This window comes from Gossypium hirsutum, chromosome A09 (assembly GCF_007990345.1).
Source record: "Gossypium hirsutum isolate 1008001.06 chromosome A09, Gossypium_hirsutum_v2.1, whole genome shotgun sequence".
Lineage (NCBI taxonomy): Eukaryota > Viridiplantae > Streptophyta > Magnoliopsida > Malvales > Malvaceae > Gossypium > Gossypium hirsutum.
In genome coordinates this window covers 67,615,567-67,687,655 of record NC_053432.1, presented here as the reverse complement: position 1 = coordinate 67,687,655, position 72,089 = coordinate 67,615,567, and the positions used below count along the sequence as shown (strand labels likewise).

The window sequence follows — 72,089 nt, the reverse complement described above, 5'->3', positions numbered from 1 at the left end:
TGAGAGAATAGCAAGGCAACCTATAGGTTTAAGTAGCTTCTTTTTCTCATCAAGTAGTCAAGTTTTGATCTTCTCTTAACATACGAGTAGAGTAAATTGAGAAGAGAATTACAACGAAAATCATAGAGAGGCATGAGTCGTAAGTTGTATTTGTGTATAATTATGTTGCAAACACAGTACATGCATCAAATTTCCATTCTAACATGAAATTAATTAATGTTCCTACGATTAATTTCTCAGATTTTATCAACATTTGCCGTACCCAGAATTTGAACATTTCAGATTCCAAATAAATATGCCCTGTAGATCTACCCATTGTTTATTGGAAATTTGAAACGGATATTCGAAAAAAACGATTGCTTAATTACAGTATCGATTTTGTAATTTGTATATTTTGTGGTAAGTGCGTTGAGTATTGTCCAGTAAATTATTTATCAATGACTGAAGAATATGAACTTTTAAAAATTTCACGTTTTAGTCAATATTTTAGTCGAAAAAAATCAATTTAACTTTTTTTTTAAAAAGTTGATGGTCAAATTCGACTCTTATTAAGATGTTGAGGGTTAAATTTAGCTAGAAAAGAATAAAAATCAAATTAATAAAAGATGTAAACATTAAGAGCTAAATCTATAATTATGTCATAAATTACACACCACAATATTGCATTACAAAATTGTAATATTCTTTGTATATATAAGTAGTTTTCTTTTCCGGCAGTGCACAGATTTGGTTGTATGTATCAATTAAAATATATTAAAATTATTTTATAATTTTGTATAAATTTAATTTTATGGTTGATATATATTATAAATAAATTTAAATCATTTTATATTTTTTGTGATTATCTAAATTATATATATTGCGCTTACACTATACAAAATATAACTTAAAGGGTACAGAGAGCACGGGTACGGTGTATCTTATATTTTAAAGATAATTATCCATGCTTTATGTATCAATTTGTCAAAGAAATTAATTAACAATTTTAAACAAAAACTAATATTATAAAAATGTAATGTGCAATATATATCACAGGTTCATTAATATACACATATTTATTTGATGTAATGTGGGCACGTACCAAATTTTAATGAATTTCTTCAAAAAATTGATACATAGAACACGGGTAACAAAAATTGTTATAGTACTCGTGCTCTATGTATCATAGGTTGCTTGTGTATCTTGTTGTGTTATTTTATAATTTTTTTTTACAAAATTTATCAATAATATCACAAATAAATGTAATTTATCTTGTACTTTTACATATTTATCTTGTACTTTTACATGTTTTCTAATATATTATTTTATTATTAAACTCTTCTTTTAATAAGATTATAAAACTGCCACTAATTGAAAAAAATAATTGTGAAAGAAAATAATATTAATTACAACTAATCAAACCTATCTTTTGAACATAAGTTTAATTGAGGATTTAAACTTAATATTATAAACTTGAATTTGTTAGATACTAATTATTTATAATTTATTTTAAAATTTGTATATTTTAATAGTATTTAATTTAAAATAATAATAATAATTATAAAGTTTCAAATTTTGATGGGACATTTCATATTCTCAAATTAATTGGACTCTAATTGTAAATTTATCAAATTTAAATATTTATATATAATTAAAATTAATTAGAGATTTGCTTCTTGACCATATGAAATATGTAATTAGAAAAGGAAATGATGGGCCCAATGGGTTGAACTCTAAAAAGGCCATCCACCATTGCAGAAAGGTGATGTGTTTTTTCTTTGGAACCCAACACTTAAAACAAGAAGCTAGGCAATGAAAGAAAATGGTGAGATGTGTAGGATCACTATTGCTTTGCATTATCATCACGTAGTTTCAGAACATCAACATGTTACGATACCACGATCTAGTCACCTACTAACCCAACCGCATGCTTATGAATTCAAAACAAACTACCACCCCATGAACCATCGCATCCCGCCATTCCTAACCCAATCCCTTCGTAGAGTCTTCATTCAAGTACCTACTTCTTTCACCCATCAAATCTTACTTGTTTTAACTGTAAACATGCAATGTTAGATGACCTTACTCATGAGACAGAGACAAATAAATATGGACCCATTTGATCCATAAAATGTCTTAATGCTTTTCTCTTGTAACAACAATTTGATATATATATTTGGAAATGATGTATTATTTTTATAATTTTAAAGACTAAAATTTTATAAAATAAAATCCAAACCGAACAATTTCTTTTATATATATATATTGGTATAGAAAAACCCAAAACCATTAAGATAATGACGATATAATTCCATATTGGTATAAATGGAAATGTGTAGTGTGAAGATGAAAAGGACAAGACTGGTGACAGCAGCAAATGTCCAAACCACGTCCGACAAAACACAAAGTCTGGGAGGCAGACCCACTTCTTTATATTACATTGAAAACATATCGGCCCATTTGCCCGATAGTGGTTTACAATTACAACTGCTTTACAGTTTATACCGACCGGAAAGTAGGACGAACTTGTGAAACATAGGTACCCACTTTGGCCCAATCATTAACAAACTACTTAAGTTTTTCTTTTCCATCTCAGCCACAGCCAGGAGCCAGCATAGCATTCAATTAAATGAATGGTAATAAGTGTTGGTATGAGACTTTGAATTCTTAAGAAGAGACAAATCATAAATTAAACATGGAAATCTATGAAATCACACTTAAAATTTAGTTTAGAATTTTATCTTATGATTTTATGTTCAGTTTGAGTCTTGTGAATGGAGAAAATAATGTTAGAAGAATTTTGTTTTACTTCAAATTTAATCAGAATTCAATATGATTTCGGGAAGATTTAAAACCAAATATACTATAGTAAATGCAAAATATATCAGAAGTCTAATTTGATAAAAAAAAATGTAGTTGGGTTGGTTAAATAACTAATTTTTTTACTTGAGTGGAAAATATAGTGGAAATGGATCCAAAACAAAATATTGTTTTTGGGAGGAGGAAAGGAAAGAACATGGATAGAGAAATGTAGGCGATAGAGGGAGCAAAAGGGAAGTGAAAACAAAAAACTGAGGAGCAGAAATGGGAAAGCAGGGTGGCTGGCTATTCCTTCTCCAACACAAGTTTGAAGTGCCGCCCACCTAAGCGTCCCCAGTAATTGACCTTCCACCAAACATAACCCTAATATCCCAACAATTCCCAGAGGCTTGAAGAATTAAATTTCACTTCAAAACCAACAGTACCAGCTTTCATTTACGTCTTACATCCTCTTCTCACATGTCACATATTTATTCAAATTCTAATTAGTATTTAATGTAATTTTATTGGTTTAATAAGTACATATTTATATTAGAAACAAATATTATGGAATAAAGATTTTCTGTAATCAATAATATTAGAGCCAAACCAAGTTAAATCTTGTTTTTTAATGTTGATTTCACTTTGATTACAATACATTTGAGTTTAAATTGATATGAAAATATTATAATATAAACTTTAATTATAAATATTAACATGTTAAAACTTATAAAAATGGTTGAGGTTGGAGGTTGGTGAGGTTTCTTGAGTTTAAAAGAGGAATAGATGATTTCTAATTGAGATTTACAGAGGACTAATAGTTGAGTTATGTGGGCTTCCTATATGTTTATGTCACAATTCGTGCATCAAACCCATGACAGAAGCACACAGAATAATTCAAGGAGGTCAATGGATTAAATTGGGCTTATTTAATTCACTTGAATTAATTCAATTCGTGAAACATAAAAAAAAAAAGCTCATCTATTTGAAGTCTAGTGGCTCAGTAAAACACTCCACTAATTTAGAGTTAGTAGGGTAAATATTATAGATAGATATTAATCTTAGTTGTTAATGTAATTTAAATTGTATTGTTGAATTGAAGAGAGCTTAACTATAAATAGAAGTCTTCCTCCTCATTTATATTCATCTTCCCTTTTTGTTTTTTTTTGTTACAATGCACTACCTAATTGGTCATTAGAATGAAGACAATTATTAAACCGAACAGTCGTTAGAATAAAAAATGATGTAGATTAAAATTCAATAATAATAATAAGTGAATTATGAGATTGTTAATTAAAACTTTAAACCCAATAGCAATTGGCAAACCAAATGACGTCTAAAGGCTAAGTTAATAAAGTTTAAGCCGAAACCTATGATTAGTACTAATCCTCTAACGTCTATGCTATAAGCCCAAGGGGCTACTACTACTAACCCAAACTTTTATCATTCTATTTAACAAATATTTTACAAGAAACAAAAACACCCCTCAACTCAAATAATTTTGATTTTTAATATTATAATATTTTTAACTGAATGCAAATAATTAAATTTAATGATATTTTCTCCGTAAAAATCGACAGACAGATCAAGTCTTATTCTTGATGTTGAGAAATAGAACTCTTAGTAGGGGCAAATATAGATCCATTGAAATATTTATCCACTTTTAATAAATCACATTTCATAAATTTCTCAAAATATTTATTTTCTTAAACATGTTAATTTATGAATTTCTTATATTATAAATCATAATTAAAATAATTTATAATCATATAAATTTTGAAATATTTATTTATTAGTACCCTATTCGTATATTTTATACTTTTATTAGGAAATTAGATCATTATTTTCCCATTAGTTTAATCTTTTAACTACCAAACGCAAAAAGATAATTTGATGTGGGCTGATTTAACGAGTCGCATTGGGTTTTATCTATCCTTATCACATGATCAATTGATAAACAAAGCTCAACAAATTACACTATGGGTAAACCATATTATTAGTTACTAAATTATTAATAAATTTTTATTTTGATCATTTAATTAACAAAAGTTATAATTCTATCACTAAAGTTGTAGAGTTTGTTTTTTGGTCATCTAACTATTAAGTGGTATTTTTTAGTTGGTATGATAATAATTTTAGTTCTCAATTTTTTATTTTCTATCAATTTGACCCTAATTATTCATGATATATAAAATGATAAAAATTGATTTTTTAATTTATAAAATTTTAAAAATTAAAATAGAAGCAAATAAATTTTCAAAAAGAGATAAAGCTAGAAAAATGTGGGAAATTTGTTTTTAAACCCTTCAAATTTTCGTTCTGTATTATCTGCATAGAAATATTCAATACTCATTTTTGTTAAAAACATTAAGCAAAATTAGTGATTCTTTATTTTTTTACCTATTCGGTTTTTTTAGATAGCTTTTTTTTCGTTAAAAAGAACAAAAATTTTATTTTTTAAGTAATTGAGTTTTTTTATTATATTATATATAATTAGGGTCAAATTGATAGAAAGCATGAAATTTGAGGACTAAAATTGTTATTATATCAATTAAAAAAGTACCACATGATACCTATTTAATTTTTAATTTAATTGTATTCGTTAACTTTGAGATGAATTCTCTTTCTCGTTTTTCTTTTTTATTTCTTTATTTTAATTTAGTTATTTTTCATTAACTAGCTCAAAACAATTAATTATTTACGAAAATGATCAAGTCAAAACTTATGTACGTAAATGACTTGTTCTCCACAGTGGTCATCGATACCGCCTAACAGGCTGACAACATTTCCCTCTCATCATTAGTCAATCATTGGCTTTTTAAAAAAATATTAACTTTTTTGGGTGTCACCATTGTGTCAAGCAGCACCAATATATAATTTTCAAACTACTCGTTAAAAATACGAGTATTCAGGGAGGAAAAAAAAGTAAAAAATATTTTTTAATGGGTGTTGTTGGTCTATCAGGTGGCATCGGAGAAATTTTCAAAAAAAAATTAGGTGTCATCGGTATGTCAGGGATCACTTGTTAAAAATTTTAAAAAATATATTTTTTAGGTGTCGTAGTCGTGTCAGGCGACAACAGTGGTTTTTTTTTAAAATCATTGTAAAACAGTATTAGTTTGAAGATTTGGTCATTGTTTTAGAAGATTTGGAGCCGGCTACTAAGTCGTCTGAACCGTAGAAGTAAACAAGAAGGAGGAAATCTCTTCTTTAGTATCGAAATCGACATGAAAAGTCGCTGTAAATGACAACATTGGTGGCTATTGAATACAATAACTAGGTTTTCAATTGAGAAAAAAGAAGGGAAATAAAATAAAATAAAGAAGGGAAATTTGAATGGAAAAGGAAAATAGAGAATCAAATACGAGAAAGGAAAGAGAATAATAAATATGGAAATAGAGAAATGAAAAGGAATTTAATATTTTACATAAATAATTTTGATATGGATATTTTAGTAAATAATCGTTTATTAACTAACTAATTTTAATTTAAAGACAATATTTAATTTTAATTTGAAATGATATATATATTGTATTGTTTTAATGAAAAATGATTTAGTAAATAAAGGATAGAAAGAGTGAGGGGATTCTCCTCTAATTAAATGATGATGAAGTAGCCACTTTTAAGGTTAATTTTATCCATAAAAAATTGATGTATGTGTCACTTTTATATCCATAGACTTGCTACTTTGTGAAAAGCGACGGACATGCTTTCTTTGTAGTTATGGCACTTTTTGTCTTTGTCCCCTTCCACTCTTTCAGTTCATTATTAATTTACACCTAAAAAATACCCTTTTTTGGGTTAATTTAATCTTCACCTTTTTTATATAAAAATTCATAGTAGTTTACTTATATTGTCAAATTATTTTTTATGTTTTCACTTTATATCAACAATAATCATAAATTATAATAACACTTTTTTTTATAGTTTTAAACATCATAAACAATTTTTAATGATATAAACTTTTAAATTTTAAATAAAAATGATATTCTAATGTTTAAGTTTTTTTTTATATATATATTGGGACTAATTTTACTAAATGAAATAAGATTATGAGAAATTTAATAAAAAAAATTCATTTTTAAGTGAAATTTGAAGAATGAATAATTGTATGGTGCAGTTAGTGATTTAACGATTGAACCAAGACTCGTTGCTTCTAATTATATGGTTACTACTCACATCCCCTAAGCTCTCTCTATACGGTTCTCACATAGAAATCACCTTTTAACTCCTAGCTCTCGTTAATTTTGGGCTACCATTCACTTCATCTCTCGAATTCAGTGCTTTGTGTGCAAATTAGACGATTGTAGTAAATGTGCAAAATCTTCTCTACACCAACCCAACATAAGTTGTCCCTCCTTAGCGGTAATAAGTTCTCCTAATTAGCAAGTAAATCACAAGAAGCCAATCACCCAATCATCTCATCACTAACCACAGAGAAAATCAATGGCCCACATAATCAAAATAAACACAAAAATCAACTACAGAATATTGCAAAATGTAAAAAGATGAGAGAAAGTAGTAGATGAGTTAATTTTAATGGCGTTTTCAAAGTATTTCTTTATACAACCGTTAAGTAAAGTCTTTCTATTACTACATGATGATTATTCTGAAATGTCTTGACTCCACATAATTTAGTTATGGTTTAATCCTTCTTTTTATACCAAAAATAAATATTCAAATATATAGTAGAAACTCTAAAATGTCGAATGCCCAACAATTAAAACCTCTTACAATTGATTTTTTCGACCAATTTGATATTAATATAAATATATTTACAAAAAGAGAAATAAATTAAACCATAACTAAGAAGAAAACCTAAAGAAAACTTAAAAGAATTAAGAGAAAAACTTTCAAAAGAGAAAACTAAAGAAAAACCTAAGTGTGGTTGTTGCACTCCAAAAATTCTCTGCTAAAACAACCGAAAATGAACCATTTATATGGTAGGATTTCAGTGTTGGAAAAGTCATTTTTACCTTGCATTAGAACCTTGTAATTTGCATAGCGTCGCAACATTGTCTCTTCTTTTTGTAAGGTCCCTTGGAATAATCCGCTCAATAAAGTTTAATTAAAATCATTAAAACGTTGTGACATTGATTTCTGTTTAGCAATATCATGACATTCGCTCAACATCGCAACGTTGGCCCCCAAAATTGCAACTTCTAAAAGCACATTATAGGTCAAGTCATTACCTTCACCAAAGAACTCCAATTAGGCTCAACCATAACTTAAAACATTAGAAACACTAAAAATCAAAGTAAAATAGCTACTGAATCTACATTCTACCCTAAACACTTAATTGACCATAATAAATAAGTGAATTCACCCCAAACAAGCTAAAACTAAAATGAAAAATGATTTAAAATATAGTTAAATTATACACTCATCATATTCCCCTTGTCCCTAAGCAAAACTACTAAGAAATCAAACAATATGTAACAAAGATGACTGTTAGTGCATGAAAAATAACTTTAGGAACCAGGAGTTTATCATAAAGCCTAAAGATCGTTAGTAGGCTTATTAATGAAATAAGAATGGTGATATAAATGTGGATGAAACAGCGATAAGTGATGGTGCTGAAAAGATTCAAGACATCAATGCTTGGTGTTTGTGTGCTTAAGTTGTGTAACCAATCACCATAGTTCAAATAGAACAAGATAATGAAAGGTAGAAATAGACTTAGCTAAGTATACATACTAACCTTTTCTAAACTCCACCTTATTACTTTAGTGCAGCTTCCGAGATTGATAAGGCTTTTAGGCTTGTAATGTTGTCTCAACTTAAGGTAGGATAAGCAAATCAAAAGAAACGATTAACCTAATCCAATATAAATATGATAGAGGGTAGTGCTAGCGTCCACAAATTCCCGAGTGAATTTGAAGTTTCTTCAAGTTCAATAAACAAATTGATGGTGGATGGGAAGCTCTAGACTGATCCTAGTGTCTTGCAACCAAGAAACAAAAATCAACAAGTAATATTATAGAGTTTGCAAATAACCTCAAATAAATAAAGAAATCAAAACAAACATGAATAATGGATTAGATTCAACATTTTGTTATGTGCATCACTATGTTTGTATTTTTTATAAATAGTTTTAATAAAATAAATTTTTAAAAAAATATATATTAGAATTAAATAAAAATGATTTTTGAAAAATTAATTTTTTATTTTATAATTGAAACGTGTGTAGTAAATAAAAAAATATGAAGAATTTTGAAAAACTACCTCTTTAGGTGAAATTTTAAAAAAGAAATTGAGCTACCGAAATCCCCTTTTAAAAATACTCACATAATTTGAACATCTCTAATATATTTACCCTAAATTAGTTTTTAGAATTTTGATCTAAATAAAACCCCAAATGTAAATCCTTCACCCAAATTTGATTAACCATTTAAAAAATTTCATTTAATTGAAAATAAAAAATTTCAATATTTAATTTTTTTTAATTGTGTTTAATAACCATATTAACTTTTTACTTAATATAAAATTTTCAACAAAAAATAATGTTGAATATGATAAGTGAGTAGATAGCTACTTATAACTTAATGTCAAGAATATTAAGTTAGATTTTATTTTTCAAATCCTTATTTTTTAAATCAATTATTTTCTTGTTTTATTAAAAATTAAAATATTAAAATTGTTATCTTTATATTTTATCCAAAACTATTCAAAACAAAATAAATAATACCATATGATAAAATTAAAATTATTTCAAAAATAAAAAATTATTATCATCAAACAAAATAATTATATTCAACGCTTAATTTTACTAACTTATCAACTAATTTTATAATGCAAATTCAATTTACTACTTAATTTTTCAATTTTTCAAATTCTTGTATTAAATACATATAATACTAAATGTAGGGAAAAAAAACAAATGGTTTGATAATAAAAATATTTAAAAAAAAACCTAAACACCATTAATATGATAAGACATAAATATCATTTTGTATCATATTATTGTTAATAAAAGATGAAAATAAAATAAGATCAAAGTCACTTTTTTTAATCAATTTTAAAATTTATAAAGATTAATTCTTGTAAGGTTTATGGTTGTCCCTTTCAATAATATTGTCTTCAAAATTTGAACTTGAGTCTTTCTCTTCAAAATGCAATACGCATGGCGACATGACCAAAAGAGATAAGCCTTAAACATAAAAGATAAGTAAAATTAGTTTAAAATGTTAGATAATAAGAAAGTTACATATTATTATTTCTCATCATAAAAAGTTAGCTCGAATTAAAAATAATCTAATTATGTTAAGATTTTTGAGATTAAGTTATTAGATAAAATATTGGGTATACTATATCAGTAGTACTTTAAATTATTATGTTTGAAATTAGAATTATGCATTAAAAGCAAAAAAAAAAAACAACAAAAGAAAATGTAACAAACACGTGTAATTCAAACAAGTATGGTAACAATGCTGCCTATCATTTAAAACCTAAAACAGGTTTGAATATAAACAAATTGATGAATCTAAAATTCAAAAACTCAAAAACAATAATTGTTGTATTTCCATAGGAAATATGTTTTATTGAGCCGAAATAGTAAGAATTCAAGTTTAATGTAATGTTAAAATGAGCATGAACTCCTTAGTTAGACTTATTAATGAAAACAAATTCCATTATCCTACTTAATTATTTCTCCGAAATCCACTTTCTATATTAACAATAATTCAATGAATTTGGAATGTAGTGGGAGAGAAAATTTTAACGTATGTGAGTGCATGGGGATGAACAGTCATTGTAAGGAAGACATTAGGCATCGGGTTAAGAGTACGATAAAACCGGGCGTTTTAAACAAACAAAACAACCCATATGATGTTATTTTTATAAATAAAAAAGCAAAAAAGTGGTGTTGTAATTGTGATTCAGTGGAAGGTTGCCGGCATGAGTCTCGAGGGTCTTTCACTTCATTGTCTTGTTTTGGGGGATGAATAAGTAAATAAAACAAGACAAGTTAGAGCGGCTTTAATAAAGGTAGAGTGAGCAGTTATCCCTTTCAATTTCATTTACGCAGTGAGAGAGAGAAGGGTTAGAAATGTGAGTGACATGACATCTCAATATCAAAGCCCTACCTTCCTTTCCCTTTATCAAGATAAAGCCATCTCATTCACATGCACATGCATATCCCCACGTGCTTTCTACGCCCGTGGAACCACATTCTACCACCCCCCCCCCAAAAAAAATATTTTTCCTTCCTTTCAAATCCATGTTTCTATTATGTTTTATAATATTATAATTTCCTACTTCTAACTTTAAAATTTTAAATTATGTGGTTTTAATGAATTTTAACCTATTAATTTGTTGTACATTTTTTATGCATTTATTGTATTTATGTTATTTTTTTTATATAAGTCAACTCTTTTTTCATCATATATTATCAACATTTACAAATATATATAATATCTAAAATCATCCCATCAATAATCCTAAAGTTATATGTATGCATGTAATATTGTTAATACAACATTTGATGTAAGAGTGTTTAAAAGTGAATTATGGAGGTATTTAAGTAGAGCTCTGATAGTGTAGCGATTGCTTGGTATGAGTTTTTCTAAACAATTTTCCTATTGTGTAGAGCTATGGAATGCTTTACAAGGTGATAATAGAGCTCCGGATGATTTATATGAATAAATAAATAAATAAATAAATAAATCTTTGAGTAGGTGGTGACTCACATGACAAACACTGAGAATCTTTAGTTGGACAAATTCTCATGATCAAAGTGATTTTTGTGTAACAATAATCTATTAGGAAGAGATTACAAATTAATTTCCTTTCGAAAGATGCTTTTAGGGGAGATTTATTTTTTAAAAGAGGCGTGAGACGTTATTTGAAAAGGTAAGGTGAGGGAGATGGGTTAATTGAAGAAAGATTGAGGTTAAAAAGTGGGAACTTGGAGAGATAATATTAAATCATATATAATTGCAGGATTTATAAGTAAAATAAATAAGCATGAGTGAACTTAATTTAGATGTATTAATGTCTTATAAATAAAGAGATGCAATAGAATAAGTTAAGGTTAAAAAAGTAGGCGTAGGTGAGCTCAACTTATTTTTTAAGTTTCATTAATACTTCATTTACGACCTTAGTTAAAGCTTGAGAAAAGAATCCAAACCTTTTTCCTTTCTTTATTTGAATCTCTCATTTAATTTAATTTTATATGATTTTTCAATTCTATGGATTCAAAATATTTTTGTCTGCAAGTCTTAAAAAGTAAACTTTTCCTTTTTTGTAATATTCAATATTAATTTAGTTGATATTGATATTATTGTCAATATAAGTGTTCATGGAACGTCCTATTTAAGGATTGTGGAAGATTTTATGTGTAGTTCTAAACAATAGTATAAAATATATTATTTTTTTAAAGCAAAACAAATTACTAACATGCCTAAATTTATCTCAAATTAGTATTTTTGACAAACGTTAACAAAATTTGGTAGACAAACACTGAGCGTCACGTGGTGCCATGTTATAATTTAGATTCACTTTTCATTTGATATAATGAAGTTTGGATTCAAAAATCCAAACTATTAATAAATAAAATATTTATTTATTTAAATATTTTTAATATTTTTGAATTTTTTGTTCAAAAAATATATTTTTAAATTTATATTATTTAATTATACATTACGTTTGAAATGAATTATATGGATATTTTTATTTAAAATAATTAGATTATCATCATTTAGAATATTTTGATGAAAAAGGAGTTGGTTTAATGAGAATGTAAAAACTGAACAAACAAAAAATATAACTAATGAAAAAACTTGTCCGTTATGACTTGAATCCGAAAACTCAATTTGATCAACTTGAATCTAGACTGTTTTAATTTTATTTGATTATATAAAGTCAACTTAGACAAAACCTAAAATCCGAATCAAGAATTTGCTCAAACTTGAAATTACTTGAATAAAAAATGACTTACACCTTTAATGATCCAAACAAATAACTTGAACGGATTGAAACCCAAAATCGTACCAACTTATAATAATTGAATTAAAAATACCCAAACCTCAAACATGAATGACTTAAATTCAAAGTATCTCAAACTTAGAACGATCCAAACGAAAAATAAATTTAAAATTTATGTAAATTGAAATAACTCAAACATAATAAATTTTAAATATCTAACATTAATATTTGAACCAAAACCTTTTTGTGTGTGTAAAAAGAATGTATATATTTTTGAGGAATATATTGTTATTTAAAATTAACGTTGATAGGTATATGATAATTTTAGTAGTAAAAAAGGGAATGGAAGGGTTAATTTGGGTGGGGGAATATATGTGGTAGGGCCGTGAAGCAGCGCCAAAGGCGCAGGCCATCCGATGGCATCACAGCTATCACTTTCTCCGCTAAAATTGATCATTCTCTCTTACTCGCGTGTATTACACTCCCAAAAATTAAATTCTAATCTAATATTGAATTTAGTGAAATTACAAGATCATCTCTTATGAATAAATTAATATAAAAAATAATAGAATCTAATAATCTTTTTGAATATTTATAAAATAATAGTTTTAAAAATTAACAAGTTACTATTTTTCTAATTTTATTTCAATAAAATATAATTTTAACTCCTCCTATCATCCTATGTAACATTATACTTCTCTTGATTCTATTTAAATTTTAAGTTTGAAATATATTTTTAAATATATATTTTTATTATAAATTCGAGTAGCATATTTTATATATTTTGTTCAATGATTTAAAAGCTTTTGCGTTTCATTAAATTATCAAATGTATCAAAAATTATTAACTTATAATTTATAAAGCTAAGAGTATTATATTGTAAATCATGAAAATTTGGGTTTGTTGAAATATTAATAGATAGAGAAAGTAACACATGAACCTCAAAGAATCGACGAAAAGAGAATATCAAAGATAAGAAAGAAATAATGATTTATTCACTAAGTTCAACATGAATACAAAAACCTTTAAAGTCATAGTAAATATACAAGGTTTAACAAAGAAGATGAGTAACAACTTGAACCAACTAACTCAATAACTTACTACTAACCTAACTACCGCAGCAATTCATTATGCTTAACTGCAATTGTAGCTCATTCATTAACATTCACCGAACCTCCTGGCTGTTACTACTAAAGCTTACAAACATCTCAACTGCGAATATCTTGACTGCTGCAATTCAATCCTTAATATGCACCACAACTTTTAACTGTTGAAACTGCAAACACCTAGCTCGTGAACAAGTACTAGTCACTCTTGCAAACCACCTTAAGTCTAGTTCGAAACCTATTAAAAAACCCCACTAACAAAGGCTTTTTGAGTATATCTGCAACCTGATCTTGTGTTGGCACATGACCAATTGCCAAAGCACCACTAGCAACTTTCTTTCGAACAAAAATCAAATAAAGTTCCACATGTTTGAACAGACCCATCAGTACCAGTCTAACTGCTATCAGTGATAATTATGTCATCTACATAGACAAGAACATAGAAGACCATATCTCTTGTTCGCTTGATGAAAAGAGAGGCATCAGTCTTTGATAAAATGAAGCCTGTATCGAGCAAATACTCTTTGAGTTTATGAAACCAAGCCCTGAGAGCCTACTTGAGACTATAAAGGGCTTTTTTCAACCTGTATACAAATGGCACATCGCCTCTTTGTTGTTGGAAGCTAGGAGGTTGATGCACATAGATCTCTTTTGAAAGATCTCCATTAAAAAAAGCATCGTTAATGTCCACCTATCTCAACTGCTAGCCAAAACTTACAGACAAGAAAAACACTACACAAATCGTTTGTGGCTTAATCACTGGACTAGAAGTTTCATGAAAATCCACACCAACCTCTTTTGAATAACCTTTAACCACCAATCGATCTTTATGTCAAGCTATACTACCATCAATGTATCATTTGAGCTTGAATACCCACTTACATCCTACAGATCGTCTATTAGCATGTATATGAACTAATTCCCAAGTGTTGTTCTTTTTAAGGGCCTCATATTCGTCCTGAGCCGTCTTAGTCCATTTAGGACTAGCAAATGCTTCTTTAATGGTCACGAGCTCACATTCATTAAGAGCCACTAAAAAAATTTGGCTTTGGAAATACCATTCTTAGAATGAGTGGTCATAGGATGAAAGTTAGCAATCAGCTGGCGAACTGTCTCGCGAATAGGTGTTTGGCAGATTGCTTGACGAACAAGTGACTGACAGACTATTTGATGAACAGTTGACTGGCGGGCTATCTAGCAAACAGGTGACTAGCGGATTGCTTGATGAACAGGTGACTGGTAGACTGTATCGCAAGGTGATTGGTGAACTATCTCGCGATTAGAAAACTGGCGGATTACTAAACATTGCGAAAACAAAGGACTTTTGGAATGAGGATGATATTGCGAACTAGAAGGACCAACTACTTCATTCCTATTAACAGAGATAAACAGAAATGAATATTCATCAAATACAACATGCCTTGTAACAAACATTCTGCTAGTCGAGTCCAAACAATTGTAACCTTTTGATACTATGTTAAAACCAACAAAAGTATAAAGTTGAGATCTATATTGAAGCTTATGATTGTTGTAAGATCTCAAGTGTGGATAACAACAACAGCCAAACATTTTAAGACTAAGAAAATTTAGCTTCGTCTTGTACAAAACCTCATGAGGCAATCTCTCTTGTAAAATATAAATAGGAATAATGTTGACTAGAAAAACAACATGAAGAAACGCATGTGCCCACAAGTGCATAGGAAGATTAGTTTGTGCCATCAACGCTAACCCGGTTTCTATTATGTGGCGATGTTTTCTCTTAACTACATCATTCTACTCCGATGTGTACGGACAAGTCAACCAATGTTGAATACCTATCGTAGAAAGTACTTTAGTAAAAGAACAAAATTATCCTCCCTAATCACTCTGAAACAACTTAATCTTGCTGTTGAATTGAACTTCAACAAAATTTTGAAATTCCAAAAACTGATCAAGAGCTTCTGACCTGTGTTTAATCAAGTAATTTATGTATATCGACTATGTACATCAACAAAAGAAACATAGTACAAACAACATTTTAAGGAAATGTGAGTAGGTCTCCATAGGTCTAAAACAACCAGTTCAAACATTGAGGAATATAACATTGTGAATGTAACACCCCCTACCCGTATTCATTGCCGGAATAGGGTACGAGGCATTACCGGAGTTTACTGAACATTTTCAGATAATTTTGAGTCATTTATTATTCATATTTTGAAATAATCATAACGTTTCTCTATTGGGCCCTCGAAGCCCAAAACATACATTAAAACCAACTGGAATAAAATCGAGATCATAAAAAATTTCGTAAAATCTTAAATTAAATTTTCATCTAAGTACTTACCATTTCAATGCTCCTTATAATTAAACATGTTACCATTCAATCAATAGCTTGGCACTTGTCTAAGCGTCAAACAACAACATTGTTAGTATACTTGCACATATTTCATATAAATTCAACATTGATATACCTATTTTCTCAACATATCACACTTGAGTTTAATAATAGTCTCAACTTACATAATTTCCTTGTATCAACATATCAAAGATAATTATATATGTACATGTCACAAAATATATTATTCTCTTACTGTTTCTTCATAAGCATATATCATTCATTTCGTTATATCAATATTTCATGCACCATCATTTCCTTATATCTTGTATATATTTATTTCGGTAATAGTTCGTATTAAACTTAACATAAATTAAATTCCATGTACCTATACTTATTTCATTTATCTATCTTCTTAATTATTTCATACAACTATTTTGTACATATATTTCCATATGACCAATTCTTGTAAACATTTCACACAACCATTTCATATAACCATGCCATCTGATACATATTACCTGAATATCGATTGTTCAATAGATATCTTGGCGTTTCTCTTCCTCGATCTTATTTATCTTCGACATGATGTCATAGTATCTTTCAACTATGGTTTTACTTGTTTTCTGTCATGTTGCCATGGTATCTTTCAACCATGGTCTTATTCATTTTCCCGTCATGTTGCCATGGTATCCTTCAACCATGGTCTTACTCATTTCATATCAGGTTGCCATGGTATCTTTCAACCATGGTCTTATTCATTTCATATCACGTTGCCATGGTATCTTTCAACCATGGTCTTACACATTTCATATCACGTTGCCATGGTATCTTTCAACCATGGTCTTACACATTTCATATCAGGTTGCCATGGTATCTTTCAACCATGGTCTTACACATTTCATATCAGGTTGCCATGGTATCTTTCAACCATGGTCTTACACATTCTATATCAAAGAGCACACTCCCGCGAACCTCATCCTTACAGTGGGATTACCAGTCCAGGCTAAATCCCCTGTAATATAAACTCATAGAGTATTGTCGGGATTACCAGTCCAGGCTAAATCCCCTGCAACGACAATTACTCTAATGAGCTTGGATCTGAATTACCAGTCCAGGCTAAATTCAGACCCTAATTCGGATTACCCGTCCGGGCTAAATCCATTTTACACATATTCTTCGAGAGGGCTATATCAGGATAGGATCACCCGTCCGGGCTAGATCCTTTTTACCGTCAATTCCTTTTCAGAGATCCATCGAATTTTCCTTTCATTCAACCGGGATTTCTTCTCATTTTATCAAATATATCAATGTTTCATCAATTTTCATATAATGAACATTCAAATCATATTCATATCAAAAACATGCATTTCAAGCATTTAAGAATATAATTCAAGTTACACGAACTTACTTGGCAAAATTGCAGAAATATCAAGATTAAGGGGCATTTTGGTAATTTACCATTTTCCCAATTTTCACCTGATCTTAAATTGAAAATTTCATTCAATTTATTAATTTAGATAATAAAAAATTCATTCCCTTCAATTTGGTCATTTTTGACATTTTTACAAAATTACCCCTGAAGTTTTACTTTTATTCAATTCAGTCCTTAAGCCTAAAACATGCAAATTAGCCATGCTAGCTGGATATTCATATATATTTTCCTCCTCCTCCTCTCCATTCCACATCCTTAATGTATATAACACACTTGTAAGTAACATTATCTATAATCTTTATTATTTACTTTTATGAATATTCAAGCTGTCCATCGTGTTATAGTCACTAAATTATTTATATCTGGAGCTATATAACTCCAAATTAAGATCCGATTTTACCTGAAACTAGACTCATATATCTTCTTACCATAAAATTTTTAGAATTTTTGGTTTAGTCAATAAGTACAGTTTATTCTTTAAAGTTACCTCCGTTCTGCTGTCTAACAGTTCCGACTCTTCTTCACTAAAAATTAATTATATCCTCGTACAAGATTCAAATGATGTTTTCGTTTGTTTCTATGGAAAATAGGCTCATTAAGGATTCTAAACATATAAATTTAAGCCCCTAATTATTTTTCTCCAATTTTTTATGATTTTCCAAAGTCAAAACAGGGGAACCCGAAATCATTCTGACCTTGTCTCATAAAATTTATTATATCTCATGATTCACAATTCCATTGCTTACATCGTTTCTTTTATAAGAAACTAGACTCAATAAACTTTAATTTCATATTTTATTCATCTTCTAATTCGATTTATAAAATTTTTGGTGATTTTTCAAAGTTAAACTACTGTTGCTGTCCAAAACAGTTTTAGTGAAAAATGTTGACTTCCATTTTGCCCCAAATTTCACAGTTTATACAATTCAGTCCTTGCTCAATTAACCCCTCAATTGAGATAATTTTTCTAAATTAATACTTTAGTATATCATTTTAAACTTCTTCATAACCCTTAAAAATCATAACTTTAGCATTAGACATTAATTCCAAACTCTTTCTTAATTAGGTCCTAAAATGAATTTCCATCAATTTTACTTGATAAAATCATCATATACCAAAAGTAAAGCTTCAATTCTATGATTATTCATCATATTATTTCAGCACTCATCTATTAAAACTTTAAAAATTAACCATGGAATCAAAAACTAATGAAATAGTAAGTTGGACCCAATTGTAAAATTCCAAAAACATAGAAATTTCAAGGAGAAAGCAAGAATTAAACTTACATGAAGCTAGAGCATGAAAACCAGCTTGAACCCCCTTCCATGGCTGTTTTTCAGCTGATGAATATGAAGAGAAATGAAGAGAATTCTAGATATTCCAATTTAGTCCCATTTTTATTTAGCTAATTTTGACAATTTTCTAAATTTTGCCCTTATTTCACCCATTTCCTGATTTTTCTCAGCTATTGCCGCCCAAAATCCAAATATCTCCTTTGGGCTTATTTTCAATTTAGGTCCTTCCTCATTTGACAATTGAGCTATTTAATCCTTTTAGCAACTTTTACACATTTTCCAATTTAATCCTTTTTATTTAATTGACCACCCAAACGTCAAAATTTTCTAACTAAATTTTAATACTACCTTATTGACATTCCGTAAATATTTATAAAAATATTTATGGTTCATTTTATAACATCGAAATCTCGATACCTCTTTTTCTCAATTTCTTGACCAAATAAATCTTTATAAAACACAATTTATTATTCCAAAAATCTTTTAAAAACTACATTTGGCTCGTAAATATTAAATAATATAATCTACGAGTTCATTTGTCGGATTTGATGGTCTCGAACTACTATTTTCGACATCGTTGAAATTCAGGCTATTACAGTGAAAGTGGGAGAGGAAACTTGTGTGATTTCCTTAGTTGACACACTGAACACACCTTGTGAACTTTAGACTTAGAAGACTTCAAATTACAACTATTCAACACTATTTGAACTACTTTATTACATGAGTGGCCAAGTCTTTTGTACCACAAATCAAATAAAGATTCAAAAAACTCAGAAACTAAACAAGAACTGCTAACATGTGACTGGTAGACTACCTGGCAGACAAGTGACTGGTGAATAGGTACCTGGTAAATATTTTCATCCTGAATTAGTGATACATCAAACCAATACAAGCCTTCATGCACACTCCCCACTAGCAAAACATTCCATGTATGTATGTAACACCCCTTAACCTCATCTCGTCGTCAGAATAGGATTACGGAGTATTACCGGTCACTATAGTTCGATTACAATTAATAGAGAAATAAATATAATTCAGTTCATAAAATATATCTTAATGGTTCTTTAATGGGCCCTCGAAACTTAAAATATATGTTAAAATCAAACCGGGACTCAATCGGAAGCTTATAAAATTTTTCATAAAATTCTTAAAATTTCACTTTTATGAATAGTACCACACGCCCATGTGGCTTATATGACACGCCCATGTGGCCACACCGTGTGGCTCACACGGCCTGGACACATCCGTGTCCTCTACCCATAGAGCTCTCTGACTTTTGCTTATGAAAAAATTAATTTCACATAGCCAAGACACACGCTCGTGTGCTCAGCCCATGTGGCAATCTGTTTTGTAGCATTTTAGGTGCAAAGGACACACGGCCTAACAACATGCCCGTGTGCAAGCCGTGTGTCTCACACGATCTGGTCACATGCCTGTGTGCCAGGCCGTGTGGACTCAATAATGAACCTTTCACACTTTACTAGCCAACTTTGCAAATTTCAAACCCTAACCAATACAAATGCCAATACTAAATCAATCCAATACTTGACTTAAAACACTTATCATGTGTCAATTTACTCAATTCACTATTATTATCACAATGCAAAATAACATACTTAAGACATCCTAAGTACACACTTAATTCAACAATTAACATGTTTACCTTATTGAGTACGGGTTCGGCCTAAGATGCTGATTCAACGGTCTGACCTTAACCTAACCTTCGTACAGAAACGAACCGTACGCTGAGTATGAACTCAGTGGTATTTCTATAATCCAAACACTTAATAATATAACATACACTTAAAACATATATTGATCATAAATATTCAATTATTCATTTCATAGGTAAATTCTTTATAACTCATTCAATTCTTATCATCTATTAATCCGATTGGCTTTCCAAAATAAATTCATATATCACTTGAACCATAATATTTCCCATTCATATCTAATTCAGAGATACTTAATTCATATGTTTCAGTCATTCTTCAGTTCACTATTCAGTAACATTAAATAACATTAAACTATCACATTTCAATTAGTATTCTGTACTTATCCATTTCGGTAACAGTCAGTACTTTTTAATATCAATCAATTTGTCATTATCATTCAATAACAATCAATTGATCTTTATTATTCAGTATCAGTCGGTCATTAGTAATAATCAGTAATTCGGTAACAGTCAAATATTCAGCAGCAGTCAATTATTTAGTACCTTTATTTACCCCTATTAACATGACTCGGACCTGGACAGATACACGGATCCAACCCACACACCAAGGTAGCATACAGTGTTTCATCGGCCAGAGCCGGAATACACCGTAACGATAACAGTAACAATAACAGTAACAGTAGCGGTACACAGAGTACCTCTTCGGAACGAATCCGGAACGGTAACAGTAAGGCGACACTTATAGTGTCTCATCGACACAAAGTCGGAATATCCTTGAACACTTCCAATCCTATGGCATGCCAATTATATTCGACTAGCCCGATACTGTTAATAGGGTTTTACGGTAAACTTTCCGTTTTAGTCAATACATATTTCAGTTAATCATATATATTTTCAATTCAATATATTTCAATTCACTTTGCATTAACAAGCGTTCAAATTTCACAATAATCATATATTTTCATATCAATTTCATCATTTTCCCAAAACAATATATTTTCAATATAACATACATTCATATTCAATACCACATCAAATACAATATATTCATATAAATTCAATAAATTTAACATATACCAATTAATCCATTTCAATAATAAAACATAATAATTCTTACCTTAACATTTGCCATATACTTTAGATAAAAATATTGCAATCAATAACTAAGTTCGGATTATAGAAATACAAACCGTGAATTTTTCTCAAGTTTACTCCTCGTCCCCTTTTTCTTTTCCTTTCTTCATGGATGCCTCGGGTGCGATGTTAGCTATGAAAATTAAGATAATTTATACTATTAATACAACACTAATTTATATTGAATAATTGAATTTTTATTCAATTTCTACCTCATTTTCAATTTGAACCTAATTAAGTTTACTTACTTTTCTAACTCAGTTCATACATTATTTCTACTCAATTTTCTATCATATTCAACATAAATATCCAATGTTCATGATAAAACCCTAATTTAAAATTTCTTTCAATTTAATCCCTCAATCTTAAAACTTATAGCTTCTTTTACAATTTAATCCATTTGTCAATCTTAACTTGAAATTCATTCAATTTAAATCCTTAATTCAACAATTTATCCAACATGAAATATGTTCAAAAACTTTAAAACTTCCAAAACCTCAATTTAATTTCATCAAAACTTTGTTCTAAAGCTTTTAAAACATCAAAATTAAGAGAAAAGGACTTGATTGACTTGCCTATTAAAGTTTAAAGCTTCAAAACCTTAATTCTCCCTTTTCTCCTTTTCTTTCTTTCTCCCCTGTTCTTCTCTGATTCGTTTTCTTTGTTTCTCTTTTTTTCTTTCTTTTATTTCTTTTACTTTATATATATATAATATAATAACAATAATAATAACTATAATAAATATCTATTTAATAACAAGTATTTATTTTACATTTGTATCAATATATATTTTTACATTTGTATATCATCATCACCATATATTTGTCTTTCTTTCTTTCTTTTTTATTTAATTATTTACTTTATTTAATTAATATAAAATAATATTAATACAATAATAGTTACTTAAATAATAAGTAAATACATACATGTATTACAAATGTATGTATAATATTTATTACACATGTATTTTATTTTTACCACACACTTGACACTCATTTTGACTTATTTATTTAGTCCCTTCAATTTTTTTATTCTATAATTAAACTTTCACACTATATTCAATATAATCCTTTTATACAATTATCCTTAATTAAGATAAATTTACTTAATTAAACTCTAATTACCCACTCAATTAACTTCGTAAATATTTTTAATAAATATTTACGAATTCAATTTTCAAAAACAGAGACCCGAAAATACACTTTTCCGATAACCATAAAATTTGGGTCGTTACAATGTATATCTTTCACAAAACATTCACAAGGGTAAAACTCAAAATAAACATGATTATCCTTGGCAAACTGGAGCAACAGATAAAAAATTATTGCACACTTCAGGAACATATAGAAATGTTCTTGAGTGCAACACCTTAGAACCAAAATGAATAAAAGAAGAATCCATATAAGCAATAGGTACACTAGCACCGTTGCCCACAACAAGCTTACCAATACTTGTATAATCAACAGTAGTAGGTATATTGGACAAATCATTAGTGACATGATATGTAGTCCTTGAATTCAGATACGACTACTGACCTAATTTACAAGGCGAGGTCGAGGCAAAATGACACCCTGGTGAAGTGGACGACGGAGCCTTAACATGCATGGAAGACCTACATTGGTTGCGATTAGAAACACAACATTGATGGTGAGACTTGCTTGATTACTGTTGTTGGTCATTGAATTGACTCATACTCCATTGGTAATCCTTCCAAAATAATTCTGACTTGTTAGGGATCAAGTACCAAACTACCATCTGCAGTGAGAACATGACACATGTTCCTTATCTTAGTCAAATATTCTTTAATGGACAACTGTTCTTTTTTTTCTAAGAATAAAAACCATGTCTTACACTAGAAATCTTCATGCTTGACTTAGTAACAAACCGTATTTCAATTGTGAGCCAGACATCTAAACTCGTGCTAGCATTACTGAGATAAACAAAAATCTCATCACACACGGTTAACAAAAGCCAAGATGCCAAGAGTTTTTCTTGTTGGTTATGCTCCAAGAATGCATCTTCACTTTCAATTATCAAAAATAAAAATAAAAATTTCATTTTTAATTATTTAAATGATGTAATATATTGATTTTTAAGCTACAATTACAATTCCACATGCCTATAATTAAAATTAAATTATTATAATGTAAAAAGTATTATAATTACAATCAAATCCATATAAACAAATGGGTTAATAATCGGAATGGTCCTAAACTTACATCAAAATAAATTTAAATAGAACCATAAACTTAAACTATAATAAAATTTAAATTGAGAATTTACACGTATATCTTGTATGCGGAAGATAACAGGACCTTAGGCTAATTCACATGTAATATGCTAATATTTATCCAAGTATTATATAATATAATATATATATATATTGTATTAAAGAAAGAGAGAGAGAATGATGAGACTAGAGATTACAAAAAGAGTGCTCTCTTAATGCGGCTGCCTTTCTGACTCACTGAGCCGTCCATTGTCACTCACTAAAGGGAGAGAGCATGAGGTTAAATTCGTGTTAAGTCACAACCGTATTTTCTCCATGGAAAATATTTGAATTTCACTCCATATTTATAATTGAATTCAATTTCACACCTTCATTTTCGCAATTTTCTTTTTTTCTTTTGGTGAAAAGATTTTGGCAATTTGTTTTTATTTTGGACTTAATTAGTATTTAAACTTATAAGTCAAGTTGGTGCTTTGATTGCTATCTAATTGACCTCATTAGTTTTTAGCTTAACAGTCAATAAAATGTTAATTGGATAAATAGTGGTCTTGATTCATTCAAATCCAGACAATCATTTGTTCATGTTAATTTTAAATATTTTTATAACAATTTTATATTTTTTTATAATTTCAAAAGTAAAAATATAATTTAAGAAAATTATTTATTTTATATAATTTTAGAATTTTTATTTTTATTTTTTTAAGTGCAAAATGAATATAAACATATGAGTGTCTAGATACAAATGAACTTAGGCAATCATATGTCTTGGTTCATTATAACTGCATGTATTTATCTAGTAATTTAACTCTTAATGTTTATAAAATTTGTCATTTTAGTTTGAATTTTAAAAAATTTACATAACTTTACCTTTAACTAAACAAAACAATTCATTCCCTATAATTTTATCTTCTGTTTTGAAGTTGGATATGACAACTTGAGCTCACTTTCTTTTTTTTTTCTTTCTAAATTTCAAGTATTGAATTTTGTTGTTTGGTGATCTTTTTTATTATAAGTTGGTTGGTTAGTTGTTGTAGCCTTTACCAAAGATTTGTAATCAACTTTGCTTCATCAATTGTAATGTTTTATACTGAAGTAGGATAAAATTATAAAATTTTGAAACCTAAAGCTAAGAGTTTTGAGTCAAGAAGTTTAAATTATTAATTTTTTTTAGAGGACTGAAAATTTATTAATTTTTTTAGAATTTAAACTAAAATGATAAATTTTGTAAACATCAAATGTTAAATTTGTTGAATGTTTTATATTTAGAATTAAATCGATATAATATATATTTATCTGTTATTAAACCAATAAAATACCCAAATCATTTTAAGATTTTCAACTATTACAAAAGAGCATAAAAATGAAAATAATATATATTTCCTGAAGCATAAATTTAGTTTTTCTGAGAAATGAAATTTTATAAAAGTTAAAATCTTTTACACTAACTTGATTTTATACCTTAAAAATATATACACAACATGCTAAATAAAACTTTGTGATTATAAATTCAAATTCCTTAATCAATTAATTAAGATGTTATTTGTTGAATTAAAAAAACTAAGTACATTAATGCTAGAATTTAAAATTAATTCTTATGTTAATAAACTGAATAAAATTATGTCTTGATTTTTTAAAAATTATTTGTTCCATAATTTTAATTTTATTAATTTAATATTTTAGATAAAATTAATTATAATTTGGACATTTTCACTTTTAACAAAAAGCAAGCAAACAATTTATTTTAAATATAAAATTTAAAAGATAAATCAACTTAACCTTTTCATCTCATTTGATAATCCATAGTAAAACAGAAATGGCAAACTTTTTCTACAAAAAAAAAGTGAAAAATAAGAAGTAAATAAATGTATAATAATACCTAAATAATAAATAACTATTTATTTAACATTTTTATTAAAATCTTAAATGAAGTAAAAAAATATTATAAAGTATGAAACACATTTAAAAGGCTAATTATTTTTTGAATAAAAAGAAATTGGGTTAAATAGAAACGTTGGTCCCACTTGTTCTAAAGTCTTTTACATTCTTTTGCTTTAACTATTATAATTTATGATTCACTATGTCCAAACTGAATACTGAAAAATATTTTTACCCCCCTTCAATTTTGGTCCCACCTTTAATTTTTTAACATTCTGAAAACTGAATATTTAGATTTAAAAATATGAATTATAATGTTTAAAATTAATCATATTAAAAATATATATATAATATGTACGGAATTAAAATAATAAATAATTTAATTTGTGAGTAAATAAACTATTAATTATAAATTTTTTTGTTAATCTTTTTTCAAGAGCTATTATTAGTGTAGCGGTAAAAAATTTGTTTATAATTCTTTTAAACATGTTTTCAATCCTAAATATGTTAATTTTCAATTCTTTTATTTAAAAACTACATAAAATTATGAAATGATTAAAAAAATCAAAATAATAATTGTAGTAATTTAATAAAAGGGTATAGTAGTAATTTCCTAACCGAGTTGGCACAAGGTTAATCCATTACACCAACTTAGTCAGGAGTTTTGTTAATAGCATAAATTATAAATACACAAATTTGGTAAGAGAAAACATTTTATATTAAAGGAATGAATCTCAAAATTATACATGAACTTTGATTCAATGTGTAATTTGATACATGAACTTTAATTTGGTGCAATTATACACATGAATCTTTGATTGTATTTAAATGTATACATGAAATTTTGATTTTGATTCAATCATGCACATTTAAAGAAATAAATACATCAATTTATTTTTATATTGGATAAATATAATTATACATGTATGTAATACATAAACATAAAATGATGGTATACTAATAATTGTGTTAATAATTTATGAGAATCTGATCAAATTAAAATTTCATGTATAAAATTCCACAAAATCAAAGTACATGTATAGAATTACACATTAGATTAAAGTTTATGTAAAGTTTTGAGATTTATCCTTTTTTTTTAAAAATTTACTCAATAACTATTATTGATGTAGTGGTAAAAAAATTGTTTATTTCTCTACTATACACGAGTTTAATCTTTAAACATGTTGAGTTTTAGTTTTTTATTTAAAAACTATATAAAAGTATGAAAAAAATAAAAAAATCATCAAAATAATAATAATCATTTAATAAAAGGATATAATAGTAATTTCTTAATCAAACTAGCATCCGATTAATTCGCGATACCAACCTAATTAAGGATTTTATTAATAGCAAGTATAATTGCAAAATTATAAGACACATGTTTCCCAGATGTGTAATAAAAAAAAAGGGTCTTGCAAGTCTTTATAATATTTTAATACACAAATTTGCTTTCTTTCGCTTATAAAAAGCAAGGATAAATTTCAAAATTATACATGAACTTTGATTTAATATGTAGTTGTATACATGAACTTTAATTTAGTGCAATTATATACACGAAACTCTAATTGTGGCTCAAATGTATATTTAAAACTTTAATTTTAATTTAATTATATACATTTAAAGAAATAAATACGTCAATTTATTTTTATATTAGATAAATATAATTATTTATGAATACAATAATAAACACAAAATAATATTATATATCAATAATTGTGTTAATAATTTTATCCCTAAAAAAAATATTATCCATCTTTAAAAGCACAGCCATCATGCTGGTGGGTTTAACTAAATTAGTATTTGTTTTACATCAATCAAATTTGTTATTAATGTTTTATTAGTTTTTAATAATGAATCAAATCATTAAATCTTACCTATTTTGAATAAAAGAATAGAAAAATTCTCGGATTGAAACTATTCATAATCTTTTTCTAGTTTATAAATAGGAAAATAATACGTTTTACACACTCAAATTCATGTCCTGTTACATTAACAATAATATTTATACTAATTGAATTTAGCCTTAATTAACTAAATTTTGATTTTTAAAATGTTGAAAAATTTGTATAAAGAAAGTTGAAAGAAATTATAAAAAATTTGAAATTAATATCAATTGCAAATTTACATATATATACATTAACTGTAATTGAATCTATATATGTATATATATATATATAGATATTATTGTAAAAAGCTGGTAGTTTCAACTTTAATGGATTGTTTTTATTCAGAGTAAAATAAAGAAGGCAAAGAAGATTTTTTTTTTTTAATTTTAAAATTTAAAGTTGAAACAGGTATTGGTTTTTGCTGCATTGAATTGGAATTGAAAACCTGTGTTTTGTCTTGGTTGGTGGTAGGCCACCCTTGGGGTGAAAATATACTCAACTATACCTAAATTTAGTAATATGTATTCTTTTTTATATTTAAAAATCATAATTAATAGATAGTTAAGTTGGTGAAAATGGGTAATGATATCAAGATTGGGTCTGACTTGTTTTAAACTGTGTTGTTTATTAATTAAAAAAAATGAAAAATATTAAAAGTTAAATGTGATGATAAACTGGATTAGTAATTTGAAGAAAAGAGGAAAAAGAAAGCAAAAGATAAAAGAATGGAAGGAAAGAGAGGGCGTGTAGTGTCATAGCATTGTCGCCCCCACCCAACACAGTTTCCTTTCCCTTTCTCTTCAAAGTCCAAAAGCCAAAAAGCCACCACACAGCATTGGCTTTTCTTTTCTTGCCTTTTGTTTTTCTTCCTGCATTTGTCTATGTCTGTTGCTCCCTCTTCTCAGTACCTGCAAATGGGGGAGGAATCATACTTCGAATTCCTTGTTATTATTTGACCACCTTTCTTTTCCTCTCTTTTTACCCCTTCCCCATGTCTTCCTTCTCCTTCTTTTCTCTTCTTCTCCTCCCCTTTGTTCCTTCCCCTTAATCTCCATTTTCAACCCATTATTTTCACTCTATTTCCTCACCTTTCTGGGGGAAGGGGGTTACCCTTTTCTTTATTTACTCTCATTCTACTCTCTCTTTTTCCTTTTCCTTTCTTTCTTTTTTTTTTGTCTGGTTGAGTGAGTTGGTTATGTGGGTACTTGCACTGAGGTGAAAAATTCTCTGGCTTTAACAAAAACTTGGGGTGTTCATGGAAATTGATCTGAACCATGCACTGAGTGAGGTGGAGAAGACTGCGGTTTGCAATGGGGACTGTGACAAACTGAACTGTGTGTGCTCTTCATCTTCTTCAAACTTAGCTTCGCCTCCATGTACCTCTTCCATTTACTTGGAGCTTTGGCATGCTTGTGCTGGCCCTCTCACTTCACTCCCCAAAAAGGGAAATCTTGTTGTTTACTTCCCTCAGGGTCACTTGGAGCAGCTGGCCTCTGCCTCTCATTTCTCTCCTTTGGAAATCTCCACCTTTGATCTTCCCCCTCACATCTTTTGCAAAGTGGTGAATGTCCAGCTTCTTGTAAGCACTCAAATTTTCTTCCTTTTAGCACTGAATTGTTTTTTTCCATTAACCATTAGCCTGCCCTCTAAAGCTCATAACTTTACCTTTTCTTTAAATTGGTTACTTTCCTTTAATTGAACTTCCTTTTTTTTCTTTTTTAGGCCAATAAGGAGAATGATGAGGTCTATACACAGCTCACTTTACTTCCTCAGCCGGAGGTATATATAGTTCTTATATTGGTTTTAGAATATTTCAGTGTTTTTTACTTGCATAAGCAATTCGATGTAAAATTGTGATATTTTTTCGGTATTACTGTTATAGGGAGGCTTTATAATGCCTCCAGTGGCTTGAATCAATTCCTTTCTGCATACATTAATTGTAAGAGGCAGTGGTACTTTGGGATTTTTGTGCAGTTTCATTCATGTCTGCATACACTTGCTTGCAAGAGGCACTCTAAATTCCATAGTTTTGGTGATTTAAATTTGGGATTTTTGTGCAGTCGAGAGGGCCTAATTTGGAGAGCAAGCAGCTGGATGAACTAGGTGTGGATGAGGGAGATGATGGATCGCCTAAAAGATCAACCCCTCACATGTTTTGTAAGACGTTAACCGCATCGGACACCAGCACTCACGGAGGGTTCTCCGTTCCTCGTAGAGCTGCAGAAGACTGTTTTCCTCCACTGGTACGAGTTCATATTCTTAATCCTCATGTACTATTTACCTGGCTGCATATTGATCCTAGAAACTTATTGCCTATCTAATGGTGTTTGCCTTATTTCAGGATTATAAACAGACGAGGCCGTCTCAAGAACTTGTTGCCAAGGACCTGCACGGAGTTGAGTGGAGGTTTCGACATATATATAGGGGTAACTAAGATAGCAGTTTCGACATTTCGGATGATAGTGGTTAGAATGTATTTTCAACTGAAAGAAACATTGATATAGTTTAATGTTTATTAATTTTTAGGTCAACCGAGGCGACATCTCCTTACTACAGGCTGGAGTATTTTCGTTAGTCAAAAGAATCTTGTTGCTGGTGATGCAGTGCTCTTTCTGAGGCATGAACTTCTGACAATAATTAATTATTCCGTTCTATTATTCCCTTTTGGAGCGCACAATTCATTCTCATTCTAATAAATTGAAATGCTTTTAGCAACTTGAGAATCATAAATATATACTGACATGTGAAAAACGATGCTGCCTTGTGTTCCCTCGGCCTAGTTATTTGGAGTTCTTGCTGATTTATCTTTTCTTCAACACTTTAGGGGTGAAGATGGAGAGCTCAGGTTGGGAATTAGAAGAGCTGTACGGCCGAGGAATTGTCTTCCTGAATCAGTCATTGCTAAACAGAATTCATATCCGAACGTTCTTTCTCCGGTGGCTAATGCATTATCCACGAAAAGCATGTTTCATGTCTTCTACAGTCCAAGGTAAGTGTCTCTTTCAGCTTACTCATGAAATCGACTGGTATTGTGCAACGAAAAAGGAATAAGATGGGAAGTGATCTAAATAAAAAATGGATGAATTTTGAATGCCTTGTAAGTCTATTTCAATGCCCACTGAGTGATTCTGAAAGTTGGTTTTTGGAATGAGATTCAGTTCTCATGTTGATGAGCTCTTAAACCTATTTTAAAGGCACATTGAGTGAAACATTTTATGTGAAATGGAATGGTAAACCTATTTGAATTGGTATAATGCAGGGCCAGCCATGCTGAGTTTGTCATACCCTTTCGGAAGTATTTTAAAAGCATAGCAAATTCAGTGTGCATTGGAACAAGATTCAAAATGAGATTTGACATGGATGATTCGCCTGAGAGAAGGTAGTTTAATTGCGGTCATTACTCAAATCAAATTTTTTTCCTTTGATTTTTCCTCCTTTACTTGTTAATGGTTTTTATTTTGATAATATACTCACAGTGCTACTTGCATGCAGGTTTAGTGGTGTAGTGATGGGAATGGGGGACTCAGATCCTTACAAATGGCCCAATTCAAGGTGGAGATGCTTAATGGTGAGCTCCTAATGTTAGTTTTTGTGCTTAAGCTTTTACTTTTATAGTCTTTATCAAAACACTCAGACAAGTGAATATATCTGGTCTTTATCAACTGTTCTTCACAAAGCGGAAAATTGATGAGTGCTGATAAACTGTTCAGAATGGAAAATAATTGACGGGAGAAAACAACTAGGAAAATCCCTTAATTGAACTGGTATTCTAATTAGTACTAAGAGTTTGTAGCTGTCACTTGGCTCATGTTTGGGGTTTGATTTTTGGAAAATTGTAATGTTCCTATGATTGGACGACTTGGCCTTCACTTAAATGCGTACATATGCACATGTTTTTTTCTCGTGTGTGTTCATTGTGTTAATATATGGAAGATAATTTCAAAGCTAATGAATGATACTTGTTCGAAGACTCTCTTTAGTATAAAGACTTTTGTTATGACATTTAACAGGTCAGGTGGGATGAAGATAATATGATCGATCGCCACGAGAGAGTCTCACCTTGGGAAATTGATCCTTCCGCTTCTCTCCCACCCTTGAGTATTCAGTCTTCCCCGAGGTTGAAGAAACTGCGAACAGGTCCGCAGGCTGCCGCACCCGACACCCTCATTACAGGTGCAAATCTCTCTGCTAGGTTGGTAATATTGTTGCATTTTTATACTCGGTTAATGTATGCATCCTGTGTTGTTTTTCTTTCAGGGGGGAGTCGATTTTTGGACTTTGAGGAACCGTTGAGATCCTCTAAGGTCTTGCAAGGTCAAGAAAATGTAGGTTTTGTATCACCCTTATATGGGCATGATACTGTAAGCCGCCCGCTAGATTTTGAGATGCAATCTCCTGCACATCATCAAAGTCTTGCGTCAACAGGGATTGAAAAGAGCAATATTAGTGAGTTTATGAGGGTTTGCTCCACCACATACACAGGCTTTGCGGATTCTAATAGGTTTCCGAAGGTCTTGCAAGGTCAAGAAATTTGCCAATTGAGATCCCTGACACAAAAGGCTGATCTCAATCTCGGTGTTTGGGCGAAAACCAATGTTGGTTGCAATTCATTCAACATGCATCAAACACTGAAAACCAATTGCTATCCGCTAGCATCGGAAGGCCTTCGAAATATGTATTTCCCTTACAGTGAATTTCTCAAAACCGTCCAAGAGCCGACAATGAGCTCTTATGCATGTCCACTTCCAAGAGGTAATGTCCCGTTTAATGCTTCCTCAATTAGGACAGGGGTAGGGGTTATCGTGGATGGGTTCAGAAAGCCGAATCAACTGAATGAGCATAAGCCATTGGAGAATATTCCAAGTCCTGCTTCGGAAAACAATTCGAGGAACCAACAGGATGACTCCTTCAAAAGAAATGTTGCTGGATGTAAACTCTTTGGGTTTCCTTTGAATGTGGAGTCGCCTACTCCAAACTCACAAAATTCTGGTAAGAGGAGTTGTACAAAGGTAAGTTTATCTTAGGGTCGAACTCGAATTTAACCTTACTTCCTATTCCTCTCCTACTGACTTCGACATAACTGACCGAAGGTTCACAAGCAAGGCAGCTTGGTTGGAAGAGCTATTGATCTCTCGAGACTGTACGGATATGATGACTTGATGATTGAACTTGAACGTCTATTCGGAATGGAAGGCGTATTAAGTGATCCGGATAAAGGGTGGCGGGTATTGTACACAGATAGCGAGAACGACGTAATGGTGGTTGGAGATGACCCTTGGCAGTAAGTGTCATCCAATTTGTTGCACGATAACGATTATTATCGTTATCCTTCTAATATGTTAATGTTTGGTTGCAGTGAATTTTGTGAGGTGGTGTCGAAGATCCACATATACACCCAAGAAGAAGTGGAGAAGATGACAATAGGAACGGGGAGCGATGACACGCAAAGCTGTTTGGAGCAAGCAGCAGTGATAATGGAAGCATCAAAGTCATCCTCAGTGGGGCAGCCAGATTCATCATCTCCAATGTAATAAGGGTTTGAAGATTTGATGTTTGTTTGTTTGTTTGTTTGCTTGTTTGCTTGCATGTTTTTTTTGTTGATGTTGTGTTTGCTATGTGTGCAACAAGTTGTTTAAATGAATCCTTAAAGAATTATTTTATCTACCAAGTAATTGTCAAATTGGAAGCTAAAAGTGGCCTTCTGCCATTATTATTATTATAATGGTATGTTTGACAATTGAAGGTTTTGGCGTTTTGCAAAGGCACCTAAGTTTGATACATGCATATTGAGGAATGGTGTCATTTCAAAGGCAGTTGAAATGACTCAGGTTAATGTCAAGTTTGTAGGTGCTTTGAATCTTGAGAACCCATTCCAAACTTGGGTTCCCAAAGCTTGGGGAATTTTTATTGGCTAACATATGTAAATCATCTATTTGCAAGCTTGTATTAAACATCATTTACTTTTAACTTAAAACCCATCCATAAATTTTAGCAAATGTACTTTACCAGTCTTTGGAACATTAGCTCTTGAGTTTGTTGGACTCAAAACTCTTTTATTTAATGCAAATTGTCGGGAAGGGATTATAAATAGTTCTAAATATTATATTAAAAAATTTTAAAAAATATAAAATTTTTGAATCTTAAATAAAATATTAAGATTTAAAAAAAATAGAAGTGCAAAAGAATGTTAATTTTTTTAAAAAAATAAAGTTAATTATACATGGTTGGTTGTCTACATAGCCTCATCATTGGTAGGATTTGATGCATCAATTGAAATTAATAATAATAATAATAATAATAAAGCAATCTACCAAAACAAAAACATAGAAAAATACAATAAAATATGAAACAATACAAGCGTTGATACTATGGTGGTAACTACGGCGGTAACACTCTTAACTCTAATATTTTAGAGTAATTTGTTGGTTATTTTAGTAGGGCTTTAGGATTTTTAATTTATTTTATGATTTAATTTTGTTAGATTTTAGGAATTTTATTTCGTTGATGTCTTAAGTTAATTATATATTTATAGTATTAAATGGGACTAATTTTTAATGTATTCTTATCCAATATAGGTTCGACAAAACATGAGAAAGAATGGCTTGACATAACTAGATTTTCGTTCCAATGAAAAATGTTTCCATCCCAGCGATAGCAAACAAGCAACTTTCTACTCTATCAGCACATGTACTTGATAAATTTTTTTTTAAATTATGATCTTTAGGAGTTTTAGAAGTGAAATAAAAAAAAAAGAGAGAGAAGAGAAAAAAGAGGAGGAGCCGTCCAAGCTTTCACACATCAAGAATAGATAGATTCCAACAAGAAGACAGTTTCTTCATCATTTTTTCCTTCTTGTTTCCTTTTATTATGTCTAGTTTTTGTTTTAATTTTAAGATATTTTTCAAATTCTCCATGAACTAAATCACTTTACTAGGGTTACAATGAATTTCATACTTAGTTAATTGAATTTTATCTATTTTTGTCTCTTTTTATTGTTGATGGAGTTTTAGATTATTTATTCATTTTTATTCTTCTTTGAAAGTCTGGTCAGCTATTAGCGTGACAAAACTTAAAGAAATTGGAAGGACTTTTCATTTTAGGTCTAGAATGAATAACTCTTGGCCTTAATTAGACGAGTCAATTTATGATTCATAATTAGGATAAGAATATACTTGATTACCTTTGGGTAGTCATAATTGGGGTAATTCTTAATCAATTTGATCTACATTATTGATATAATAATATAGCTCAATAGTTGGGTTAAATTAGTTCTTTAATTGCTCGGGAGAGAATTAAGAGAACTTTAGTTCCCAAGTTAATAATCAACTCTATTAGGATAAATTGGGTGAAGATAGATCAATTAGCTAATACATTAAACGAAATTGTAATCCTAAGGTTTTAGGCAATCCAAATTTTGCTTCTTCATAAAGTCCCTCATTCATCTAATGAATAGGGGTCAATTTATTTATTTTTCAATGAAGGGCAATCCGAAATATAGTACAAGGACTGCTATAGTACTTTTACCACTAAATTTCAATGGTTATCGGTTCATCGACATGCCACGTCATTCATATGAAATCGGCTCAAATTTACAAATTACTTCGTCCAAAACCCGGTTTTAATTCTGACATAATAGAAGTTTTGTGAATATAAATAAAATTGAAATCAGAGTTCAATATGAGAAATGAGATTTGATTATTTCTATGAATTGTTATTTTATTGTACAAAGTTACAAAGTACAAACATGCAGATCTTTGGTATTGTTAACAACAGCTTTCACTCTCTTACTCCTTAAAAAGCTCACGACCAATCACCATTCTTCTTATCTCACTTGTTCCTGCTCCAATTTCATACAGCTTCGCATCTCGAAGCAGTCGGCCGGTTGTGTACTCATTTACATATCCGTTACCACCTAAACATTGTATAGCCTGCAAACCCGAATACAAATCAATACTATGATTTGGATCACAAATTACAGAATATGCCATGTGATCTCCATGTATGAATATGACTCAAAAATGGATTGACACTGTTTAGAACAACAAGGCCTACGCTGGATTAGCAAAATACCAATTGATTAGTTTACTCATCATCAAACTCTTTAACAGCTTTTTAGCTATGATCAGCTTCAATGCATGCGGCGCTGAAGACCCACTAAGACTGTTTGGCAGTCAAACAGGAACATGACAGCAAGATGCTAGCAGAAAGATCAGTCAGAAAGAGTATAGCCCTCTTGGCTTTTAATTACCTTTCATCTGCCACCACTCTACCCGAAGTAGAAGAAAAATCTGTTCAAGCCTATTTTTTTCTATCCTGTATTCTGCCATCTTTGTAAAGTTCACATGTATATATATACCATTTGGGAATAGCTATTATTTTGTCATTTTAAGCATGACACTATTGTTAGCTTTTAGTAGATACCCTGGATTGACCATCTTAATGCTATAAGTTGTATTAGTCTGCAGATCATAATACCATGACTTCACTCATTAATTGCAGCACTGTTTTCATGAACGTAATACAAAGAAAATTGTGAATAAAAACAAGTAAATCTTTCACCTGCAAAGCAACTTGAGTGGCTCGTTCAGCAGCACAAAGTATAACTCCAGCACAGTCCTGAAATTTTGCATCCACAAAAGTTATTGCATGCCTGAGTTGAGGCGTGCTATACTGCTATACAAGAACACACATTTATTTGATTTTAAGTTCACTTGATCTACATGCCTAGTTAAATAACTGAATCAAATAAATGGCAAAAACCGTTATCCTCACAATATATAGAGAATGTCATCTGAAGTTAGAGTAGCTGTTAATGGTATATGTTCATGTTCATGCGAGCATGGAGAATAACACTGGCCACATAAAATCATCAAGAATTGATAGTATCTGTGACTGTTTGAAAGACCAAGAAAACCATGGCATGCACCCCTTTTTTTCCCAACCCAAAAATAAATAAGGACTTCATTTCTTCAGAAACAATCTGATAATAATAGCATATATCTGGAACTTGAAATATTTGCACCTGATGATGATAATGACCAGGTTGGTAAATGTATCAAGTTTCATACAACTGTTTTTAGAAAAATATCATAAAGAATTTCAGGAATAAGAGAAAGGGAAAATAAAAGGAACCTTAGGGTCAACTCTCCCATTGTCGCAATCCCTTGCAACAGAATAGACATAGGACCTGAAAAATGAAAGCTGTCAACTTCTGCCATATGTAAATTAAATTTAGAAAGACTTGAAATTTTTATCACAAAACTATACCTTGATGATTGAAGAGAAGTATACATGTCAGCAACTTTCCCCTGTAATTGCAGTGTCTAAAATTCTAAGACAAGCATCCACAGAACATCATCAGGATAGCTTATGTTAACAATTATTACAAACCTGAATAAACTGAAATTCCCCAATAGGCCGGCCAAACTGTGACCTCTCTCGTATGTAAGGAAGAACAACATCAAGACATGCCTGCATTATACCAATGGGCCCAGCGGACAAAACAAGTCTCTCCAAATCTAGTCCTGACATCAATACATAAACTCCTGAAACAAGCAAAAACCCTCTATTAGAATATAACACAAGAAAACATAATATTAACTCACAACTGAAACACAAACCTGATCACCAGCTTTACATAGTACTGGCATAATCAAGAATACAAACTATGACTCCTCTTACAGTTTCTTTTAATAAATATTATTTACTTCTAAAATAGGGTTTCTTCGATCATATATGAAGTCCATGAGGTCATCTGACTAGGCAGCATACTTTTACCACCATAAAATATCTGCTATTGATCAATATATCGTTCCTATGCCCTAGAAGTAGAGGAAAAAGCTTTCAGAGATGCAAGACCTTTTCCTTCTTTGCCAAGAACATTTTCTTCTGGAATGAAGCAATTCTCAAAGACAAGCTCACATCTGCTCAGACCATCACACCATTATTAGAATGAAAGAGAGGAGCAGAAATGGACTTCAAAATATATGACTTCATTTACAGCAGTACAGACACATACGTATCACTTCCTCGCATCCCAAGTTTGTCCAATTTCTGAGCAGTGGTGTATCTGCATGACAAAAAATCAAAAGAGTAATGAATAAATCTATCATCTCATTTTGTTATCAAATTGTGGTCCTACATATGGATTTTATTTTACCTTGAAACAAGATACTTAAGGAAAGGTGTATCTAAATGATGGGGGTGACTGAGAAATTTTATGTATTTAAAACTCATTAATACCAGCCAGCTATCAGCCATTTAGAAAAGGGTGACATAGGTCTTTACGGTCTATATCCAATAAATATTTTTATGAAAAAATAATAATAAGTTGCAGTCATTTCAGGCACCCAAGGAGTATAGTCAGAATTGTTTATGTTCTACCATACAAGACCAAAAGAAATAAGTTCATATTTGGACTATCACCCAATTTCCTTTATAGATAAACAAAATGCACAGTAGATAGCTGTGATGCACGTACCCAGGTATTCCCTTATCAACAATAAATGCTGTGATTCCTTTTGAGCCAGCTGTGACATCTGTCTTTGCATAAACAACCTAAAAGATTTGATCAATAAGTATAAAACAAGAAATTTTAGCAGAAGAAAAGTTGTATATTGAAGAAAAGAGGATAACTTTATCCATTTTAAGCAGGGCTTCTTACAACCAGACACTCTGGCAAGGAAATTTTACCACCTAAGGACCGTGTAAAATGGTTTTCTATTCAAGCAAATAGTTTATCTGCTGAATGCTACTGCATGCAGCTTAAAATAAGCATAAAGCACTTGCTACACTGGAAACCGCATATAAGTACAACTACATTTTAAGGAAAAGCATTATTCCATAAAACCTTGTCCTAATCATAATGGAAAGAAATGTTGTTTACACCGACTATATTTATTGGTTGGAAGAAATACAAACAACAGTCTCCTGCCAATTGGATCACAGGAAAAAGCTGAATCTCACATTCAACAGGAATGTAAGGTTTAGTTATCAAAGTATGGCATCTCTAAATAGCATAGGGTATTAAATTGACAACACTAGATATATGGATTGCTGAAGAAGAATAACTTACCACCATATGCATATCATTCACTAGCATGTCTAGCAACTAACAAAATTAATGATTATTAAGTATCAAAATCCACTCAGTCTAATAGGAAGTGACCATACATCCAGAATGTATGCTTCATGTAGATATTCAGGTCAGTTTGGTATACTTATAAGGCTGAGGGCTATTTATAGACAGTAAATTTTATACTTTCTTGCACATCAATCTTAATAGAAATACCAATGTTTGAGCAACGGGACCATTAGTGCACCACATCTTGTTCCCATTTAGAAGATAACCCCCATCAACCCGATCAGCTTTGCACTTCATGCTAACAACATCAGAGCCAGCTGCAGGATTGCAAAAAAAAAAAAGAAAAAAAAAAGAAAAGGGCAGATGAAATTATTAGAATTTGTGCAGCCTAAGAAATGTTAATAAATCTAAGATATAAGCTAAGAAAAATGTTTGTCTAAGTTACCATTGGGTTCACTCATAGCAAGGGCTCCTACATGCTCTCCACTGATGAGCTACAAAAAGAGAGATAGTGGATATATCGTAAAGGAGATAGATTCCAAAAGAAAGAATGAAACAAGTAGGCAGAGGACCTTACTCACAACAAAGAGAGAAGATAACAATGGTACACAAAATATTAGCGTGAAGCGGGAGAGTAAGGGATGGTAGTATTGTCATGTTCTATTAAATGTAAGAATGCTGTTAAGGGGAAAAACAACTAACAGCTAGCAAGTGATAATGCATTAAGAACAGATCCTAAATGTACAAAACTTGAGCTTGACAATACAGCAATATAAAAAAATCCCAGGCTATGTTGATTATAGCACACACATAGAAAAAACCGAGTTTTTTTTTTATATATATCATTTCAATGCCAATAAGGCAATATATTCAAAATTAATGAAAGTTGGGCATTGGATTCGAAATAAAACCTTTGGTAAGTATTTCTCTTTCTGGGCAGGGTTTCCATTCCTCACCTAAGAAACCATAAAAAATATCACCTCAAAACCTGTTAGAAGATGCAGATTGAAAACAGAATAACAAAGGTAATAATTTGGTTTACCAACTGATTGATGCACAGATTAGAATGAGCACCATAGGAAAGACCAACCGACCCCGAAGCACGGCTTATTTCTTCCATTGCTATGCAGTGATACAAGTAACCAAGACCAAGTCCTCCATATTCCTCTTCAAGAGAATAGAAAATAGAAGTTCAAGGAAAAAATCAAGTCTCCTTCATTGATGATGTACTTATAAAACAAATAGGATGTTTTAGGCTAAAAATTGTATGGAATCCATTTGAATTTCACATTTACAGTAAAAGGGAGAAAATGGGTATATTTACCTGGGGCAGTTATCCCATGAAGATTAAAATCCCCCATGAGCTTCCATAAATTAACCTCCTGGATAAATGAATGAGTGAAGAAGCAAACAGTATTCAAAGAAATGAATAAAACATGAGAATCAAACAAAAAAAAAGTAATAAAAATAAAAAGATTAACTTAATTCGAACCTTGGGGAAAGAATTAGATTGGTCGATTTTGGAAGCATGAGGCGCAATATTTTCTTGTGCAAATTGCCTAACACTTTCTTTGAACTGGCATCATTAACCAAAAAAAAAAAAGGGAAAAGAAATCAAAGGAACTGGGAAAATCTAATGAAACCCAGAATATGTAAAACGTAAAAATTTACATTATTTTTTTTTGTAAATTAAAAAAAACCTGTAATTGAGTTTCATCAAATAGTAAGGAAGTTGAAGAGAAAAAAGCCCGTTGCCTTTCTTTTCTCAAAATTTTGCTGCAAAAAGAACTTGCAGCAATTATCCTCTGCATTTTTATTTGATTTTTTTTGGTTTTTTTTTCCGATTATAATTGAAAATCTAAAAAATTATATACAGAGAAACAATTAAGAAGAAATAGATGGAGATGAAGATGAAGATGAAAAACAAGCGTTAGTATTTTTTTATTTTTATTTTTTTGTATATATTGGGATGTGTAGCGTGCTGGACTTTATTTAATTGTAGAAAGGACACGTGGTGAATTTTAATTGGTGGGAGGAGTTGCCAAGTGCATTGCTACTATTATCTGAGTAGGACGAGACGAAGTTTATCCTTTTAGTTAATAACCTTCGCTTCATATATTATTTAGTATGAGCATTGACACATCTTTTTAATTTTTGTATTAATTGAAGGGTAAATTTTTAAAATAGTTATTTTTCTTTGTTTCAAATTATATTTTAGTCATTTATATTATTCTGTTGTAATATTTTAGTCACTGAGTCGTTAATTACCGTTAACGGTCTTACGGTAAGCTGATGTGGCATGTTAAATAATCATTTCAAATAAAAAATTTAGGTTAAATTATACAATTAGTCCCCATATTTTTTTTTGTTTTGAGCAATTTAAATTTTTTTATGTTCTTTCAACTTTTTTTTCATTCTCTTTTGCTTCTCCTTCTATTTTCCTCCATTCTCCATAGTTTTTTTTTTATGTTTTCCATTTGTTAAAATTAGTCCCTATACTTTTATTTTTTAAAAATTTTAATTTTTTCTTTTTCTTTATATGATATCTACATAAACACTTGATGATAATGAGTTTTAACATCATTTTCTTCTTCATTGTTGTTTTTCCATCGATACTAATGTCCACCTTCACTGTAAGACTACTATGAAAGCACCCATTACAACCATTTGCTAACTTCAAAATAAAAACAAATTGGCTAAGAGAAATTGTTCTGAATAAACTGAAAAAATAAAACATAAAAAGCAAACTATAGGGCAATAACGAAATCGACAAAAACACTAACGTAAAAGGAAAAAAGGATGGATCGGAGAAATGTGAATGACACATTTAAACCCCTTATCAAAATTAGCGACCACTGTTGGGACACTCCCTAACGAAATGCCCAAAGCCTCAATAGTTGTAACAAGCACCGCCACTGTTGTTGCCATATCTACCTCCACCATCGTTGCCACCTTGTGCTAAATAGCCCATCTCACCACACTTATAACATCCACCTCCACCATAACTGCCTCTCTTTCCTCCTCCACTATAACCATCGAATACATCACCATAACCGCACCACCACCACTGCTGCAGTCAGATATAGAGGAGCCATGAACAGGGTTGTCGTTGGGGCCAATAACCTCAACAACCTTGGCCGACATTTAGAAGACTTAACAACGTACTCGACCTCTTCACCATCGGCAAGGCTACGAAAACCCTCAGAACGAATGTTTTAGCAAATGAAAAATATAGAAAACTACATTAAAAGAAATGGAGAAGGGAGGAAAACAGAGGGAGAAGCAAAAGAGAATGGAAAAAAAAAGGAAAAAAAAAGAAAAGTTAAAAGAACATAAAATAAAATAATTAAATTGCTCAAAACGAAAAAATATAGGGACCAATTGTATAATTTAACCTAAAATTTTTGTTTGAAATGATGATTTAACATGTCACGTCAGCTTACATCGTTACATCGTTAATGATAATTAACGATTCAGTGACTAAAATGTTACAACACAATAATGTAAACAACTAAAATGTAACATTTCAAATATAAGTGATTAAAATGTAACTTGAGACAAACAAAAGTGACTATTTTAATAGTTTACCTTTAATTGAATGGATAGAATAATATTTTTTATAAAATTTGAAAGCTAAACAAATCATTATTAAAAAAAATAAAAGTAACCAACAGAGCATAATCTAATTATGAGTAGATATTTATTTTTACTTTTAAGCTTCTAATTATGAGTAGATATTTATTTTTACTTTTAAGCTTAGGTTTAAATAAAAAATTGTTCCCAAAATATAGTATTTTCTCTTATTTAAGTATTTAAACTTTTATTTAATTAAAAAATACCTAAATTATGATTCCATTAAACAAAATGGTATTCTAGTTTAAAAAAATTTAGCCAATAATGATGTCATACGTAACATTTTAATTAAATAAAAAAATTAAAAATAAAAATAAAATAAAATGTCATATAATATTATATTTTTCAATTTTTTCAATCATTTTCTTTTGGCATTTTATTCTTCATGTTCTCGAGTCTTTTAAGTTTTAACCATGATTCAAACACTTTACTTCCGCATTTTTTAAAATCCTGTAAAATATTATCATAATTACATAAAAGAAACTAAAAATACTATCACATGCATATGTATATGAAAACTCCGGATTTATGACACATATACGTGTTTAAAAATAACATATAATAAATAATGAAACATATGTTCTGAAATTAATTAATAATAATAACACATAAAAGATGTATAATATTAAAATAAAAAATTAGATTAAATTTTGAGTAAAACGAAATTGAAACAATAAATACATTAGATTGACAATACTAAGTGCACTAGAATTATTTATTATGGCGCCATCATCAAAATGAATGTAATAAATTGTGCATATTATAATAAAAACAATAAAATAAAATTTTGGTTGAGTGATAAATTTAAAGTTTTGCTAATCTAATTGGCATAGGTTTGAATACCACCTCATGCATATTTTTATTGGTTTTTGTTAAAATGAAAAGACTAAAATACCCTTAAATAGTATAACTTATTTTAAATATGGAAGATTATTTTTATAATTTTTTTAACTGAGTTGGTGACCTAGTTGAGGGTGACAGCAATATACTAAAACACTTAAAACAATATAGATATATAATTGATGGATGTAATAAAGTATGCATAATAAAATAAAAATATACAAAAATATTAAAATGAAATTTTGGTTGTGGGTTCAAATCTCACAATATTATTTTTATTGTTTTTGTTAAAATGAAAAGATTAGATACCCTCGAATAGTATAACTTTTTTTAATTATTTTTTGGTAAAACACTAACTCATTAAGACAATAAATAATATAGATGCTTAATGACTCAATTGGCTTAATAAGTTTTTTAGAAGTTTTATTTAATATTAAATTAAATTTTTTTATTTAGTTAAATATATCACATGTCACAATTTCATTGATTAAGAAAATTTTTTTTAAACATGAGTGACAGTTGGACCATTTTGTATAACAAAATCATGGTTTAAGTATCACTTTTTATCAAAAAAATTTGAATATCTAAAATCTGACTCCTCACAGAGGAGAGGGGATCCTTGCTGAAATAGAGGATCAAATCGAAAGATCGCGAGAGCAGGATCATATACGCGATCAGAAAAGAGCCCGTGAAAGGGTGGGCTTACTAGCTGCCCACTCTAAACTCTAGAATCGTAGTTCTATTCTACATGTGGAGAAGAATCGTCTGAAGTTTAGAATAAATGAACTTCAGTTTCGGAAGGATCAACAAAAATTCCGTCGTGAGTACACTTGTTGGCCCTTTCGATTCCCGGAAGGGACAGAACTTTCCTTTTGGAAATTCTAAGGGCAACGTTTCTGGTCTTATTGCGGAATGGGTACTTGTAAGCTCCGACGTTAGGTCTAGATTTAAGAAATGTTTGAATAAAGACTGATGGGTTCATCTTTCTTTTCTCCCGAAATCAAAAGTCTTGATATTTTGAGCTTTTAAAAAATCAACCTAATAATCAATGAAATTATTTAAAAATCAGCAACTTAAAAAAAAGACGTATTTTAATCTTGAAACTTTTAAAATACCAATTTTCTTCTAATAATTCTAAAAGGAATTGGTTTTATATTATATATAGATATAGATAAGTTTTTTAAAATAAATATTTTAGTTCAATTATAAATATATCATAATATGTACATATCTTTAGCTTAAAAAATTAGTTCAGATTTTAGTAATTTTAAATACCCAAAAATAAAATAAAATAAGTGAAGAAAAATAGAAAAAAAGAGAATAAAGAGTTGTATTATATTTTTGCAATTGCTTCAGACAGCCCAAATGCGATTTTATAGCTTTGAAAATTGATGTATTCCAGAAGAAGAGAAAGGCTCCCATGTGTATAACTTTACGAAAAAAGAAACTCATTTATGGACGAAATCAGTCTAAAGATAGAATAAATGATGTCACATTCAATAGGTAGTTAAAATCATCAATCATCAACATCCAAGCTTCATGCCAAACCTTATAGCATCGTCCAACAATTCATAATTTCCCTCTACTAGCAATATGTTCTTTTTCTTTAGATTAAATGAAGGGAGTCTAGTTCCAAGTGTGCTTTAGTTGAAGCAAGTGTTGAACAGGCAATGTTTCCTCATAATTGATTTAATAAAGGCCATTATTTGGAATTATCGAGTGATTGATAATGAAAATTACAGGAATTTAATTCATCATGATCTTTGTCTTTTTGAGACATAAGGTAAGGCCAAGATTTTGGAGAAGAAACTTTCTTTTTCGAACTGCTTTGAAGTGGCAGCACAAGGGTTTAGAGGAAGTTTGGTTTTACTTTGACACAAGAACTTAATTCATCTTGGTGTTAAAAACTCTACTCATCAAACCATTAACTGCTTTATTAAGGAAAGGGGTAAAGAATGGCAAGCTTCTTTCATGTATGTACAATTGAACAAGGAAGCTGAGGCATGGTTTTGTAGGGAGTTGGCGGGTTGGGGTTCAAATATTAGATAGCCATGGATGATCGTCGAGGATTTCAATGATTTTGCATCTCTAGCTGAATGATGTGGGGGAGCAAGTGATTGTGTCGACAAAATGATATTATTTAGAGAAAGATGGAGTTCTTCTAACTTGCTAGGTATCGGGTCTAATTGATTGAAATATACTTAGGTTCACAAGTCACTAGGTAGAATTATTTTGCAACAGAGACTAGACAGAGTATGAATTAATGATTCGACATTGAGAGTTTTCCCATAACTTTATGTTTTTAACTTGCTTTGTTTCTATTCAGATCACCTAATCTTGTTGAACACCATGGGCAAAGAGTCGTTTGGTAATATTTTCGTTAAAAAGAAAACTAAGCTGAAAAGACTACGTGGGATTCAACAAGCACTAAATTATATGATCTCGTCTCAACTTCAAAAGTTGGAGGTAGATCTTAATGATGAATATCAAGCCATTTTGACAGAAGAAGAACTGTTATGGCTTCAAACTTCCTGACTTGATTGGATTTCAAAGGTCGAGCGAAATATAAAATTTTTCTACTTTGATACAAGACAACAAGAATGAGGTAATGGGGTTGTTTATTGATGAAGTTTGGGTGATTGATCAAAAGAGAATGATGGATCATGTGGTGCAGTTTTTTGCACAACTTTTTTTTGCGAAGAAGCGACTTACTCCACTCTCTTGCACTGATTCTAGTTCTCATCTTTTGTCGTCTCGATGGATGAGACGTGTTCAAGCCTATTCTCAATGAAAGGTTTAAAAGCTCCCTGTTCGAGTGGCATTCAACCAATCCTTTACCAAAATTATTGGGAGCTAAAGTGTTCTTGGTTCTCATTCCAAAGTCCACATTAGCAGATAGATTACCCTTGTTCATCTTATTAGTTTATTCAACACAACATACAAGGTACCCTTTAAAACGTTTGTCAATAGATTAGGTTTGATTTTTACAACAAATTATTGGACCTTTTCAGAATAATTTTCTTACTAGAAGGGGTACTATGAATAAAATATTAGTTACACAAGAAGTTGTCCATCAATATGTGGAGTCGTAAGGGAGCGATGATTTTGAAAATTGATTTGCAGAAAGTGTATGATAATGGCTACTAAGATTTTCTAAAGTTTGTGCTTATTGGCTTCAGATTACCTATCAGATTGGTTGATCTAATAATGTTCTAAGTCAAATCTAATAAGATTATGTTAATTTGGAATGGACAAATGACCTCAGAATTTTACCATCAACATGGCTTAAAACAGGGTGATCCTTTAGCACCACAGCTCTTCATTATGGTGATGGGAAAGCTTTCTTAAATGATCTTGAATAGAGTTGCGAAGAGGTTACTGTAAACGTTTAAGATTTGTAGAAGAGGATATGATATCTCACATCTCTTCTTTGCAGATGATTTGTAGTTTTTGGTGTGAGTAAATATTGTGAGAATAAGGTAAAAGAGAGTAAATGATTGTACTAAAAAACACATTAGATGTTATTCCCAAGACAGATTTGAGGAGTCACAAACATTCTCACTTAAAACTCAATCTCCTAGACAAAATCTCCCTACAATGTAATTTAATAACACAATATGTCACTACAATTACAAATAAGAAGAGGGGGATATTATCTTATGAAGAAAATGACAATTTTTGGGGATGATTTAAAGGTGGAGAAATCAACTCTATTTATAGTATTACAAACATTCTACAACCTTATTTTTTTAGATGTGAGCTTGTGTTATTTTAATAACAAATTTCCACATCTTCAATCTCCTTACAAAACAATATTTGATAGTGTCTTCAAATTCTAACCTTTAAGTTTTAACATTGATCAGATCCAAACATAGTTGAAACTTGACTGCAATCACAACCTTAGTTATCATATCGATAGGATTCTAGATGGTTGAAATTTTTAGAATCTTTACTCCACCTTTTTCCAAAATTTCTCATACAAAATGATATTAGACATCAATGTGCTTCGTCCTTGCATGATAAACTTGACTTTTTGTTAATTGAACAGCACTTTGACTATCGCAATGTACTTTGACATACTTTTGTTTAATTTCCAGTTCACTAAACAACCCTTAAAGCAAAATTGCCTCTTTTACAGCCTTTGTGGTTGCCATATACTCTGCTTCTGTAGAAGATAAAACAACTGTTGACTGTAAAATAGACTTTCAACTAACTGTGCCTTTGCTAGAGGAAACACATAACTAATAGTTGACCACCATTTGTCCAGATCATCTGCATAGTCTGAATCACAATATCCAATAATACCTTGATTATCTTCCTCTTCAAAAATCAGTCCAACATCTATTATATTCTAGATATATCGCAAAATCCATTTCACAGCTTGCCAATGCTCCTTTCCCGGATCATGCATATACTTGCTCATGACCCCAACTGCTTGTGAGATGTTAGATCTTGTACATACCATAGCATACATTAAGCTCCTAACAATTTTTGTATATGGTATCATTGGCATGTATTCTCGTTCTACATCATCCTTTGACGACATAGAGACATTAAGCTTGAAATGAGGAGCAAGAGAAGCGTAATAGGTTTTGACTTCCCATTCATGCCAAAACGCTTTAGCAATTTTCTCATAGATTGTTTTTGAGTTAAACAAAACCTCTTCAAACTTTTATCTCGAGTTATCTTCATGCCTAAAATCTTCTTTTATTTCTCCTAGATCCTTTATTTTAAACTCATTTTTCAACTGTATCTTTAATTTTTAAATCTCTACTTGACTTTTGGAAGCTATCAACATATCAACATAAAGAAGATATATGAGAAACCATTTTGAAGCTTGTGGAAATACACACTAGTCATATTTGCTTCTTGTGTACATCTGTTCTATCATAAATTTGTTAAATCGCTTGTACCACTACCTAGGAGATTACTTTAAGTCGTACAACAAATTTTCAAGTTTACACACTAAATTTTATTTTCCAGCAACCTTGAATCCTTCTAGTTGAGTCATATAGATTTCCTATTCCAAGTTTTTATGAAAAGAAGTAGTTTTTACATCCACTTGAACTAGTTCCAAATCCAACTGTGCCACCAAAGCTAATGAAATTCTAATGGAGGAATGTTTAACAACTAGAGAAAATACCTCATTGTAATCAATTCCCTCCTTCTGGGTATAACCTTTCGCCATCAATCTTGCTTTGTAACGCACATTATCTTGGCTAGGAAATCCTTATTTCTTTGCAAACACTCACTTGCACCCAATTGCCTTCTTTCCCTTTGGCACTAGCTAGCTTCCAAGTTTGATTCTTTTGAAGGGACTGCATTTATTCATTAATGGAAATACTCTACTTTTCTTCTTCAGAACTCTGAATTGCTTTATTAAAAATGGTAGGAATGTCATTAGCTCTAACTGGGAATGTATAAGCCACCATATCAGCAAAGCCAACAAACTTTTTAATTATTCTCCTTAACTTATTAGTTGCAATTGATTCACGTTGCTATGAGAGTTCTTGGGTCTAAACCTCCTCTTCACTAGGGTCTCATTCTTCCACTAGATCCTTCCTACTAGAGTCTCTTTCGAACTCCACCTACTTATGAGTATCATTTGACTACTCATTTTGCACTTTTGAAAACATGGTAGATTCATCAAAAGTGACATCTCTACTGAAGATAATTTTATTTGTTTCTGGAAACCATAGGCGAAAACCTTTTATGCTAGAAGTGGTATTAAGAACACGACTTTCTTAGCTCCTGGATCCAACATTGCTTCCTTAACATGATAGTATGCAACGAAACCAAACACATATAAGGAATTATAGCCTGTAGCAGGCTTTCCACTAAATTTCTCCAATGGTGTTTTTCCTTCAATTTTAGTAGATAGTAGACGATTGATGAGATGGCAAGCATATGTTATAGCCTCAGCCCAAAACTCTGTATTAAATCCAACATTGGATAGCATACATCGAACTTTCTCCAACAGCGTTCGATTCATATGTTTTGCCACCCTATTTTGTTATGGTGTAGATTTGACAATGAAGTGCCTGATGATGCCCTCATCTTCACAAATCTTTACAAATGAATCACTTCTATACTCTCCACCATTATCTGTGTGAAGATGCTTTATCCTTTTGTCTGTTTGAGTTTTCATCATCAGTTTCTACTTAAGAAAGCTCTTAACACTTTATCCTTTGTCTTCATTGTATACACTCATGCTCTTTAGGAATAATCATCAACAAAAGTTACATAATAATGTTTTCCTCCCAAAAGCTTGTTTTAGAGGGACCTCAGACATCTAAGTGGACAAAATCCAAGATGCCTTTAGTATCATAGATTGCAGTCCCAAACTTCACACTTGCCTGCTTCCCCTTGATGCAATGCTTACAAAAATCCAGTTTTCAAGTTCTTCTTTCTTTCAATAATCCTTGATTGATGAGTAAGTTCAAGAGTGCCTTGGAGAATTCAACAAACCGTTAGATTTATTGATAAATTTATACAAGTTTAAACTATTTATCTCCCTAAACGTTCCACGAGATAAAACAATGAAACTTAGCATTGCTTGTGGTATACCATTAATGAATGATCTAAGAATGTACTTGGTGTTCTCATTATTCATGGTAGGTTCACAAAAGATACGTATTCTCATATGATAGATAAAATTAAAAAAAAATGGTGGATTGGAAAGGTAGAGTCTTTTTTCAACAGGAAGAAGTTTTGATTAAATCGACAATGGTGACAATTCCCCTTTATATGGTGCAATCTGTGCTTTTGCTAGTTTTGGTTTGTAACCGGTTGGATCGTATTAATAGGAATTCATTTTGGGGTGGCACATCAAATTATAAACATAATCAATTGGTGCACTGGGACAGAAATTGTGTTTCAAATATTAGATTTTGGTTGGACTAGTGGGTAGGCAATGGACCACTATGAAAACTAATTCAATCTAATAGTTTTGTGCCAACAGAAAGGTTTCTGACTTTATTGATGATTCAAGGAATTGGAATTTATTTGTGGTTCAACATGTTCACTCGATTGACGTTTTCCTGGAAATTAAGGCCACTTTGTTGCCATAGTTCCAAGTTGTCGATGACTCCTTTTGCTGGGGATGTGAAAGCAATGGAGATTCAAAGTGGTGTCTGCTTACTCAGTGCTTGTTGATCTTTATCGAGATATGCATATGGGGAGAAGATGGGATTGGATTTGTTCTTTGCAGCGCCGTGAACGCATCCAATTCTTCATTTGGCTTGTCATGCGGGATAAACTAAACTAGAATAAATTGCGTGCTCATAAAGATATGACTTCAAATGCAAGTTACAGCTATTATTGAGGGAGTGTCAAGTCCATTGAGCACGTTCTAAGGAGTTGTTCGAAGGCTAAAGAGGTGTGGAATGAGTTGCACATTTGTGCTATTTAACATGACTTTTTCAAATGTAATTGTTATACATAGGTTAAGCGAAATGCTAAATCAGCCAAATATATGACTGGAACTTTTTATGGGCCTCTCTCTTCTTAACCACGATATGGAGTTCGTGGAAAAGTTGTAATGTAAGGGTGCTCAAAAACAAGTCTCAATCTACAGGGGAAATTTTGTGCCATGAAAAAACAACTTGCTGTTGATATCGGTTGGGCTACGATAGGAGCAACTTCCAATATTGCAAAAGGGATCCAAAGGGTTTTGTGGACGAAACTGCCGGAGGGCTCAATGATTTTAAACATGGATGGAGCAGTGAGATCCATCACAATTGACCATAATAGTAAATGGATTAAAGATATAATAGTTTGAAAGCGAAGCTCTGGGGAATTCGACAAGGGATGCAAATGGAAAAATCATTGGGCATCCAAAACTTGGTTGTTGAGGTTGATGCAAGACTAGTGGTACATTTGCTTAATTTCGCGCATCGTGTGATTGTCTTGCTTTAATTAGGGAAGGATGGATCAATGATATTCGACATATTTATCGGGAAAGAATGTGGACTATTTGGCCAACTTAACATAACATTCTAATTTTGGAATGCATTATTTGGAGGTTCCACCACAAATTTAGGAGTTGTATTTTTTTCACTCATGATTTAAATTAATTCGTTTTATTCTAATTTTATACATATTGCATATATGTTGATATTATTATTAATTTTAAATTATATATTTTATTATTTATTGAATATTATTTTTAAATATTTACTTATATTTTATACGTAATTTTTATATATATAGCGCCCAATAGAATTATTAATTTCAATTAAACCCAATTATGTAAGATGCATTAATTTAGTTCTCATATATAGAATTTTAATTTTCATGTTATACATAATTACTTAAAAGGTTCAATTTTTTTTCAAAATTATTTTATTATTAGGTTATAGTTAAAGAAGCATGTGAAAAAGGTTGGTTGCTCCAATCCTATTGAATGGGACTAGCACGCCACTTTGAAGGCTGGGCGGCTGCATTTCTAACAGTCATACAAATAAAATTGGTTAAAATTAGCTTTCAGTCCCTGTACTTTTAGTTTTTGTACTTTAAAAATTAAAAATTCAATTTTTTTTTTCAATTTAAAAATTTTAAGTTAATCATTACTTTGTCGGCAGTTTTTTTCAGCATTTATCAACTTAATATATTTAATTTTTGTTAATCATATACCATATTATGTGAAGATAGGCTAATTAATATGTCAAACTAACAAATTTTAACAAAAAAAAAAAGCAATATAAATGATTGGATTGAGATTTTCAAAACTATAAAAGTAGAAAGACTTAATTTCAACTTTTTTTTAAGTATAAAGACTAAATCTTAAATTTTATAAAAATATACGAGCTAACACCATATTTTAACCAATAAATTTCCCTCTTTTTTCCTTTTACAATCATAGAAATACAACCTAGGATAATGATTTAAAAAAAAAAACCTGGCAAAGTCGGTTTAAGCAAACGCGGTTGCCAAATCTGATAAATAAATGTTCTTTCTAAACCATTCCGATTTATCTCAATCATTCGTTCATTCCTCTTAATTTGTTTCTTCTTCCACCTTTAGCAGAGGAAAAACCAATCGTGGTTTACGTATCGATTTTAGATTAGAGGGTGGGCGGCATGGATAGGGTGAAACAAATAGCGAGCCTTGAAGCAGAAACCCTGAACAGGTTAAGCAACTGGGGACGATACTCAACTTCGGATGACCCAACAAGAACGGGGAGGGTGGAGTTCATGAGGTGCGACGACATGAGAACGGAGGTGGCCATGTGGAGGGCTCGTGAGACCAACCGAGACTTGGAAACGACGTTAATGGAAGTCCAGCTGGAGGTGAATATTGAACTCGCCAAACTCTTGTCGGAAACAATCCACCCTGCCTTTGCTGGAACAAATGGGGTGGAAATAGAAGAGGAAGATGGTCATGTTTGTGGGATTTGTCCACAGTATATGGAGAAAGGAGAGGAAGCAAGAGGCATGAGAGTGTGCGGCCATATGTTCCATGATTATTGCATTTTCGAGTGGGTTAAGAGGAAACCAAATTGCCCTCTCCGTCGATGCCCAATCCATACTAACACCAAACACTAAATACATTTAATATTTACAATTTTGACTTTGTACTATCTCTATATTCCATTTCCTCTCGTTGCTTCACAAAATATATTCTCTCAGAAAACTAGATTTCAACTTCAACATTTTATGGAAAAGCCCAAATCCTGATTTAATTTTTAATATTCAGGAAAAAAAAAAGCATACTTACATAAACATTTCAAGAGGAAAATGAATTTATGAAGATGGGGTGTGGCGGTGGGATGGCTTATTAACGTGAAAATTAGGATTTATATAAATTGTTAAGAGTTTTCTAGGATTTTAAATGAGGCGAGAGAGTACTAAAAATAATTAAGGAAACTGATCGAAATATGAAATTTTATATTTTCTTATGAAAAATTTTATTTTTCAAGTTGTAAGAATTTTCAGGATTTTTAAACAAAGTCTCGTTAACTAAAAAGAAATTTAAATGGGATTATTTTACTTTTATATAGTTTTACCATAAGTTAAAGGTAAAATAGCGTTTTTAGCCCTTAATGTTTAAGGTTTTTTTTTTATTAATTTGATACTTATTCTTTAAAACTAAAAAAAAATTAAAAAATATTGTTTTCATATTGTAAATAAGAATTTCAAAAAAAAAGTATAATATTTTTATAAAAATTCAAAATGTATGAAAAAAATAAAAACCCTTTAAAATTCAAAAATAAAATATAAAATATTTTTTAAATAATTTAATTTTTTTTAAAATAAAAAAATAAAAAGTTCTAAAAATTCAAAAAATATATTATTAAGAGGTGTTCATGAGCCATGTAATCCAATTAGCCCAATCAACTCGACTAGTTTTGGGATGAACTTGAGCTTACATTTTTAAGATTGGGCTTGGATGACTTGACCGTTTTATTATTTAAAAGAATAAAAATATAAAAATTTATATCAATAATAATTTTTATAATTAAATTTAAATATAATTTGTTATTATTATTAAACAATGAAATGTTTCCATTTGGGCGAAAATGAACTTAAAGTCGAAAATTTTCTTAAATCCGGGCCTTGACCTAGTTTCACCCTTATCACCTCTAATGGTAATAAGGTCTCTCCAAAAAATGATATTATAATAAACTTGAATTTAACAAAATAATCTTAATGGGTTAACAGTTGGACATAAAATTTGAAATCTAAAAAGTAAGACTAAATTCCCAATTAATAAAAGTACATGGACTAAATTAAAATTTATAAAGAATACTGGGCCTTATGACATATTTTAACCTAGTATAAAATATTAATATTTTAAGGGTAAACTACACTCAAGTAAGGTTGAGCAATAAAAATCGAAAATCGACCCGAACTGAGGTGTTTGGATGGTTTATGAAATGCAAGTTTAAAAATTGCGGTTACCCAAAATCAAATTAATTTCTATTTTTTATTTATTTTATAATCAATTTTAAATTTTTAAGATATAAAAATAAATATTTTTATATTTAAAATAGTGAAATTAATTTTAAAGTTATTGAAAACTTATTGCATTTTACAAATATTTATGAATTTTTTTGAAATTTTATTAAATAATATTTAAAAGCCATAAAATAAATTTCATTTTATCAAAATAAGTCTAAAATTTAAAATAAAAATTAATATAAAAAAATTAAAAATCGAATCAAGCCAAACCGAATTATGATGGAAGGTTAACAAATTTTTTTAAAATAACCTACCGAATCGAAATGATATTATCTCTACACCCAAGTTTATGAGATTATTAGTAAGATTACATTTTGATCACTTAACTTTAAAAAATTTACAAAATAGCCACTAAACTATTTGAAAGCTTTCATTTAAATCATTGAACTATTTGAAAGTTATTATTTAAGTCATTGGGTTATTATTTAAAAAAATTTCGAGCTAGCGAACTCAAAGTGACAATTTGACAATCAATATGGTGGATTAATAGCCATCGACGAGTAGAAAAAGATGTTGGAAAAATATAGATATTACATATATAATAAGAATAGTTTACTATTTTAAAAAGCTTAAAATTGATCTAATTTAGTTAAAGTTTATTGCGTTTCAATAATTAAATAAAGTACGAGCCGAATATAGTAGATACTCTAATTATTAATTTTTAATTGATAATGAGCTAATTAGAAATTCGTGTTAATGTGTAAAAGTTATATGTTAGATTAGATCCTCGAATTATATATTGGTAAATTTTCTACCATCTTTAGATAAAAAAAGAGTTAGATCTTCTAAAATATTTGTGTGTTAATTTAAAAAATTAAAATCTCAAAATATCAACAAATTCAAATAATTTTATTAGACGGAGATGGTATTGATTTATTAGACTCAAAACCCGTTTCATCCGGCTTATTTTATCAACTCTCCCCATCCCCATCCATTTTCCACAATTTCATAACATTATTTTCGGTTAAACAAATTTACTCTAAAATAAAATTATTTGTCTAGTTCATTAGTCAAAGCTTAACATATTGGTCGTGGTTCGAGCACCGTGGCCGGCATAGGTTTTTCTTTTCGTTTTTGGTAGGGAAATCAGCAACAACAGTACTTTTATTTTCTTCTTTTTCTAAAAAAGAACCCTGAATGTTTCAAGTTATATAACTTTTAAGTAGTAAAGAACAAGCATTGACACTCTTTGTTCTGGTTTTAATTCACTTCAGCTCCTAATTTTCAAGTTTTCTGGAAAATCCAGGTGATTCTTTACTCCTTCTCTTTAAGAAAAGAAAGATTAATCTTTTATTTAGCTTTTTTTTTTAAAAAAAATGTTTTGGTTTTTATTTTCTAATAGTATTTTTGTGCTTATAGAACTATTGGCTTTTTCTCCCTTTAATTTGATTCTAAACTTATTCCATCAAATGGGTTGTCTCAAATCCTATTCTATTAATCAAAATCTGCATACCCTTTTTTCTATTTTAATTCACCCATTTCCTCAAACAGTTGCTTTGCATTCTTGTTGTGAATTTCCCTTTTTTTGTATAAACTAGAAAATAACATTTTTGAAGATTTAGACATTTTTTATTTTTAATCACGAACGGTTTTGGTTTTTATTGTTTATGTAGTTATGTTACAAATGGTTTTGAAGTTTTCAGATTGTTGAATATATTTGTTTGTTTAATTCGCCCTTTTTATATTAAGATTTGTTGCTACAATGTTGTGATTTTTAGGACACTGCAGATTGGTAGAACCTAACCTAATCAAGTTGTACGAAGCTTTTGCATTGTTGGTTTAAGGAAGAATGAATAATGGAGCGGGAAGACGGATCAATGGTGGAGCGGAAGAGGATGATGATGAAGATGACGTGAATGGGGATCTTGATGCGTGGGAGAGAACTTACACTGATGAGAGGTCATGGGAATCTTTGCAAGAGGACGAATCAGGGATGCTTCGCCCCATTGACAACCAGGCCCTTTATCATTCACAGTATCGCCGGCGCCTTCGTTCCCTTTCGTCCACTGCTGCTCGGATACAAAAGGGTCTCATTCGTTATCTATACATTGTTATCGATCTTTCTCGGGTACCATTTTTCACCGCTTATTCACTGTAGTTTAAGATTTTGCTTGTTAGACTAAATATGCCGTTATTTGGTAAAGAGCAACAATTTTGGTCTAGAGTACTCACTTCTGAAGCAGAACAATCAAGTTTGATAAGCAATCTTATCTAGGTTTGATTTGGTTACTTCTAGTAATTGAGTTTCACAATCATGAGTAAGTATCTGTAGGTTTAATTGATGTTACCTCACACAAGTCTATGATATGTTTAGCCCATAACTTGATCACTCCTCTTTGTTCACATAGAGAAAAAGCCAAGAAGAATTTTTATGGTATTTTTTGTTGAAGTTTCTCATGGTAGTACTACTTGCATGTGTTAAGCAATTTGCCTGTTTGAATTCCTTAAAGCGATACATTCCTATCAAAGTTCTTCACTTGAAAACCAATCCACTATCTGCTTTATGTCTCTGCGATATCTTATTTGGTAAGGTTCAATCTATTTTTATTGTCTTGATTGTTCATCCTGCATCTTAATAGAATACAATTGATGTATATCCCCTTTAGGTAAATATGGTTGAGGTTTTGCATAGAACTGGAACCCTTCATTGAACTTATTATATCACTTAAGCTTTGTTTGGTACGAAGGATGGAAAAGAGGTAGGATAGAAAATTTGTCAATCTAATGGTTAAGTTACAAAGTAGGAAAGTGATTGTGAATCTTGGCCATTTGATTAACAAATTTTCCATCTTCACTCTTTTCCATCCTCCATACCAAGCAAGGGTTTAAGGTCCACTGAAAATTGGTTATTCTGATCCAACCATTTAGAAGTAAAAAATAGTTGAAATTTCTTGATTGTTTACATGAACAACTGATTTTGTTTTTTACTGTATTTAGGCAGCTTCAGAGATGGATTTCCGACCAAGTCGAATTGCTGTCATTGCAAAACATGTTGAGACTTTCATCCGGGAGTTCTTTTACCAGAATCCTCTTAGTCAAGTTGGTATTGTGACTATAAAAGATGGGGTTGCTCACTGCTTAACAGATATTGGTGGTAGTCCCGAGTCTCATATCAACGCTTTGATGAAGAAGTTGGAATGTTCAGGTGATTCCTCCTTACAGAATGCATTGGATCTTGTAGATGGGTATCTGAATCAAATTCCATCATATGGTCATCGTGAAGTTCTCATATTATATTCTGCTCTCAGTACTTGTGATCCTGGAGATATAATGGACACCATTCAGAAATGTAGGAAATCTAAAATAAGATGTTCAGTTATTGGCCTCGCTGCAGAAATGTTTATATGCAAACATCTTTGCCAGGAAACAGGAGGAACGTACTCTGTTGCACTGGATGAGGTAAGAGAGACAGTAGGCATTGATTGACCATATTAAACTGAACTGATGTAAACTCATGTTTATATCCAAAGGACCTTTGTCTTAGAAAAGCTATCCCAATATCTTCTAAAATGTTCTATATTGCACGTTGTTCTTGAAAGTTTTCTTTCTTTGCATTTGTTGTTTTTTATTTTGCTTTTGGAAGGTGGGGAACTGGAGTTGTTGATTCTGTTTATGTATTTTCAGTTGACTTGTAAAAGATGGAAAATGAAAAATCTCTCTTATGTGTTTTTCTTGTGCAGTCCCACTTTAAAGAGCTAATATTGGAACATGCACCACCACCACCTGCCATAGCGGAATTTGCAGTTGCTAATTTGATCAAGATGGGATTCCCACAAAGAGCAGCTGAGGGTTCTATATCGATTTGTTCGTGTCATAAAGAAGCTAAGGTAGGTGCAGGTTACACTTGTCCAAGATGCAAAGCCCGTGCATGTGAGCTTCCTACTGAATGCTGTGTCTGCGGGTTGACACTCGTGTCTTCACCCCATTTGGCTAGATCATATCATCATCTCTTTCCAATAGCACCATTTGACGAGGTGACCTCATCTCATTTAAACAATCCAAACTGCAAACTGCAAAGAAATTGTTTCGGGTGCCAACAAAGCCTCCTTGATCCAGGTAAGTGGTGATAAGGATTGAGTACGTGATGGTTTTCTAATACTAATCTGTTTTGACTTTTTATTAAATGCTAAAAGTATTGAAATTGCATGTGTGATAATATATGTTACATTTTAAGGCAGACTGCATGAAATAACCAAACTAAATCATGGATTATGCAGTTATGTTTGTTTGACCTTGTAATATGTCATTGTTCTTTCCACCTGTCTTTGATTTTATTTGAGAATTGTCCTTCTTGATGCTTGCCGGTTTTTGGTCTCAGGAAACAAACCCGGGCCTGCCGTTGTGTGCCCGAAGTGCAAACGGTACTTCTGCCTGGATTGTGACATTTACATTCATGAGAGTTTGCACAATTGTCCCGGTTGTGACAGCTTGAGGCATTCCTAGGCAGTCATTAGAAATGAAGACTAGGAATTACTTTTGCTGTGGAAACTCAAGGATGTCATATGCTACTTTCTATGTCCAAATTTTACAAGTTTGAGAGTCGGATTTTATTACTTTTGTGACATATCATATAGATAACTTTGCTACATGATTTTCATTTGCTGAAAATTCTACATTTCCCATGTTTTAATAGAATGCGACCCGCTGATATGCATCAACTACTGCTAGTGACAATCCTGTTGTGATGCATCGAAATTAGATGGAATATGCAGAGACAACTGACATGCACGTACAAGGTCACCATTTAAGAAAATAAATCAGCAGTAGCCAATTTTTCAAGACCGTACATCTCCCTTGCAGTCAAATTTCTTCGTCAGTGATCATAAAATTAGTACGTCAATTAAAGGAGCTATGAAATAGTAATGCAGTGATCATGGAACCTATAACGAACTAGAAGAAGTCTAATGCCCTGTACATGTTACGAGAGTAGAACTTTAGTCTTGTACATCTTGTGCCCTTAGGTAATTTTTTAAGTTTAAATCCGCCTAAGTTAGTTTAACTCTCTTAAAGTGAAAATTCACAATAGAATTTCTTTAAGTTATCGAAAATAAAGAAGAAGCAATTCAAAGACAAAAGACGCAATGAGAGGATAGAAAAGTTACAAAAAGCAAAAACACATCAAGTGTTTGAGTAAATGCTCTCAATAGTATTCAATTACTTTATAATTGAGTGATCACAAATGAGGGGAAACCTTTATTTATAATTGAGCTCTCTTAGATCCAATGGTATAGTTTATTTTAAATCTATGGTTGAGATTAAAATCTATCTACAATTTTTCTTCTTAATGGAATTACACAATCCTTTAAGATTACATAATCAAATCTTCTAAGATTACACATTTTCTAAGATAAGTTTTCACATTTACCATGGTAGCTTTAATTTTTTTTAAGTGCTTCACTTGGCCACTAATGTTTCAAGTGAATGAGTTTCTCCACATGTTTCATTAATCAAGTCAGTTCAAGTGAGTCGAATGAGCTTCATTTAATCAGTTGACCTTCATGGGACGCTTTGAGTGCATTAGTCACGAGCTTTAATTTGTAGCTTATGACATTCTCCCTCACATATTCTCGCAATGCCCTCGTTGCATTATCAGAATGACACTGTTTTGATTCGTCTTAATACTATCTAGATGCCTTGGCCAATTGACTAGTCTTTCTATCGGGTAGTTCCATCCCTCGAAACTTTTGTCTTGGGTTTTTTTGTCGTCTAACTTCAACTGTTTCACTCATTGGTGCATCTCGTTTGCAAGAGCTCACCGCTCTTACTTGCCTGTATTGTGACTTGCCTCGATCAGAATCCTCTTGATCCTTACAAATAGGCCTCGGCGTATCCACATTGAACACTGGGTTACCTTTGAGTATTCCCGCCAACTTTGATTTGTAAGTCCTTCGACTTATTCGCTTCAGAACTCTAAAAGGCTCGTTGTGTCCTTGCCAAGCCAATAGTAAGTCAAAATAAAAAACACTAGATAAGTGTTTGAGATGTAACTCGCACATTGCATTTACTCGTGTCAACTGTTCAATTTGCAACACTACTTTACCCCTAAAATTTTGATGCACAAGCCACCTCTCTCATAGGTGGTAGCCCTATTGATAACTCAACAGGCTCTACATTGGTTTGCTGCTTCTTTAGCATTTCCAAGGGGATCTCCGTAGCACTCTGATTTACCAAGTCAATATTCTTACCACGCGGAACATCCTTGGTTAGTTGGATTATCAACAATATCTTGGTTTCACCTCTCATGTCTCGACTCATCGGCAGAACATATTTTTTATGCCGAGTATCCAAGATACATATTCAATCAACAAAATGCACCAATAGAACATTAATCCAATCAAGGAAATTCAATCCAAACACGAAGTCGTAATCATCTAAATGATTTACCTCGAAATATTCCTTGTTTTTCCACTCACCGATTTGTAACTTCACTCCTTGTGTTACTCTCACAGTTGAGACCTCTTTGTAATTTACCATATTGATCTTTTTGGTCGATTTGCTAACCAATAGACCAAATTTACCTACAACTTTTTCTGATATGAATAAGTCTGATGCCCTTGTATCAACAAAAGCATTCCTTCGACCTGTGATGTTGATGTCCACAAACATCAATCCTTTCTACTTGTGATCCCTCTTTGCTTTAATAGAATCAAATATCATTGATCCAAGCTTTAAAGCCTTCTTCTCTGGCTCCGCTTCATCTTCTTTAGTGACAATTGACAACTTAGATTGCTCTGGATAGTCTTGCATGCTATGCGAACCACAATATAAGAAGCATTTCATTGGCTTCTTTTCATTTCCTTTGACCCTCTTGGCTTCGACACCACTCACGATCAAATCGAGTTTCATAGACTTTTTTCTAACTCATCATCCCCTTTAATGGAAAAAATAAGGATCGTTTCAGATAGTCCTTTACCATATGCGAACAGTTATATAAGAAGCATAGTATCTCACTTTTATTTTCTTTCCGGTTATTGGGTTTCCTTTTACCATTTTGTGGTTTTTCATTGCCACAATTATCGTCGCTATACTCAACTTGTCCTTCATCTTCCCCACCATTGCCCTTCTCCTTGAGCTTGGAAGACTCGAACTTGTCTTTACTCGGAACAAGCTTGATCATGGTTTTGGATAGTTCTTGGACCCCTCGACATTCAAATTCTTGTTTAACCTGCAGCTTTAACCTATCCATGAAAAAGAAGAATGCCTTATTCTTACTCAAATCCATGATTTGGAGCATTAGTTCACTGAACTCCTTCACTTACTCTTTAATTGTGCCGTGTTACGAGGACCAATACAATTTAGCCTTAGCCTCCTTCTCGACAGATTATGGGTAAAACTGTTCCTAAGCTCTTTTATAAATTCTTCCCAAGTCACTATTGTGGCCTAACCATGCCTTTCATTTGTGGACCTCCGTTGCCACCATAAAAGAACAAAATCAGTGAAATATCTAGTAATAGTATTTACCTTAACATCATCTTTAATGTCCACGGCACAGAAGTATTGCTCCATCTCCCACAAGAAGTTGTCCACTTACATTGCAGACTTTGCCTTCTGAAAATTCTCTGGTTTGGGGACATCTATCTCTCAGTTTAGTGTTGCACCCAACACTTGTTTACCCACAACGGCTCGAGACACAATGAGCTCTTCCTCGTGCTCCTCAATTCTTGTGCTCAATGCCCCTGTCATGGTCTTAGTTTCCTCCTTCAAAGCTATCACTGTGGCCTTAAGAGCATTGTCCCTCACTACCAGCTTATCCACGGTGGAATTGAGCACCCCTCGCATCGCTTCCACATTAGAACTGAGAGACTCCAACATAAATTCTCTGAGTTACTTTTCCATCGAGTCCAACTTTGCAGTGTGTCCCTTAACTACCTTAAGTGTTTTCCTCACATCCCCCATGGATTCCTCAAGATTGATCACTTTACTTTTCAAAGTCGACAACATTTCCCTTGATCAGCTAGCTTTCCTTGTCCTTTCACATGTCTTCATTAACCCAATTTGCTCGTCTACTCCTTTTATCATCTCGACTGATGCATTCAAAACCTTAGCTCGGATACCAATTGTAACGAGGCTAGAACTTTAGTCTCGCAGCTCGTGCGGCCTTAGGTGATTTCTTAATTTCAATTTCGCCTAAGTCAACCTAATGCTTGCAAAGTGAGAATTCACAATAGAAATTTTCTAAGGCACCGAAAATAAAGCGGAAGCAGCAAAAGAATAAAAAAGTAACAAGAAAGCAAAATCACGCCAAGTGTTCAATTAAATATTCTCAATAGTATTTAATTACTTTAAAAAGTACAACTGAGCAAGGGGAAGGCCTTTATATATAGTTGAGTTTTCCGAAATCCAACGATGCAATTTAGTTTACATCAACAATTGAGATTAAAGCCTATATACAATTGAGATTATTAATAGATTTACACAATCCTCTAAGATTACACATATTCTAAGAAAAGTTTCCACATTTACCATAGTAGGAATAATTTTCCTTAAGTGCCATCCATAACTTTCAAGTAGATGAGGTTCTCCATATGTTTCTCGAATTAGACTAATTCAAGTGGATCGAATGAGTCCCATTTAGTTAATTGACTTCCATGAGACATTTTGAGCACATCAGTCATGAGCATTGATCCGCAACCTATAACGTTCTATTGGCTTGGGTAAATATTAATTATATTAATTATAATATAAACATATTAAACATAATTAAAAATTATCTATACTATTATTTACATCCCTTTGGTGTCACAAGTCAATTAAACACTAACTCAATTAAGAAAATATATTTCTATAATTAAAATAAACTTTATTTATTTAAAAAATAATAATAAATTTACATATAATTGAATCTCGTACTACTTATATTTATAAAACATGAATTTCACTACTAAATCAAAGCTTTTATCTTATTATAATATTTTAACTTTCCATTCCTTGTTTTTTTTTTTTAAGCTTTAAAAACTCTTTGAAATAATAATATTGAAAGTCATGAACTCGAAACAACAAAATATGGTTACGACATTTTATCATTTCAAATATAAATACTAAACACTGCTCATATTAATGAATTAAAGTTGATGTTAAGCTTTCCATATTCAGTCATTGATTTAGAGAATGAATAATTAGCATTTTATTATCATCTCTCACTCACCTTTCCATCTTTGGTTTCACTACAAAACAGTTGCAAATCTGAAACAGTGACCATAAAAAAGGATTGCTGTAGTAAAATATGTAGGCAATGTCCCAAAAGAGCCTCTTTCATCAAAGGTTATGACAGTATGCGATACCTATGCAAGAAGTAGAGTCATCAAATTCAGATGATGTGTACCTCCAACACACATCAACCCAAACTAATAGTTTTGAGAAAGGAGGGAAGAAACACAGAAAGTAAGGAATTCATTGTCTTCTCTCTATTTCTACCACGTACGATTACTTCATTGCCTTCTTCGTCGATTATGTATAATGTTACGCTCATCCCATATTGGACAGGAACATGTTGGTTTCTTGTTACGCCACTCGGCTCCACAAGTGTAGCAGAACTCAAATCCACATCTGCACAAATGGTAAAACTTGATTTTGTCATCATCTTGCTTTAAACAAGGAGCAAAGTAAATAATCATCAACAAATCCTCCCTTTCTAACATTCAATCAGATAACATCAGGCAGAGTAGTAAAGAGTAAAGGTGACACTAATCCAAGATTTTAAGCCCCCCCCCCTTCCCCGACATTACTTATCTTCCATGGAAAAAGAAGAAAAGGTACCTGCAAGTGATGTGATAGCACCCTCCAGCAAGTTCAATCACATGTTTGCACTTAATACATTCACGCCATTGTTTTTTAGTAGCAAGAGTGTTCAACATAGCATATTCTCTAGCAGGATGAGGATTCAATCTTTTGTAATCAATGCAGGTCATATCAAAGTGCCAAGGAACCTTGCAATAGATGCAGAAAAAGCGATGGCATTTCACACATTTTCTGGCCCCAGATTTTTCAGCAACAAGCATTACAGTTCTAGTATATTGTAAGACCTCACTTTTCGACATTAGCGCAGAACACCTTGGAAATGCACAATAAACTTTCTCTGAAACAGCAATAGAAGCTTCCTTCTTGCGGTTGCTCATGATCTCAACTAATTTAGCATCCAAGAATTTTCCACAGCTATCAATAGTCACCTCAGTTTTACAGCCTTCATGAGGACAACTAGCCACCATTGAATTTAGCAATTTGACTTCTACATGCTGCTTCATGCAAGAAAAGCAATATCTGTGAAAGCAACCATCGACAGTGAACATCTGAGTAGCATCAATATCTTCAAAACATATCATGCAAGTCTCCTTCAAACCCTTGCCATTGCTAGTTTCTGCAGGCCAAGTAATCTGAGAGACTATAGCATCTCTTGCTAGCTTGAACACAAAGCTCATATCATTACGTGCCGCAAATGATGGTTGAAAGTCAGTAAATCGCTTTTGTAGAAGAGAGACCTCGTTGACTTTTGTCCCCAACTTGCTCTGTCGAGGTTGCTGTCTGCCTGTAATCTATATTCAGAAATCACAGCATAAACCATTACCATGTAGAGATTAATAAAATCATAAATATAAGTAAAATATGCATGGCAATGGATAATTCCCAAAACATCGCAAACACTACTGGCTTTCCACTAACATTCCTTTCCTTATGGAAAACCAGGGATGACAATGATAAAATTTAAACTAGCCAAAACAAACTGAGTCACCATTACTTAGCATCCGTAAGAGGTAAATCAAGACAATCATCAAAGGAAGGGAAAAGATTGAAGAAAATGAGGGGAGAATCAAACAAAGCTAAAAGCGATCATAATTTTCGATTTCTAACCAGGAACTTCTACAAAACCATATACATATAAAACAATTTTTTTAAAAAGAAACTAAACTTTAAAAACAGATATAAATTCAAAGGAGCATTATGGGCGCTAGAACCTTGTATTGCCTCAGGCGCAAGGCACAAAAAAATGCACATGACAAAGTGAAGGCATTACGTATATTATATCTATAAATCATGCACTTTTCTTGTTGGCCAACATTTCCTTATAGTCCCATGCCAACCGCCTTACAAAAAAGCATGGGAAGGTAAGCCAAATGCACCTAATCAAACGGGCGTCCTCCAAACTTGCCTGAATCAAAAACCAATTTGATCACCCAATTGGGTAAGTGTCTTTAAATCTAGAAAAGGTGTGTCTCATTTGTTATCTAAGGCTTACGTCTACAAATAACAATGTCCTTGTCTCATCAACAATCCCATATCAGGACCCATAACGCAAAAAGTGATCTATCAAAGCTATGCCAACCAAAAAAAAAAAAGATAAATGACTACCATATATGGTGCTATTGCCTATAATTAATAAAATTAGCCATCCCACCATCTTTAATTTTTCTATATAAGAAGCCAACAAAGAATTCATTAGCTACAAAAAAGAAGCATACATATTGAAGCAATCGCACAAACACCAAATACCAGAAAAAAGCCATAAATGAAATCCCACCACTCAAATGGTTATAAGCCATTGGTAGCATATCAACAACATGCAATTCTTGATACTAAAAAAAAAAACTAAAAGGATAAACCCATAATAGAAAACTTGAAAAAAAATAACACTATAAACTTACAAATTGATAAACCAAGAAATCATCAACAAAAAGAGTAACCCTTTTCAAGTCCAAACTCAAAGCCGCATTAAGCCCATGAATCACAGCCTCGACTCCAGCCATTTCACCGGTCATGAACTCTGCACCGTCTAACTTCTTCCTCAATTCCAAGACCAAATTATTCCAAAAATCACAAATGGCAACTCCAACACCCCCCACCATAACTTTCATCTCCCTTATCCTCTCTTCACTGACCAAACCTTTAACATAAACTCTAAAACCCTCATTTTGGGCTTCCACCATGTTCTCATCGTAAGGCCTTTCGTAGTTATCCCCATAGTTGTTCCATTCTTGTTCAGGAACATTCATGATGTACCTAGCGAAGTTTTGGTCGTAAATCGAACGGTTCAGGTCGTTCCTGAATCTCCTCTTCTCTTCATCGCTTTCTTCCCTCTCTTTACGTTCCATCTCGAACCTCTCAATGTCTTGGAGCATCAGGGTTACGTAGTCGAAACCCATGTCCGAAGGAGAGGAAAGGGTGACGTCAAGGGAAGAGGAAGGGTGGTGAAGAGGGAGGGAAGCGGAAAAGGCTTCTTGCATTTGGAGTTGGAATGCAAAGTCGAGGTCAGAGTCTAAGGTTTTGGCTTCCATTAGTAGATGACGTTGGAGGGTGAGGACTGATTTGAGGTCATCGTTGTCTTCGTTGATAGTTTGGGTGGCTTTGCCTTTGTCTCGGGAGTGGTTTTCCATGGGGTTCTTTTGTTTTGGGATCAATTTTCTTGGCGAAGTGACAGAAATTTCGTGAGGGGTCGATGGTAGGGTGAACTGCGTCAATATATAGGGAAGTGAAGATACTCCTTACGGAGCAGGGAACTTATGTGAGAAGGAAGGGATTTAGCGTCGGTAAATTTCGCGGTAATTAATTGGTAAAAAAAATATTTATTAAATCTATAATCTATATTCTATAAAAATAATACATAAAAGCACGAGTAGAAAAATATATCTTCAAAAAATAAAAAATATTGAAGTATAATAGAAGTTAAAAAGATAATTGTATATTTAAAAATAATTATAATTTAATCAAAATTGTGATAATCATTATACATTTATAATATAAAACATTATTTACAAAAATTTTGATGTAAAAAAATTATGCTAATTTTATTGATATAAATAGAGTTAATATTTGAATAGAATTTTAAATATCTTAATTATCACTTAATTAATATATTAAAATTAACTTAGGTTAATCAACTATTGTTTTGAATATGTTATTTTGTATTAATTACATAAAGTAAAATTATAATCTATGTCGAATATGTAAAAAATGTATTAATTATGATTTGTAAATTTTCTATTATAAATATTTGAATTGACAAGTTATTATAATTTAATTATATTTAATAATTCAAATAAAAAATAAAAAATTAATTAAGTATTAAACACATGAAATTACATGCAACACATTGATATTGGAAACTAGTGAATTAGTAAAAGTTGTGTGCATTATAAATAAATAAAAAAGAGTAAACTACACCATTAGTCATTAAATTATGGGTAAGTTTTTGTTTTGGTTACTTAACTAAAAAGGTTACAATTTGATCACTGAATTATTTGAAAGTTTCCATTTAAGTCATTAAACTATTCAAAAGTTTTTATTTAATCACTGGTTGTTAGGTTTTTTTTTAAGTTCCACTTCCAAGCGATAATTTGACGGTCTATAAGATGAACGGATACCCATCAACGAGTAGAAGAACATACCTTAAATCTAAGTCGATCTGAAGGTAAATGTCGGAGATCAAAGAAGTTTGATTTTGGTTTGCAGATTTGTGACATCTAAGGTTGTTTCTTGAAAACAAAAACTGAACTATAGAAGAGAAAGGAAAGAGAGCTTTCGATTGGTGCAAGTAATCCAAACAAAGAAAGATATACACTATTGATTTTAACAACCTAGTGACTTAAATGAAAATTTTTGAACAATTCAGTAACTAAATTGTAACTTTTTTTTAATTAAATGACCAAAACAAAACCATAGTTTACTGACTAACGGTGTAGTTTACCCATAAAAATGGGTAAACTATATTGGTAGTCACCAGACCTATCCATGGGTCGGGCTGGGTTGGGTTCAGGTCGAGCCTTGACAAAATTTTAGGCCCATTTGATAGGCCTGGGCTCGACCTGAAAAATGGGCCTAAAATTTTGCCCAAGTCTAACCTCGATAAAAAATGCTAAAACTCGGGCCCAGCCTGGCAGTATTAATTTTCTATATAATTTTTTAAAAAATATTAAAATAAAAGTTTCCCAACAAATTGAAAATAAATTTTAAAAAGATTTATACTTAAATAACAGTAATAGAGGTGCAATTTAACAAGCAAATGCCTCTAAAATAGTAGGAAAATTAACAATAAAATAAGAGTTATACAATATTCAAATTATAATAACAAAATAATAGAAACATAAGAGTGAAATGACAACAAAATAGTGAGATAACAGTAAGAAAACAACAACAAAATTGTAGGAAAACAACAAGAAAACAATAGATTTTTTTCCTTTCGCAAATTCAGGCCAGGCCAAGCTGGGTCGAGCTCGAGCCAAAAAAGCATTACTCGAGGCCCGATTCGTTTTCTAAACGGGCGTCATTTTTTTTGCTCAAGCCCCTTTTTTGGGCTTATATTTTTGCCCAAATACTCCCACTTTTTGGGCGGACCTTCGGGTCAGGCCTTCGACTCATGAACAGGTCTAGTAGTCATCCAACTATTAGTAAGTTTCTTTTTTGGCCATTCAATTATGAAAAATTACGAAATGGTCCCCAATTATTCAATTTTATCTTTTTTGGACATTAGCCATTAAATGGCTAAATAAAAGATGATGTGATAACTTTTAAAATTGACAGAATAGCAACTTTAACCCTTAACATTTATACATTGTGGCAATTTAATCTTGACTTTGAAAATTTTAACCCTCAAAATTGTACGATTCAGCTTTGCTTTCATTTGTGACCCTTTCTCCTAAAAAATTGAAAGCAAACAAATTTATCTGCTAAATTTGATCGAAAATATACCAAAAATAAAAACATCCAACAATCCAAGATAATAATTCTCATATTTTCTCATTCTTTTAAAATTAATTATCAATGTCACAAGAAAAGCAAAACTACAAAAAATGATCAGATTGCACAATGTTGAGGGTTGAATTTTTTAAAACTAAGACTAAATTGACACAATGTATAAATTTTGAGGGTTAAAGTTGTTATTATGTCAATTTTAAAATTTTCAAAGTTATCTTTTTGCTAGTAATTAACGGTTGGTGACCACAAAAATAAAAGTCAAATAATTGAATGATCATTTTGTAACTTTTCGTTGTTGAGTGACTAAAAATGAAATTTACTAATAGTTGGGTAACTATAAGTGTAGTTTATCTTTAAAAAATGGCATAAAGATATCATTTTGGCCCTTATTATGTATAAAAGTTTTATTCATCAATTAAATCATACATAGAGTGATGAAGATTGATAAAAATATTATAGAGGCCCCTTGTATTACAAGTTAGATTGAATTTTTTTTGTACGTTAGATCAAATAACAAATTGGTCATTTCATTAAAAGTTTCATCCATTTCTACAGTTAAATTATGATGTGGTTGATGGAGCAAGTAGGAAACAATACGTGACATGCCACATATACCTTATGCTGACGTGACACCACATCAGCAAATATTTAAAAATAAGAATTTAAAAAAATAAATTTAAATAATTATTTGAAAAATTGAACAATTTTTTTCAAATAATTATTAAAAATTATTAAAAAACTATGAGAAATTATAAAAATATTATAAATTAATAAAAACTTATTTAAAATTACAACAAATATTTGAATTACAAATTAATTATCATCATCGGGATACACTGTATTTAAATATCTAATAATTATTATGATGAATTACTATAAACATAAAAAATAAATTGAAATGACAAAAACAACTAGAAGATAATGTAATATTTAGGGGAATTGAAAGCTTTTATTTTAAGCAGTTTACCTACATCTTATCCACTCCTAAGTGAACTAATTTGAAAAAATATGTTACACATTTAGAAAAAAAAAATAAACATTAAAGAGAATATGGACAAAGTAAATAATGTGGAATATAGATACTACTCACTGAAAAAAAAATTGTAACACCTCTTACCTAATCTGAACTATTAACAGATTTATTAAGAAATATCACATTAAAATTTTCAATTTCAATCTGTAGCCTTGCTTAGTTCCATTACCAAAGAACTTATACATATACTTTAAGTTAATCAATCTACATGCCATTTTTCTAAACCCAAAATCATATACTAAAAGAGTGTTGAAACTTTGAGAGTAGATGCAATCCTCGTGAAGAAGTACTCATCGTATCTTTTATTTACTTTTTTTTTCTCCTACGTGTTTAAAAAAGATGCATTAAGCTACGTGAATAGCTTACTAAGTATCTAATTGAATTCAATAGCTTACCATCCATTCGTTTAAACATAATTAAATCATTTAAGCTAAACTAAATTAATAAGTTACTTATATTATCTACTAACATTTATCTTACTTTAGCAATGCATTTTACTATTCAATTCATAAATCAGTTAATTAAATTCATAATTCATTTCTATCATTTGATTATATAATTTTATACGTGTTCACATGTATAATTAACAGATCATGAGCATAATTAGAATTTTGGTAACAAACTTCTAAAGTCCTTGGCCAAAACAGACTTTTAATGGAACTCTTGATAATAGAACTTCAGATTCCAACCGGCACACCATGTTTTGATGTAGAACATAAGCATAAACAAAACTCCAGAACTCCTTCAACACGTCGGTACCCCAATTTCACCAACCCTTTTCCCAACCAAACTCTCGGCCCCTCATTACACCAAAAAGCATATTACGTATCATATATTATATTTGTCATCATTCAAATTATTATATTTGTCTTGTATTGATTCTTAAAGCTTATACTAACTTTTATTTATTTTATGTTTGATACATTTGCACATGTAAATTCTTTTCTTTCCTATTTTACTAACATGCTTATATATGTTTATATTCACTATAAAATTCAATATTCATACTAAATAATCATAATCATAATCTACTTCATAAATATATTAAATTATCATACTTACTCACTTGTAAATTTGACATCCATGTCTTACTTCTATTTAAACATAATTCTTACAATAATTTAACTTAATCACATAACTTCTAAACTTCATTCATCATAGTATATTTTCAAATTGATATATTAATTATTTCTTATTAAATTTAAATACTCAAATATCTAGATTAAGGTTAGGAAACATAAGTTCAGTTAAGTACTTATTGTTTCCTTCACTTGAATTCAACTCTTTGAATCTAAAGCTTTATTTTTTCTTTTGTCAACTTCTTTCACTTCATACATAAATACATGAAACATAATCAATATCATGTTTTCAATATAATCTCTACATGATTTCACTTCTAAAGAACATAAAAATCTTGAGAAAATCAACATAAAAATCTTGAGAAAATCTTACTTTTAAGGCCTATGTTCATTTACAGTGGATCACTTTGGTCTACTATATTTAGCTGGCAGTTAACTGAGTCTCTATTTATTTTCCTTGTATGAGGGTTCCCTACGGAACTTAGCTTTTTGGTGAATACCTCACAATATATTCTTCTTAAAGAGGAACAGTTTTGATAGACATCTTTGACATTCAGTGCATATTTCTTTGTCGATGGGTTTTAGCTCACCCCTATTCCCCTCATGGTCTAACCGACTTACATGTGTTGAGTCCCTATCTTATAGGACTTCCTAGAGTGCCTTTGGCACTCCTATTGACGAACCTTTGACCTCAATCATTGGATAATTCTTCTTTCATTTGCCTAAACACCAGGCACTTATTAGCGAGCCATTTCTTACGACCTCTTCATGTTGGGTCATCACTAGTTTATCTAGCCAATTATCCAGGTTACTAATTTGACGGACTGCATTCTTCTCTTATTCTCTTGCCTTGAATGGTAGATTACTCAATGCCCACTCACTATTTCTCGTAATTCCCACTCATTTCACGTGCTTTTACTTAGTGCTGTCCAAATGACTTACCCTATGTCTAAAGTCCTGGTGGACAATCATGGTTGCCATAGTCCAAATATGGTCTTACACCTCATGATCCTTATGTTTTCCTTTCTGACGGATTATCCCATGTTTAACATCCCATCGGACAATCATATGTTTAACATCCTGTCGGACTATTTATGATGCCATAGTGTCTTTCAGCTATTGTCTT

The 72,089-nt window shown here is 31.1% G+C and overlaps 4 protein-coding genes across 6 annotated transcripts; 2 read left to right on the top strand and 2 right to left on the bottom strand.

The window, feature by feature from the left end:
- The first annotated feature begins 28,346 nt into the window (after positions 1–28,346).
- On the top strand, positions 28,347–34,618 carry LOC107889252 (auxin response factor 4). Of its 2 annotated transcripts, none has more exons than XM_016813614.2 (13): positions 28,347–29,231; positions 29,375–29,431; positions 29,713–29,895; positions 29,994–30,078; positions 30,179–30,269; positions 30,477–30,641; positions 30,912–31,031; positions 31,145–31,220; positions 31,663–31,825; positions 31,910–32,661; positions 32,743–32,933; positions 33,009–33,179; positions 34,228–34,618. In XM_016813614.2, the coding sequence occupies exons 1-13, from the start codon at positions 28,908–28,910 to the stop codon at positions 34,241–34,243; spliced, it is 2,394 nt and encodes a 797-aa protein (XP_016669103.1). In that variant the 5' UTR covers positions 28,347–28,907; the 3' UTR covers positions 34,244–34,618. The 2 variants fall into 2 exon arrangements, with proteins under 2 accessions (XP_016669103.1, XP_016669102.1); XM_016813613.2 differs by lacking the exon at positions 34,228–34,618 and adding an exon at positions 33,396–33,670.
- Positions 34,619–35,330: 712 nt separating this feature from the next.
- Positions 35,331–40,695, bottom strand: LOC107889251 (isovaleryl-CoA dehydrogenase, mitochondrial). Its single transcript, XM_016813612.2, has 15 exons — positions 40,436–40,695; positions 40,228–40,311; positions 40,060–40,117; positions 39,778–39,902; positions 39,647–39,691; positions 39,181–39,229; positions 38,943–39,052; positions 38,133–38,209; positions 37,671–37,721; positions 37,511–37,575; positions 37,043–37,197; positions 36,920–36,960; positions 36,785–36,839; positions 36,212–36,268; positions 35,331–35,580 (listed from the first exon to the last, which is right to left on the bottom strand). The coding sequence occupies exons 1-15, from the start codon at positions 40,544–40,546 to the stop codon at positions 35,437–35,439; spliced, it is 1,227 nt and encodes a 408-aa protein (XP_016669101.1). The 5' UTR covers positions 40,547–40,695; the 3' UTR covers positions 35,331–35,436.
- Positions 40,696–55,069: 14,374 nt separating this feature from the next.
- Positions 55,070–58,777, top strand: LOC107889250 (general transcription factor IIH subunit 2). 2 transcript variants are annotated; one of them, XM_041076477.1, is made up of 6 exons: positions 55,075–55,246; positions 55,384–55,415; positions 55,888–56,237; positions 57,107–57,568; positions 57,850–58,225; positions 58,488–58,777. In XM_041076477.1, the coding sequence occupies exons 3-6, from the start codon at positions 55,959–55,961 to the stop codon at positions 58,610–58,612; spliced, it is 1,242 nt and encodes a 413-aa protein (XP_040932411.1). In that variant the 5' UTR covers positions 55,075–55,246; positions 55,384–55,415; positions 55,888–55,958; the 3' UTR covers positions 58,613–58,777. The 2 variants fall into 2 exon arrangements, with proteins under 2 accessions (XP_016669100.1, XP_040932411.1); XM_016813611.2 differs by lacking the exon at positions 55,384–55,415 and having other exon boundaries at positions 55,070–55,246.
- A 4,492-nt stretch (positions 58,778–63,269) lies between these two features.
- On the bottom strand, positions 63,270–66,632 carry LOC107889249 (uncharacterized). The gene is made up of 3 exons (XM_016813609.2): positions 65,806–66,632; positions 63,926–64,698; positions 63,270–63,715 (listed from the first exon to the last, which is right to left on the bottom strand). The coding sequence occupies exons 1-3, from the start codon at positions 66,532–66,534 to the stop codon at positions 63,598–63,600; spliced, it is 1,620 nt and encodes a 539-aa protein (XP_016669098.1). The 5' UTR covers positions 66,535–66,632; the 3' UTR covers positions 63,270–63,597.
- Positions 66,633–72,089: the final 5,457 nt, after the last annotated feature.

Coding starts and splice junctions, on each gene's coding strand:
- LOC107889250 (XM_016813611.2), top strand. CDS start 55,959: ATGAATAATGGAGCGGGAAGACGGATCAATGGTGGAGCGGAAGAGGAT. Junction 57,569..57,849: donor ACTCTGTTGCACTGGATGAG/GTAAGAGAGACA, acceptor TTTCTTGTGCAG/TCCCACTTTAAAGAGCTAAT. Junction 58,226..58,487: donor ACAAAGCCTCCTTGATCCAG/GTAAGTGGTGAT, acceptor TTTTGGTCTCAG/GAAACAAACCCGGGCCTGCC.
- LOC107889251 (XM_016813612.2), bottom strand. CDS start 40,546: ATGCAGAGGATAATTGCTGCAAGTTCTTTTTGCAGCAAAATTTTGAGA. Junction 39,053..39,180: donor TGCTATGAGTGAACCCAATG/GTAACTTAGACA, acceptor GCAATCCTGCAG/CTGGCTCTGATGTTGTTAGC. Junction 37,576..37,670: donor GGGATGCGAGGAAGTGATAC/GTATGTGTCTGT, acceptor TGGTCTGAGCAG/ATGTGAGCTTGTCTTTGAGA.
- LOC107889252 (XM_016813613.2), top strand. CDS start 28,908: ATGGAAATTGATCTGAACCATGCACTGAGTGAGGTGGAGAAGACTGCG. Junction 29,896..29,993: donor AAGACTGTTTTCCTCCACTG/GTACGAGTTCAT, acceptor GCCTTATTTCAG/GATTATAAACAGACGAGGCC. Junction 31,826..31,909: donor ACCCGACACCCTCATTACAG/GTGCAAATCTCT, acceptor TTTTTCTTTCAG/GGGGGAGTCGATTTTTGGAC.
- LOC107889249 (XM_016813609.2), bottom strand. CDS start 66,534: ATGGAAAACCACTCCCGAGACAAAGGCAAAGCCACCCAAACTATCAAC. Junction 64,699..65,805: donor ATTTCTTGGTTTATCAATTT/GTAAGTTTATAG, acceptor TTCTGAATATAG/ATTACAGGCAGACAGCAACC. Junction 63,716..63,925: donor TGCTATCACATCACTTGCAG/GTACCTTTTCTT, acceptor CCATTTGTGCAG/ATGTGGATTTGAGTTCTGCT.